A 72,089-nucleotide genomic window follows, 5' to 3' on the forward strand; every position below is an offset into this window, starting at 1 on the left:
CCAATGTAAGACCACCTTGAAAGGTGGTAGCCCGGGCCTCTCAATCATTCACCCAGTACACATGAATTCTCAAAAGTGTACAAATAATGATTTCCGCGCGCACTGATTTTATAATCAGTTTCATCTACTGCATGCAAGAGGGGTTTCATATACCGCACGCAAGAGGGATTATTTTACAAAATCATGCGGCGACGCAGGTTAGCCTAGTTGGAAATCATTATTTGTACACTTTTGAGAATTTATATGTACTGGGTGAATGATTGAGAGGCCTGGGCTATCACCTTTCAAGGTGGTCTTACACTGGCCCCCGGCTTGCTGATGTTGTGCTGATAATGGGACGAAGTGCAACTGGGAGCTCTCCAGCGTGGGACGAGGAGAGTGTGTGCCCTTGTGGCATGAACGGTCCAAGTCTGAGAGTCAGGAGCCTCGAATCCTCACCGACCTGCATGCCCATGAGACCACCAACGCAATGGTGGTCTCTGAGTGGTCCTCTGACTACTCCAAGTCCTTCCGGACCTGCCACAGGGTGCAGCAGAGGCGGCAGACTGGACAGAGGTCACCGTGGAAGAAGGCCGAAGGCACTGGAGCTTGGAATGAAGACTCAGGTGTAGCTTGAGACGAAGACAGGAAACAGAGAGGGATGAGCAAGACCCTCAGGCACCCTACACAGCACGTGGGGATGGTCGCGGAACGCACTGTCCCCTATGTGCTCTACACAGCCGGGCAGCTGGTCGTGGACCACGAGGGGAGCGGGAGGCTCAAGAAGTCTCATAGTGCAGGATTGCAGTAATCCCTCAGATCCTCTGGAGTCGGGACAGGAAGGATGAAAATAAAACTTGGAACTTGAAAGCTCTGAATAAAAGCAAGGAATCTCTGGAAGCACGGGTCCTGTAGGACCTGGAGCATTAGGACCAGATACATAAGGCTGGGGATCACACGGAACTTCAGGAACATCACAGAACATCAGGAACATCATAGGAACATCAGGAACATCACGGAACATCAGAACAGAGACCAGGAAGAATCAAGAAGATCCATGGATGAAGTTCAGAAATGCCTGGTTAGGAGCTGGAGACGAGGAGTCCTTGGGAGGACTTAGCCCCTTGGATGAAGATCGGAAGTGCCAGGCAAGGGCTGAAGACGAGGAGTCCTTGGGAGGATCAAGCCCCTTGGATGAAGATCGGAATGCCAGGCAAGGGCTGGAGATGAGGAGTCCTTGGGAGGATCAAGCCTCTTGCCGAAGCAAGGACTGAATGACTGAAGAACCCTTTTATAGGGTTGAAGAAGGCAACTCCCTGGGAGGAGTTCAGGAGGAGCCAGAGGGACCACTCCCTGCTGGCCCTTTAAATACAGCGAGGAGACGCGACCACACCCCCTAGGCAGAGGGAGCAGGACCCTGGACAGCAGTCATGCTTGCCGCTGAGGAGACAGAGCAGGGCTGGGCCGAGGAAACAGTTCCCGATGTGCGAGGCGGCTCTCCTGTCGCCGAAGGAGGAACTGGAGGTGGCTGCCTCACCGCAAGAAATACTGAGGGATGTGGCCTCTGGGCCGCGAAGCAAGATGGCGGTGGCGGAGGCCTCAAAGCCCTGAAGACAGCCCGGTTGGCGGCGTCTTGCCGCAGGAGAGCAATTTCGGCAAGGCCCATCATGCAGGAGTAACAGTGGGCGGTGTCCTGACTGCTTGGTGTGAGGAGCAGTGGCGTTGGGTGAGTTGGGGCGGCAATGGTAAAGAGCTGCTCACAGCTAGGCCCGCGAGCAGAACCGCAACAGCTGACACCCTTATTCATACCATTATTCTTCACACATACAGAATATCTCACCTCTTTTTTCACCAATTCAGTCACTGTTCCTTTTTTGTTATTTATGGTTTTTCAGATTAAGGACAATTGTTTTGCAGGACATTTTGTTCCATGTAAATAATTACCAAGGTGTCTACAAAGACAGGATAACACATCACAAAGAAGAGCAAGACAAGATCTCTGTGGGAGAACTTTATTCGGGACCAGACCACTGCTTCTATGACCTTATGACTAGCATACTAAAAAGAAAATTGAGACGTATATAAGGACTCAAATCATTTAGAATGAAAATAATACTTAAATTAAGGAGTGGACTGGGAGGGAATTTCCCCATACCCTACCTAACTTTCCTACCTTTTCCCCTCTCCACTCCTCTCCTCCCCGACCCCTAACCCCTACCTAGCTGCCCTATTTTTATTTATTTTTTTAACTTACCTGTTCCCTTGGAGCAGAAGTAAGATATGCGCGCTGGCTGGCTGCCGGTGCGTGCTTCCCAGGGACAGGACCTAATGGCTGTTGTCCCAGCTGGCCCCCGCCCCTTCCAGACTATACCCCCTGGCCCGCCTCTTTTGGCTGGCCTGGCACTTCTACGCATATCAGAAGATATGCGCATGGCCGGGTCCTTTCAAAAATGCGCTTGGCGTGCGCAGGGCCCGACTATTCGTGTATCCCCCCGGTATATACACACACATGCATTTTAAAATTCGCCCATATGCTTGTTCGCCTGATGAAGGATTAACTCCAAAACCTGACATAACAAACTATTTAACGTGATGGAAGAGGAATTATTTATTGCAAGTGTTTGAGAAATGTTTGTTATTGCATTGAGCGAATCATAAAATAGATGTATTCTAACGACAAATGGTGATTTGATAAATTAATTTTAAATGTATAAACATTTTTAAAATAAAACAAAATATTTTTTTTGTAGCACTGCAGTTTAAAAACTAACAGGATCATTCATCAATTGCGTAGATTTCTACAATGTTCTCTCATCTTAGCTTGATAGTACTGTGGTAGAGAGGGCGAGAGAACATTGTAGATATCTCATCTTTATGTGCCTTTCCTCACTTCAAATCACGTCAAATCTTCACTGATGTATACTGTGCTGTTCGTACGTCTCACTGTGCATGTAAAACTGACCCCAAAACCCTAGAGCACCACAAAACCTCACCTTGAGCTACTAGAGGACCCTCCTACAATGGTAAAAATAGTTGATTTATATACAAGCCTTATAAAGAGTCTGTCTGTCCGTTCGTCCCCCTCCTGTTGGGTAACCCAGATGATAACAGTGATTATATGAAACTACCACTATGTTTTAGATATTTCCGCTTTGTTTAATATTGGTTGAGGTGGGTATATTTGATGTTGACAACATTTAGTTAAATAACCCGCCAAGTGGAAACTTTTTCAAAGTTTGGGTTTGTTACATTGGGATCCGCTGTTCAAAGGTTTTCTACTATGGAGACTTAGAAACATATCTTTAGTTATTCTGAGGAACAAATAGCTGCTATTAAGAAAGAAACACCTGTGTTTTCTGAATCACAAACAACCACGGAAGTTCAACATTGAGAAGAATACTTATGGCTTAATAAAAATTAATAAGATCAGACTTACATGATATCACATTATTTGAGTATACCAAACAACAAATTATTCCCAGGGGTTTGCACATACAAAAAGAGTCCATGTTGTTTACTGAAGACAGTGAATTTGTGGGAACTTGGACAGCTCTCCTGAATAAATGTTCATTAGATCTAATGCTGTTGATAGTAAACCATGTAAAAAAATATACTGCAGAGTTAAACGATCAAATACAGGAAGTATAGAATTTGGTCAAAGTGACATCTAATTTTTATGTCAAATTAACAGAATTTAAAAGTATGTTGGAACAATTCCATAATACAATTAGAGATGGTAAGATTAAAAAGTTCAAATGTGATCAATCTGATTATGCTGTTAATCAATTATACCTTTGGACTGACAAGAAGAACCAAGAGAAAGTTCAGAAACGTGTTCATTTCAGTTTTTCTTCGAGTGATAGCCCTAGTAGGTCAGAAGATCTAAATGAGAAGATGGACAACTGCAATGAAGAAAGACATGAGCTGAGTAATTTTTTGGAAGGCAATGTTCCAACAAGGGGCCAAAAAAGTTTACAAAGAAGACCCCGTCAGAAGTCTTGTTGAGAACAGCCGGGGAGAGTCACCTACCAACAATTTTAAAGGAGTCATCAATAGGGAGTTTGTCGTCCATGGAACTTGCTACAGCACAGTTACAAGTATTGGATAATGGTCTTTCATTCATTCACACTAATTTTCATAAACCTTTTGATAGTTGAATAGTGATACATTGTTTTGCAAGGAAATTACAATTGAAGCTTTATTTCCATCAGAATGTCTCTACATCATAAGATTTTTCAGTAGTCCATCCACGATTGTCTTGGAATTCTCTGAGTCCAATAGATCCACAAATTTTGACATTTAGACAATCAGTTTTGAGAGAGATTGAGATTTTGGAATTGAAAGATAAATCTTATCATCACAATTTGACTAGACCACAAAGAACAGCATTATCCACTTTGGCTGATACTAAAAATCTGGTTATTAAACCTGCAGATAAGAGGGTTGCTATAGTGCTGCAAGATCATTTGCAGCACTATAGCATGCATGAGTATGCAATGATGGAACATCTTAATGATCAAGATTTCTATAGAAGAATATCACAGGACCCGACAATTTCATTACAACACCAAATCCGTGCTTTAATAGAACCGGCATCTTTATTGATGGCTAAGGAAAATACATTTTTGCTCAATGAATATCCAAGAACACCTACGATTTATTTGGTGCCTAAAATACATAACAATCTTCAGACACCACTGAAGAGGCCAATAGTGTCATTAAGGGGATTATTGTTGGAACCACCAATTTGTAGACCAATTTTTACACCGTTGGTGACTCACATTCCATCATATTTGAAGGATACTATACAATTTTTAAATAAGTTAATTGTGTTGCAATTGGATGATCATCCAGTACTATTGGTAACTATGGATATTCAGTCCCTGTTCACACGGATTCCACAACAAGTGGCCTTAAGTGTTGTTGAGTCATACCTGATGAAATATGGTGGATCTCGTCATATACCTAAAGCTTTTTTTGGTTGAACTGACTCAACTAGTAGTATTTAGCAATTATTTCATTTTCAATGATACTTTTTACCATCAGACCCATGGCCATGGGATCTTCATTGGCCCTGTCAGTAACCAATTTGTATGTGGCAAATCTTGAAGAAATGTTTGTGTAAACTTCCATTTGGTGGCAACATATTTTACAATGGTACTGATATATTGACAATATATTTATGCTATGGACAGCATCAGAGAGTGACTTGGACAGTTTTGTCAAATGGATTAATTCCTTAGACAAACATTTACAATTCACACATCAATATGATAGAACTTCCTTAGCATATTTGGACGTGCTAATAAGAATACAAGGACATAATATTTTGACAACTATTAATCACAAATCAACTGATAGGAATAATTTATTGCGATATCATAGCCATCATCATATTTCTTTTAAAAGAGGTTTGCCGGTAAGCTAATTTTTCCAGATATGCTGAATTTGTTCTACAACGGAAGAATTTGAAATTCAAGCTCAATCACTTTTTCACAGATTTAAAGACAGGGGATATCCACATGCAGTTATTATGCACACTTATAAACGAGCAAAATATTGTGACCATCATTAATATAAACAGAAAAAAGATCATGACCGGTTAGTATGTGTATTGCAACAAAGATGTTAACTTCAGCAATAATAACATCAATTAAAAAGCAATGGCAAGTTCTATTATTGCATGGGTTTTTTGAAGAATTACCATTGATAGCTACGTCACAAGGATCGAACATCTGTGACCAAGTAGTACATTCATATTTAACTTCTAATCTTGATAGAGCTCCTGGTATACATCGGAAATGCCAACAATGTAGAGATCAGGCATTTTCAACAGCAGGTCCCTCCATCTGGAATGCCTTGCCCTCGGACCTCCGACAGGAATCCTGCCTTCTGACCTTTAAAAAGAAACTCAAGACATGGTTGTTCGGTCGAGCCTTTCCGTGCGCCTAGACCAAATTTACATCACTGAACTTTAATGTACTGTTTCGTTACGCTTCACTTAATCAACCATCAAGTCACATAGATGTCATAATTTTCAGAAGTAACCTTAAAGATAAGCTACACTAACCACTGTCACTCTCTGTATATAGTATCCTATTGTTTGTATAATATTGTTTCTCCCCTCTTCTTTTCCAATCCCCAGTTGCTCGCCCTTGTTTCAATGTAACTTTTGACTCTGCCAATATCTGTCTCATATTAATATATTTATTGGCTATGTTATTGTTAAAACTTTGTTCGATGTAAACCGAGTTGATTTGATCTGTATCAAGAAATTCGGTATAGAAAAAGCCTTAAATAAATAAATAAATATGTGTCAACATGATCAAAGGAGAAGTTTGAATTAACCCAGTCACAGGATATCGGGTGAGAAGAAAATCTATCACTGACTGTGAATCAAAGGATGTGATTTATGTTTTGATATGTCCTTGCCCTAAAGTTTACGTGGGACATACTAGCTGAGCAATCAGATTATGAACTAGAACACCGCTCTTGATTGAGGACTGGAACTGTGATGGCTCCTATAGTTTCACATTGTATAGAAAACCAGTATATATTTAGTGAATTATGGTGGACAGTTATTGAAAAAGTTGAACACTGTTTAGGGAAGTAATTATCTGGTGAGATTGAATACCCGTAAACAATATTGGATTTATACTTTGCAAACAGAGTCACCAAAGATTTTGAATGAGGAGTTGGATTGGCTGTCTTTGGTTTGATTACATCTCTATCAGTAAGTGATTGGTTGGTTCTGAATCACATGGTAGTAAATTTAAATTAGTAAGTTTGATGAAGTGGTACTTCGCCATTTTGGAATATCAGTGTGGGATGAGTAAGATCGGGACATCAGCTTTGATACGGCTGTAAGAACTAAGTATTATGCTTGTTCCCCTGGTGAAGGATTAACTGAAACCTGGCCAAGTTGGGACATAAGAAGCTAAATAATGCGAAAGAAGAGGAGTTATTTATTGCAAGAGTTTGAGAAATGTTTGTTATTGCATTGAGTCATTATAAAATAGATGTATTCTAATGACAAATGGCGATTTGATAAATGAATTTTAAGTGCATAACATTTTTTAAAATAAAACAAAAATTTTTTTTTGTGGCACTGCAATTTAAGAACTGACCCCCAGATTCATCAAAATGTGATAATAATGCAAGGATAACGCCTGTGCTAAGAAAAAGGGGCATGTTTATGGAAATTTTAGAATTAACGCACAATAAGATACTACTTGTTACGACTGTCGCTGCCTGACGTCTTCACTCCGCCCACCTTACCTTTTTTGCGACTCCTCCCGCGGTTGATGGACGTCTGTCTGCCGCGGCGTCTGCCTGCCATCCTCTCTGGCATCCTCGGTCCAGCTTGGGCGCTGCATCCCGCCATGTTGTCCAGGTACCATAGGCTGCGCGTGCCACGCGGCCCTGCTTCTTATTCTCTCTTTGGTGTGAACCTCAGGGGCGTTCCCCTGTGATGACTTCACGCATCCTGGATACAAAAGCCTACACTTTTGGCTAGCTAATCGAGTTAGCAAGGGATCTCCGTATGGATGGGATTCGCTCTCCGTACCTAGCTACTCTGCCTCTCCAACTTTTGGACTTTATCCTAACGGGGTACCTGTTCCTCGGGGGCCTCTCTCATTTGTTTCAGGTTGCTATCAGGAACCGGTACTTGCTCCTCGAGGGCCCATGTTCCCTGACTCGCTGCCTGAACTTATCTCTTCTGCTTGGAAGAAACCGCTGCCTACATCATCAGTGAGTTACCAACTTTATTTCCTCAGAGCTGTTCCCTGGAACCAGGTACTCGCTCCTCGAGGGCCTGCCTCTATTCCAGCTTCTGCGTCACCTGCCGGGAGAAACCGCTGTGTGAGTAACTTTACCAACGAGGCTCGATACCAGAACTCTGTGTATGCTCCACTGTACACACTATCTCAGTTTTCTCCACTACAGAACAGCCATAGAGGGAATCACTGTTCCAGTATCCTGAGGAACCCTAGCCCAGCCGGGCTTCATCTCTACTCACTACTGCCACCTCTGGTGGCTTCTCAACTCTGTCTAATAAAAGATATAACTCTGTGTTGTGTGTCCCAAAGCTGAACCTGACCTGTGGCCCCTCAAGGGACTTCCCCCCGTGGGCGTGGTCAGCTGCCACAGTGTCCAAGGGTCCACCCAAAATCTTACAAACAATAACTCTGCTTTGCATCAGTAGTATGATAATACTACTTGCACCCTGTGATAATTCCTGAGAGAGAGACAGAGAAACACTATAAGGCCCTCATAGTAGGCAAGTAAGCATTTGCACTGGCTACCGCTCACATCCCGGATCATTTACAAATCTCTTACTCTTATCCACAAAGCACTTTACAAGCATAATATGCACTGGTTCAGAGAACACCTCACTTTTCGTACCCCCGCCAGACCCACTAGAAACCAATACCTGGCAACAATACACATACCCTCACCCAAACTATCTAAACTTACCTCCACCAAAGACCGTGCCTTTTCCATTGCAGGTCCCACTCTATGGAATAAATTGCCATCCTATCTTCGCCAAGAATCATGCCCAAAAAAAATTCAAACATAACCTCAAGACATGGCTATTCAAACAGGCCTACACCTGAGTTACCTCAGCGGCTTCCCCCCCCCCCCCCCCCCCTTCTATGGATCTATCGACGATATCTCTCCTCTCCTAATACAGACTCTAATTCTCCGGTCCTAACATTTGTATTCTCACCTTCACCAACGATATTACCGGCAACCTTTCCTCCCATACCTTTAGCGACACATGCAATATGTGATTCCAGATTTTAATGTACATAAGCTACTTCTCTTATTAATTATTTTTCAGATCTTCCACTTGCCTTCTTATCTTTGTAAATTATGTAACAGGTATAAATTATGTATTAGGCTATCCACTTGCCCCTTAAACCTTAAGTTCTCTGTATAACCTTGCTATGTTCTCTGCACAAACTTGTTATGCTCTCTGCATAAGCTTGTTATGCCCGCTCCATATGCTCCCCTCTCCCCTTGTATTTGCCTCTCTTTCCCCCTGTACAAGCTGGTTATTTACCCTATATATACTCCCCTTCCCCCGTTTAGCTATTAGTCCCTTTACACTGTAGTTTTTTTTTCATGTGCAAGTCACTAGTTTATTGTAAAGCCTCTTGCCGCATTCTGTTCCCTGTTAACCGATGAGATGTTTACAATGACTGTCGGTATATAAAAATATATAAATAAAAATAAATAAGTATTTATATCTCTATAGAAGGGGGTATCTAATTGCTTGAGGTGAGGTGGTGGTGGTGGTTTAGGGGGCCAGTTTTCCATGCAGATTGTGTCCTATGAACAGCACAGTATACCTCAGTGAAGATTTGATGTCATTTGGCATGTGAGGAAAGTCTCACAAAGACGAAATTTCTACTATGTTCTCTCACCCTAGCTTGATGGACTCTATAACAGGATACCATCAAGCTAGGCTGAGATAAATTTAAAATAGCATGTGTTATGAACATAAGAACATAAGAAAATGCCATACTGGGTCAGACCAAGGGATCATCAAGCCCAGCATCCTGTTTCCAACAGTGGCCAATCCAGGCCATAAGAACCTGGCAAGTACCCAAAAACTAAGTCTATTCCATGTTACCATTGCTAATGGCAGTGGCTATTCTCTAAGTGAACTTAATAGCAGGTAATGGACTTCTCCTCCAAGAACTTATCCAATCCTTTTTTAAACACAGCTATACTAACTGCACTAACCACATCCTCTGGCAACAAATTCCAGAGTTTAATTGTGCATTGAGTAGAAAAGAACTTTCTCCGATTAGTTTTAAATGTGCCCCATCCTTACTTCATGGAGTGCCCCCTAGTCTTTCTATTATCCGAAAGAGTAAATAACCGATTCACATCTACCCGTTCTACACCTCTCATCATTTTAAACATCTCTATCATATCCCCCCTCAGCCGTCTCTTCTCCAAGCTGAAAAGTCCTAACCTCTTTAGTCTTTCCTCATAGGGGAGCTATTCCATTCCCCTTATCATATTGGTAGCCCTTCTCTGTACCTTCTACATCGCAATTATATCTTTTTTGAGATGCGGCAACCAGAATTGTACACAGTATTCAAGGTGTGGTCTGACCATGGAGCGATACAGAGGCATTATGACATTTTCCGTTTTAGTCACCATTCCCTTTCTAATAATTCCCAACATTCTGTTTGCTTTTTTGACTGCCGCAGTACACTGAACCAATGATTTCAATGTATTATCCACTATGACACCTAGATCTCTTTCTTGGGTTGTAGCACCTAATATGGAACCCAACATTGTGTAATTATAGCATGGGATATTTTTCCCTATATGCATCACCTTGCACTTATCCACATTAAATTTCATCTGCCATTTGGATGCCCAATTTTCCAGTCTCACAAGGTCTTCCTGCAATTTATCACAATCTGCTTGTGATTTAACTACTCTGAACAATTTTGTGTCATCTGCAAATTTGATTGCATGGTGCAATATTGCCCCTCATTTTCATAAGTCTTCCCTAATTCCACCCCTTCCCAAACTTTGCATTTGCGCCCCGTGGTAGTGTTATTATTGCATGCGTTAACGCCATAACACATTTTGATGAATGACCCTGTTAGTTAATGATTATAAGCTGAACACCACTGGGTAACCTGGATGGTACTGATAACAGTGATTATTTGAAACTACCGCTGCTTTCTCTTTACATATTTTTGTTTTAGATATTTAGCAGTTTATTTCCACTTTGTTTAGTGTTGTTGAGGTGGGTATATTTGATATTGATAGCATTTAGTTAGGTAACCCGCCAAGTGGAAACTTTTTCTATGTTCGTATTTAAAACATTTAAACTAGCGTGATGTCAACAGGGCTCAAGAAAATCACCAAAATCTCAAATAGCAGTCCAACACTGCTAGTTTAAATGTTTTGGCAGCCTTCTGAACCTGTTTTGGAATCCAGCTGATGTTAGGATTTTGATTTTACTGCTATCTCGCTGATTTTTCTGTACACTTGCTTTGCTTAGTTTTGAATGGATTTATGTGCATTATAAAATACTTTAAAAAAAACTTTTTGACTAATGCCCTTTAGACATTATTTGTATACGTTTTAGAATTCATATGTTCTGGGTGAATGATTGAGAGGCCCGGGCTACCGGTCCTACACTGGCCCTCAGCTTGCTGACATCCTTATGCATGCCATTATTCTTCACACCTATAGAATTTCTCGCCTTTTTTTTTCATCAATTCAGTCACTGTTCCTTTTTTATTATTTCTAATTATTTACATGGACATTTCTTGCTATTATTTCAATTAACCTTCTAAATGAATTCTTGTAATTTTGAGGCCTCTCCACCCCGAAATTTGCAGACCATCTTTATCCTCTCTCATCAAGCCTGATTCTACTTGCTCCATGGTGAAAACAATCATTTCTGCAAACAATTTTTAAAACAGTAAAATTGCCTGTCACCTATCCAATTTGCAGAGGACAATGAAAATCCATTTTTCAAATTTCTAAGGGCTGAAAATAGAACAGGACAGCAGATAAAAGTTGCAAAACCCATCTAGTCTGCCCATTTCTCCTCTCTCTCAATAATATAGACCCCACTTGATCTCTGGCTTTACCTTGGCTTCACTGTAGCTAAGAATCCTCTGTTTCTATCCCATGTGTAATCAGAAAGTTAAAACTGGTGCCCTAGAAACTAAACATTCATTGCCTAGTCCTGTCAACAATGCCAAAGATAAAAGAAGATTCACACTGCAGAAACAATGTACCAGGTTTCCAAGTCAATGAGTTGTTTAATATGTTTGAAAATAGAAAAAGAATATTTTTTTATCAAGTAAAATAAACACATTATTGCCTTACTCATTTCACTAATTGTTTTGTACTCCCTTACTCCTTAAATAGATTTTTCCTTGCAAAGTAACATAACTGATAAATTCAGTCAAAGACTGATTGTCTATGACAGTCCTCAAGGGCCACATGCAGAACACATATCGACCCTCACTAAATACAGAATAGAGACCACAAAGTATAAATAGAAATGTGCAGACAAAAACTGAATTGGAAACTCAACAAGCAAGATCCTATATACAGTGCAAAAATGGAAAGAGAGAAACATTATCATTCCTCATAAAATATCAGCAATAGTTAAGCCATACTAATAAAAAGAATAAATATTTCAAAACAACTGAACATGCAATAATTAAACTCATAAAACTTTCAAAAATTTCCCAAAAACCAATAAAATATTTTAAAACAGTAGACATCAGATAATACCCAGTAATTATAACCAGTAAGAATTTAAACAATCTCTCGCTTTCTGTACTTTCCAGTCACCCTGAGATTGTTCTGGATTAGAGGGGGTGAGGGAGTGCACAAACTTTCTCTTCCCTCAGACGCATGCTGGCACACACAGACATACAAACACACAAACTTCCTCGTACACACTGACACATTTACTCACTCACACACACACAAATAAACTGCCTTGCACCCACTGACACATATGCACACATGCATGCTCCCTCACACACTCCCAACTCTCTCTCTTTTCCCCTGAGACCTCTGAATATATTTAAAAAAAAAATGTACTTACACTGGTGGGCAGGAGGGATCCAGGCAGGGATATTAGCTTATGGCCTTGCTGTGGGAAGAGGTAGGTAGAAAGGCCTAATGCAGAGGGGTGGGGTTATTTTTTGCCTCAGCCTCAACATAAGGGGGGACATCAGCAGAAATGAGTCAGAGGCCAACAGTCAGAGCTTGCGGCCTTCAGCCATGGTGAGGCAGCAGCGGGAGGCCTGCTGGCTGCCTCACAAGTCAAAGAGATTGACGGGGTGGTGTGAGGGAAGGCCTTGGGAACGTTTTCTGCTGCCATGATGATGAGGGGAAGGGCAAGGAGTGATTTATTTATTTGACAATTTTTCTATACCGTTGTTTGGGGGTACCATCACAACGGTTCACAACTCACATGATAAAAATTTAAATAATAATATTACAAATCAAATTTTTATAAAATGATACTAAAAATTTAAGTAAATAATAAAGTAAATAATAGTGTCAAAAATAAAACTTAAAATCATTATTATATAAATATAAAGTTACTAAAAAGTATAAAAGAAAGCAATCAAATAAAAATAAAATCATAAAATCATAAAGAATAGTAAAATACCACTTATTTGCTCTTAGAATCTCCTTCCATTTATTTAAAAGCCTGTATGTATAAACTTTTACTGATCCCAGAGAGCTCAGCAATGCCGTGGAAAAGAAAAAAAAATGCAGGCCTATAGCGCCACGCTGCAGCCGTGGAGACAAAATATAAAAAGAAAAGCCATGGAACCGCGGCTAAGGCAGCAGGAAAAGAAAAAAAAACCCCAAGACAAACAAAAATGAGCAGAGAGCCTTGCTGGAGACTCCCGCTCTGCGAGAACAGCTGCTGTGGGCCAGGTTTAATTGCAGAGGCTCCATGGACATCAGGGCCACTGCAATCGACACCAGTGGCACGTGACTGGCCGGACCGGCCCACCGGAGCATGCCCGAAGCCCGATAGGCCAATCCGCCCCTGGTTCTTTCCTAGGGAAAAGGAGGCAGTAAAAAAAATCTGTGGCTACCATCCAGTGTAAAAAACATCTACATCATCAGGATGTAAAAGAGAGGAATATAAAAGTACCCTTTGGCTACCAACAAGGGAAGTAAGGAGAATGACTGAACAACTGGACTAAAGGTATGCGAAACAGGACTTTATATTAGTACCTCTAAATTGGGACACCATCTCATTCATCAGATGGCGGGGGAAGCTTAAAAACTACCCCATTAATTGGAATGGATTAGAGATAAGAAAACTATTTCACATTAGTAAAAGACTATAGTAAGTGGAAGCTGAAAGTCACAAATGTATTAGAAGATTTGAAGCTGACTGTAAATACCAAGACCTGCAAACTTCAAATTTTCCATCTTTAATCAGTAAATGTTTATTGGGAAACCATTAACTGCTTCCAGAGTGATTATTAGTGCTGTATACAAGAGACATTAATGTGGAATTGATTGAGATGCTCAATTAACTATTGAACAACTCTCAGGTCCTAGCACTTAATCTTCTCCGACGACAGGGAATCTTGGACTTTCAGAGAGGCATAACCTCAGGAGAGGACTTTTTACCAGCTTAAGCCCTATTTGAGGTGTGGCCTTTGGGGTCCTGTGAAGGGATGCTAGCCCAGGGGTTATAATAAAAATTTCCTTTTGTTGATTCTGAGCTTTGATGTATGCCAAGTCTCAAGAGAATGTGTGGTACATTGTATCCTATAAAAGTATCCTATAAAAGTGTTTGCAGAACAAGTAGGCAGAATGGGCCAGATTTTAAAACTTATGCGCGGGCGTAGATTTGTTCGCGCAATCCGGCGCGAACAAATCTACGCCCAATTTTATAACATGTGAGTGCTGCTGCGCGCATGTTATAAAATCCAAGGTCAGCGCGTGCAATAGGGTGCACACATGTGCACCTTGCGCTCGCCGAGCTTTCCCCGATCCCTCTGGCCCCCCCCCCCCACCTTCCTCTCCCTTCCCCTACATAACCCAACCCCCAGCCCTAACTAAATCCCCCCCCCTACCTTTGTTGAAAAAGTTATGCCTGCCCAAGGCAGGTGTAACTTGCGAACGCCGGCTCTCCATCCCCCGGCACAGGCCGCTGTGCAGGAGCACTGGACCCTACCCCCGGGCCGCCATCACACCCCCGGCCACACCCCCGGACCTCCCCTTTTTGCAAGCCATCCCAGGGCTTATGTGCGCCGCCAAGCCTATGCAAAATAGGCTCGGCTCGGGCAGGGGCAAATTTTCTCGGGTTACGCGTGTAGCCTTTGAAAATCTGCCCCAATGGGCGAGGAGATCATTAATATTCTTTTTTTTTTTTTATAACACACCAGATGTACAGAGACACATACTGGATGCTCCTTACTCCTTAGCGCTTACAATCTAGCTAAGATCAATAGACAAGATATACAACAAGAACAAATAAGAGGCTTTGAGTTAGAGCAGCAAAGGCATTACAGAGAAGAATAAAGTATGTGTTCCAGCCTGGGATTAAATTGAGGATGAAATATATATGAATGTGAGACTATACATATTTAAAGAAGAGTTTGGATGTGTATGTTTTTACTGATCAGCCTATTCTTATGTGACCTTTAGGTCTATTGTAAAAATGTCAGAGAGGCAAAAACTCAAATAAAAAAATGTTTTCAAGCATATTCGAAGAACTCTGTGAGGGACTTGGATGTACAACTAAATGACCAAGGAAAACACAAAGCCAGAGTAGAAAAACTTAGGAGGGTATCAGGGAGATCTCTAGTCCAGAAACATTCTTTGAGGGCGATAGTTCAGAGGAGCTGAATCAATTCATTGTAAATCAGGAAGATGTAACAGCACAGAATGATAACTAAAGAGCAGGGCCGGTGCAAGGTGATTAGGCGCCCTAGGCGAGCCTTCTCCCTTGCATCCCCCCCCGGTCTCGGCCCCGACTCCTACGTCGTTCTCGATCACGCCTACCAGCTGTGTGTTTTTCTGGGACACGAGCAGGTTGGGCACTGCTCGCGGCCCGCCAAATCTCCATTCCTCTTTGCCGCCGCTTGCGGCCCTATATGGTTCGCACTTAGTGGCGCACCAAGGGTCTCCAGCACCCGGGGGCTAATGCATTTGTGTGCCTCTCCAGCATCCCCCTTAATCCTTCTTGTATTAATGCTTAAGGTCACAGAAAATCAGTGGCATCTCTAGACAGAAGAATTATTTTTGGGAGGGGAGGGGGGAGCCAAAATGACATTTCTTCATCACACCCACCTCTATAGCATGGATCCTGCTTTAAAATTGGTTAAAAAAAAAGTGTTAATAAAAAAGTCCAAAGGGTCTTCTGCGTAATTTTAAAAAGCTGGCCAGTTTAACACTATAAAATTATTGATAGCCTCATTCAACTAATTCTATATGGCTATGAGAGTGAAGTCTGGAATTTATAGGAAGGGACAGAATGTCAATATAAATCCTGCACCTCCAGTTCTGTATCTCTGTGCATCCACTGAAATTCCCCCAAACAATGGAGCTTGGATGTTTCCCTTACAGCTCATCATACTAAAAGATATTTTCAAATGCTGGTGTCACCTCACAGTAACAGCAGCACAAACACCTTCCACTGCCAGGCACATTGTGAACTAACACAAAACCCCGCAAAAAAAAAAGACACTCAAAATCTATACAGCAATCCCATCGTAACATAACAGTAATAACACCAAGGACTCAAACAACAATAACCATACCTGGGAAAAAGCAAGGGTAAATATTACACTGGGTCCTAGAATACCAATAAACCACCTACTGAGGAAACAAAACAAACCCGATTGCTATAGATCCCTATACAGACACTACATGCTAGCAGAATCTCTCATCACGGTCACACACACAGAGCAGAAACAGACCCTCACCAAATACAGAATACAAAATAAAGGAGCACAAATTAGACAAAAACTGAAATGGAAACTCCAAGAAGCCAGACTCCGTGTATTAACAATAGAAAAACAGAACCACCATTCCTCATAAAACAAATAAAATCAAGAAACATAAAGCATCAGTTATAATAGTAAAACCATAATAAAATAATATTTTAAAACTACTGATAAATAGATTTTCTATTAATTAAAATCATATACATTTTTTACAATTTCCCAAACACCAATAAAATATTTCAAAACAGCACATATATCAAATTACATCCATTAATTAAAACTAATAAGGATTTTAAAAAGCCCCTGCTGTCCCCTTCTGTGGGAGCTCTTGATTTCCAGTCACACTGATATTGTCGAGGATTAGGAGGTTATCCTCTCTCTCTCACACATACTCACATGTCCATTCTCTCTCAGACATAGACTGTCACATATATACACATTCATGCTCTTATATCCACCATAACCTCTCGCTCTCACAGACACTGACACACTCTCAGGCTCTAAGACACTCTCTCCCCCTCCACACCCCCACACACAAACTCTTACTCCCCTGGATTTTCTCATACACACTCATGCTCTCACACTCACTGGCTCCCTCACATACTCACAAACCCAGGCAGGCTCCCATTCATTTTCACACCACTCCCTCCTCATCCTCCAGGCATGCACACATTCATTCTCACAAACACACAGTCCCCAGGCAGGCACCCATGCATTCACACACATACACCCCCAGGCAGACTCCCATTCTTACACATGCACACACTAAAGGCAGACCCCCTCTCTTTCTTTTGCCAGCAACCTCGGAGCCTCTCTCATTCCTCTGCTGCCACTGTCACTGGTGCCACATGGCTATTGGGGAGGCGCCGATTGCTGCTACTGGTACTGAAGCCCATTCTGCTGCCTCCTCTGTGCAGGCCCCATGGGTTTTCACTTCCTCCATGCTGATCTCGTACATTGTGAGATCCACATAGAGAAAGTGCTATTCTTGTACAATCCCAAAGATTACATGTGCAAATCACTAAAAAGTAATTTTTTATTTTTTTTTACCTTTGCTATTTGATCTTAGTTTTCTAATCGGTTGGTCACAGGCTTTTTTTTCCCCACCTTCCCTTTCTTATTTTTTTCCACTTTCCTTTCTTATTTTTTTGCCAATTCCTTTTATATTGTCTTTTTTTCTATTTCTTTTCTCTCCATCTTCTTCCCTCAAATACACAGTCAGGTTCTCATTCTCATATGCATTTCTCTCTCACACACACACACAGGCTCTCACTGTCACATGCTGTCTCTCATACAATCATTCATACACAGTTTCTCACTGGCACATGCTGTCTGACTCTCACACACACAGGCTCTCTCTCACTCCCACATGCTGTCATGCTCAAGCACAGGCTCTCCCTGTCACATGCTCTCTCTCATACAATCATTCATACACACAGTCTCTCACTGGCACGTGCTGTCTGACTCACACACAGGCTCTCTCTCACTCCCACATGCTGTCTTGTTCAAGCTCAGGTTCTCACTGTCACATGCTCTCTCTCATACAATCATTCATACACACAGTCTCTCCCTGGCACATGCTATCTGAGTCTCACACACACAGGCTCTCTCTCACTCCCACATGCTGTCTTGCTCAAGCACAGGCTCTCACTGTCACATGCTGTCTCTCTCACATACACAGAGGCTCTCACATGCTGTCTCTGCAAACATTCAGATCCTCACTCCCACACACAGTTTCTCAACTCACTCTCACACACAATCTCTCATCTCAAATACACACTCTATAGGCCCTCAGCCTCTCTCTCACCTCTGGGCCTCCTCTTCACGGGTCGCCGCAGGATGGGTTCTGCAGTGGCCCTGATCTTCTCAGGCCACAGCGGCCCTGCTACCGGGCCTCTTCCTCTTCTCGGGTGACATGGGATTCACGGCGGCCCATAAGCGCTGCTCCTCTTCTGCACGTGCTGATGCTCCTCCCCCTTCCTGCCCATGTGGTTCCGGCAACGTTTACTTCCGAGGCCGTGCAGCCAGGAAGGAGAAGGAGCATCAGCGCATTTAAACACGACCTTTTTCTTCGGGCCGTGGTGAAGTGAGCTCCACCACGGCCCTGCTGATCTGCCTGCTATGTGTCGCTGCTCAGCCTCTAGTGGGATGAGGTCCACTGGTGGCCGCATGAGCCTCCCTGCGCCCGGGGGCATTGGCTCCCCTCGTGATACCACTGCTCGCGGCGCCCCCTAATACTTGGCGCCCTAGGCCCAGGCCTAGTTCGCCTAGTGCTTCCACCGGCCCTGCTAAAGAGTAATGAATCACTGGGACCAGATCATATAGACCTAAGAGTTCTGAAGAAACTTAAAACTGAAATTGCAGACTTATTTGTAGCAATCTCTTAATTTCTCATTCAAATTGGCTATGCTATGTGAGGACTGGAAGATGGCCAGTGTGGGGGTGATTCAGGAAATTACAGACGAGTGATCCTGACATTGGTTCTGGGCAAAATGGTAGAAGCTGTTCTAAAGAACAAAATTACTGACCACCTAGATAGACAAAGAGTAATGGGGCAAACCCACTGGCTAAGGAAAGCCTTGTCTTACAAATGTGTTAGATTTTTCTGAAGGGGTTAACAAACATTTGGACAAAGGTGAGTCTGCTGATATCTGGATTTTCAGAAGGCATTTGACAAAGCCTTTTATGAAAGACTTATCAGGAAATTAAACGTTCATGGGATAGAAGGTGATATCCTTCTATTGATTGGTAACTAGTAGTTATAGGATAAGAAACAGGGTAGGACTGAATGGTCATTTCTGTTAACAGAGAAAGGTAAACAATAGAGTGCCCCAGGGATCTGTACAGGGCCCAGTGCTTTTTAATATATTTATCAATAATCTGGAAAAGGGAATGTTGAGTGAGGTGATCACATTCATAGATCCTACACGCTTATTCAAAGTTGTTAGATCACAAGCCAATAGTGAGGGAACTGCAAGAGGAGCTTGCGAGACTGGGGGATTGGGCATCTAAATGGCGCATTTAAAACAAATCAGAGAATGTATTTTTTTCCACTCAGTACGCAATTAAACTGTGGAATTTGTTGCCAGAGGATGTGGTGAAGATAGGAAAAGTTCATAAACAAACCATTATTAGCCATGTAGATTTGGCAAAACCACTGCTTATCCCTGCTTATGAGCAAGACCCTGCCGCGCACTTGTGATCTGGATTGGAGTGCTGGATGGACCTTTGATCTGACCCAGCATGGCATTTCCTAGGTTCCTTGTAACCTTAACCTTTACTATATAACTCTTATAGCATCATTTGCTGTGGGTGGGTGCTTCTGCAGTTCTGGTCTGTAATTAAGTCTTCCTTTAAGTGAATGAGGTGTAACAGATAACCTCTACGTGGGGTGCGATTTTTCTCAAGTAAGGAGGAGTCTTTTAAGAGAATGTGGATTTGGAACTCAAGGGAACAGGGGGTTCTGCTGATCTCCCTAAAGGCCGTCTGGGTTTCTCAGTCCAGAAGTGGCTTTACTTGTATTTCCATTGATGATGGTGTACCAAGATACAACTCTTAGGTTCTCCTGAAAAGAGTCCTGGGCACAGACATCAGCAAGAAGGTTTTTTTTTTCCCTTTCTGGATAATCCTCATTTTAAAGGAACTCGGTGCTCACCAGTGAGTAATAGCTGGGTTATCTGGGGAGACAGGCAGAGTGTCTTTGTTGTTTCTTGGATCTAATTGAGCTCTAATTGTTTGCCGCTAATGGGTAGTAGATTTCATTAACCCAGCTAATGGCTGTATTCTCTTCTGTTGGAGCTGTGACTCACATTGATTGTTCTTTACTGCTGATTCCCCAGATGAGCAAATGAATTGATTGCTAGCTGAATCCGATAAACCTTTGCATAGACTGCAGTTATTTGATCCCGAGTGACAGAAAAGGATTTAAGAGTAGATTTGCACATAAGCAGGGTAGTTAAGAGTCACAGAAGAAAAATCAGGTTTGTCTTTTCTGTTTCTTTGTCAGTATAATCAGTGGCAAACCTAAAGTATTTTGCACCCGGGGCGGATACTTCCTTTGGCACCCTCCCAAATGTATAATTTTAAAATTTACACACACAGAAAAATGTTTGGAAGTAAATTTTGGCTCAAAAAATCTTTCACATAAATATTGAAACTTAATATAAGGAATATATTACTTGGATTCTTATATATGTGATAAAAAGAGGAAAAGACCTTGGAATTATGACATATCTTGTTAATCAAACTTAAAATGTCATTGCCCACAGACAGCAGAGGGCATTGAGAGCTGCTGCTGCTGTTTGGGACCAGGCAGACTTCCACAGACTGACTGCCATCCCTGTAGTGGGCTGATTTTGGGATCTTGATGCTACCTGTAAGGTCATCCTTACCTTGCACGTATTATACAGATCCCCAAGCCTTACCAGTTCAGGGGTGCCAGTCAGTCTGTGGACGTCTGCCTAGTCCCAAGCAGCAGCAGCAGCAGCTCTCTAGGCCCTCTGCTGTCTGTGGGCCTCTTCCGTGGCCTGTGGATATTCTTGACATGACAATACTCCCTCACTCCTCCTCCCTAGTTGTCACACAGCAGCTGACACTCTGTTCGAACTATCAGTAAGTACCGTATGTATCATATTTGGTTTACTGTGCAAGGTACAAATGGTTGGGTACAAGATAGCCTTTGAGCCATGACATAGGTGAGGGGGCCAAAGATCAAATCTTGTGTGATGATGACTCTAACTTCCTCTTAACACCACACAAGCTCTATACTGTGTTGGCCAGCTAGCTATTGACCATCTTACATACAGGCCCATGTAAGCAGGCGTTAGCTATGAGCATGCAGTGTGAAGAAGGCAACAAGAGGCAATATTGAAGGTCCCCAGTAATAGACTTCTTTAGCTCTTGCTGTCTTCCTTAGGAGCATACACTGAGCGTTCAGTTGTATGGTCTAGCCCATATAATCTTGTCGGCTAGTTAAGTGCCTATTTGGAATGTGCAAGGGCATTCTAGCCTGCAAGGTCATGTGGAGGGCAAACTTTGTAACTAGTGAACCATTAACAAAAACACCACACAATGAAAAGAGCCAACCAGGAAGTGTATTTGTCAAACCAGTGACCACCTTATTAGGGAAGACATGTAGTCCACTGTTTGAAATCAAATCAAAGTCTTAGGCAATCAGAATCTGCAAGGACAATTTAGCACAAAACATTGTAAATTATATGAACAGCACATTCTGTGTAGACCTATACATACATTGTTTGAAATAGCATCATTACATACACGGGCTTAGCATCTTATCCTTTTGGCACAATCATGATTACAACAAAGACTATAGAAAGTGGAAGTGTCACCCCCAATAACTACAGTATAGCTCTAATGTTGGAGCTGATAGCAGCCTTGCTATCTGATGGCTAGGAAAAGGCCCCAAACAGTTCATGTTGAAAGAGTACACTCAAGGGGACAACCTAAGGGCCAAGGCAGCACAGTTCAAGTGAAGGCAGCAGGAACAGACCAAAGAGCGCAGGATGGAGGCAGGAGACCCAGAAGCAGACACAGCAACATGGAGGCAGGAGGTCCAGGAGAAGACACAGCAGCATGGAGGGAGCAAAGGCATGAGCTGAGATGAGATGAGACACCAACATCCGGAGCAGGAGATGAGACATGATGAGAAGAGGTAGCAGGTGGACCATGACTGGAGGCCGCGTCAAAGAGAATGAAATTTGGGCAGAGCATCAAGGAGGGTTTTAGAGTTAGGCTGCTGGACCACAATGGCTGAAAGTATACCATCCCTTCTGCGTGCTGGCACAGGAACTCTATAGAAAGGACGGGCCCAGTAGGCTTCTTCCATCTAGCTGGCACAGGAACTCTGTAGGGAGGCCCGCCCAGAATTGTTGAAACAACTCTTCTTATTTGGCATTCGATGCCACCACCTTTGGTCTTTATGGCCCTTTGCCATGTCATGGCTTGCTCCTTGGGGGGGGGGGGGCATGCCTTTTGGGGGCGTATCCCTCAGGAGTCTGTCAGCCCGGGGACTGCTGCAGGGTGTGGACTCTAGTGATACTGGAGAAGACCCAGATGGCAGCTCGGGTTTTCTTTACAGGATCTGCATCAGCACAATCGTCATGCTATTGACTGCTGCGGCCAGCATCGTATCATTCTACGTGTTTGCGGCAGTCTGATCTCGCAGAATCTAGTTCTGCCTATTGACAGCCCTCCTGAGGCACACTAGTTCTGCCCGTAAGTGTCGGAGGTGTACCCCATGCCTCCTTTCCAGCTGGTCCAGCTGCTCATACATGGACTCCTTTGTTGGTGGCAGGGATGTTGTTGGTGCTGGTGCCGGACCTGGTGCTAGTGCTGGTGGCAGTGCTGTGATGGTGGTTTGGAGTGCAGGAATTTGGGCCTCCAAATGTGGTATGAAGGATCTTCTGAGCTGCTCCTGCTGATGTTGTGGTGCTTCAGGCTGGAGCTGTGATCTGCTGGCTCGAGGTTGTGACAAATCTATTGGCTCAAGGCTCGGTTCCTCCATGAAGCTAGAGAGGTTGATGGACACATTGAGTGGGCTGGGTGAACCCAGGGGTTCTGGCATCTGCAATGGCTTCTGAGCCTGTGTCTACTCCTGTTCCTCCTCCTGATCACTCACCTGGGTTTGGGCATCCATCAGAAAGGGCCTGTGCAAAATATCTGCTCCACTGCTGGTCCCTGAGGCTTGCTGGCTGATCCCTGGGGCTTCCTAGCTTGGACCAGCAGCTTCATAGGCAAGAGCTGTGGAAACAAAATATAAGACATAAGTACCAATGGCAGCAAGTATTCTTTTTTCATTTGGCATCACAGGTGCACTTTGCTTCTTAGCATTGTGAGTATCTTATGCCAAATGATGTGTACACCTGCCTGCCCATTTACAGGTGAGGTGAATTTACCAGCTGGAGCTTGCGTGGTGCCCAGCAGCTTAGCCATGCCCTCGAAGACATCTGGCCCAGCCTTTGCACTAGGCGTTCCTCCATGGGGGTGAGGACGATGGGGCAAAGGGCTCCTCCTCCGGTCTACCGTATATTTTTATTTATGACCACTACCTTGGCTTTCAACTGCGCCTTGATGTCCTGGTACCCGTGGGCCACCTGCTCCCCAATTCGTTGGACTCCACTGTGCCTGCAGATGCCCTGGGCTACGTTGCACCAGATCTTGCCCTTGGATGCCTTTGAGGTCTTGGTCACCTGCTTACCAAACAGCATTGCATAATGTTCCAGGACCCCTGCAATGAACATCTCATTACCCTGGACACTGAACTTGATAGACCTGAGACGAGGGTGTCCTGCATCCCTGCCAGAAGGGATGCCACTTCTCCTTCCGGAGAGGTGTCCTCCCTTTCCTCATCCTCTTTCCCACTCCCCTCTCTTCCTCCCCCCCCCCTCCTGCTCCTGCACTGCCAACTTCCTTCCCCTCTGCCCTCTCTATCCCAAGCCTGCCTTCCTCCTTCATTTGTCCTCGCCTACCTATCCCCTTCCACTTCCCCCTCCCACCTCCTCCTATCCCTTCCCTCCTGCCTATCTCTACTCCTGCCCCTGCCCCTACTCCTACTCCTCCTTCCCCAACATTCTTGCCCTCATCCTCCCACATCCTGTCCTCCCTCCTCCCCTCCTCTCCTCCTCTCTCCCCTCACCTCTCATGCTCCATCCTCCTCACCACAAATACCACTCCAAACTCCACCACCATTCCTTCACTTCTCCTCACTCCTCCACCACCACTCCTCCACTCCTCCACACCAAAAGACAGACAGACAAACTGAACTAACAAACAAAAACCTTTACTCCAACAAAGAAGACAAAAGACCAAGGTAAAGGGAAACAGATGGCAACAGAACACCCGACAATGCGCTCAGGTAATCAGAAAAAGCTCCTACTCCCACTAAACCACTCGCCAACTCTCCTCTCCTGTCTTTCCCACACCTGACACACCCTCAAAGAGGCAGCTGTAGGAAGCCGGGATATATAAACTGGAAAAATAATGAACCACGCACTAATTTACGCTAGCCACATAAAATGACGCAGCACACAGTGACACTAGGCGCGACACGGTGACGCAATTCGTTGACACAACGCGAAGTGCGCTGACACAACACACCATGCGCTGACACAGCGCAGCATGTGTTATTTACCTATGCGATGCGGCAGGCTGCAAATTATCCAAACGCGCCCTTTTTTTTTTTTATGGCAGGCACTATTTTCGCTATATTTATAGTGATCTGATGAATCTAGGTCAAAGTTTAGGAAGATGAGTGTCAGGGGAAAGAAGAAAGGGAAAGTAATGAGGAGCTGCAGAGTGAACGTACTTGTAATCAAGTATAAGAAGTTTTAATTTTCTGCGGAAGCAGATGGGAAGCCCTGTGTACTAATTTGAGAAGAGGAGTTACATTATCAGAAGGACCATGTAGAACTTAGTTCCAATATGGAACTGGAAGTATGGAGGCATTATTTTGTGCTATCCTGTTATTCTATAGTCTGGTCCATCTCTACAATTTTTAAGAATATTTTAAGGCACTCATACAAATGCAAGGTATTCTTAAAACAGTCATTATGTCTTTGTTCGAATGTTTGGATGATAGGGAATTGACTGAAGTTGTGACCTCTGAGGCAGACATTTTTTCCCACCAAAATAGGGCTCCTGCTGGGTCTTGCTGATATACTGATATTGGGAATGAAAGTTATACTTTTGTGTGTGCTAAAAATAGCATACTGTGCAATAAAACCTTATCGCTCCCCCCCCCCCCCAACATACAGGTATTTGCTAGTTTTTGCATGTATAGATATGTGCTATTTCATACCAGTGAAGAATTTATTAAAGTTTAAACTTATTAAAAAATGTAATTTTGTAAAGCAAAAGACTTGTGCAACTTCTACTCTGTTGTACTGTCTTTATATCTTTCTATTGTGCTAATAAAAAGTTATTTAAATACACGTTGGTGGTCTTGTCTTTAAAGAGCCTCTTTAGTGTCCTTTTGCATGTTGGATTGCAGATATAAGAGATTAACCTGAACTAAAAAGCAAAGAACAATCTCCAGATTTCTGTGATAGCAAAGGAGGTCAGTAAGCTCTGACTATTGGCTTTGTGTGTCAGTGTAATACCATTTTTGGCTCTGGTGATTAACAGAAACATTTGCGTTTTCCTTTTCTCTAAAATCCCACTGAAATCTTTAAATGTATATATAAGTACAGTAGAATACTGACAGAAAACAACACTGAAAACCTGCACACCCAATGAATTAAAATTCCATTATATACATATAAGAGACCCAAAGATTTCTTATCAGGTGACCATGTGGCCTCAGTAGGAGGCACATATGACAAGAAGAAGAGTAGGAATTTGGATTGTTATAGACACACCCCAATAAACAGTACCTGAGAAATTTGAGGAGTAATAAAACTAGAGGCTCAGAATATTCTGGGGCTGTTTGAGTTTGGATCTAGAGGTTCTTCTAGATTCATCAAGAAGTCAATTCTGGAGCAGGCCATGAAGAGGTTCTAGAGGAATCTGGAGAGGATTCTTGGAGAAAGGGAATATCATAGGCTTTTTGCTTGCCTGGGATTTATCTTTTCCAGTAGTTTGTGGGATATGGAAGGACAGAAAGGACCAAGGTGCATCTAATGTGTCTAAACTTTGGAAGACCTGCTGCCATGTGGAGGAGTGCAGCAGCACTTTCCCTAGTTGGTGCTTGGATCATGAGTAGTGAGAGAGAGAGTAAGGCAGGAGAAATTAAAGGAAGGATTGATCATCCTGTTCAGAATATCTTATCATGAACATTCTTAGCAACTCAGGAGAGGATGAGAGACCACACTTTCTAGAAGGTAATTCAGATACAAAAATGGAGACAAGGATAGATCCTTATAGTAGCCTGAAAGGCTATCTATAGTCAAGGGAAGCCCCTGCATGTCTTTGATTTATGAAAGTGATTTCTATAACTGTGTTCTATGGATATTGCCAGAAGAAAGGATGTGTTCTGTCAACGAACGTATCACTATCCACCACATTTATTTATTGCATTTTTATACAACCCATTCAAAACTGACTTTGAGTGGTGAACAAATTAAAAATGAGGAGGCCAATATTATTCTGTTTCTACTAAGCGTTTCCCATGCACAATTTAAACACATAGCTTCACTCCATCTTTCCTTGTAGACAGAGGCCACTTTTTAAACTCAAAACTTTATTAACAGGCAAAGCAAATAAAGTCCTAGTGTGCATAAAATGAAGATAACTGCTAGCGTAAATTAGTGCGTGGTTCATTATTTTTTCAGTTTATATATATCCCGGCTTCCTACAGCTGCCTCTTTGAGGGTGTGTCAGGCGTGGGAAAGACAGGAGAGGAGAGTTGGCGAGTGGTTTAGTGGGGAGTAGGAGCTTTTTCTACTTTAAGCAGAGGCCCATTCCTGCTGTCGTCCATCTCTTCAGATGTCCAGGTATCCTGATGTCAAGATGGCTTCTCTGAGGTACTGCCCTCTGCGTACCTCTCTCTTCACTACACCTCTTTATCCTGTAAGTATGTACAGTTCTTTCTTCCTCCTTGTTTAACTCCTCAATGACTAACAGTGAGCTGCCAGGGCATTTCTAAGTTCCCTTCACAGCCTCACGTGTATCCCATTTGGCCCACTTTAACTTTAGTTAGCAGCTCTTGAATGCACTGTTCTGAAAATCAGTTGAGGTTTACCTCACTTCCAATCTTATTTGTGTTTGCTTTATGTGGTCCTGCTCCAGGCCCATCCACAGTGAACACCAAACAGAAATATTTGTTAAAGTATTTTGCTTTTTTCCTAATCAGCCTTTACATATTCCTCCCCTTCACATTTGAGTCTCACAATGTCACTTTTGCACTTCCTGCTATCATTAACATATATTTTAAAAAAAATCTTGTCCCCCTATTTTACCCTGTTTGCTATTTTTTCTTCTATTTGAATTTTTGCTTTCCTGACTACTTTTCCAGATAGTAGTCTTTTTTTCTAGATATTGTCACCTGTCTTCCTCTTTCTGTGATCTCTTATAGTTTATGAATGCTAACCTTTTCTCCCTTACCTTTTCAGCTACTTCTTTAGAAAACCATATCAGCCTTTTTTTCTTGTTCCTTTATTTACTTTCCTAACAAAAAAAGATTAGTTGCCCTTATATCTCCTTATAGTTTTGCTCACTGCCATTCTGTTTCCCCTAGATTTTCCCATCCAACTAATGACTCCTTGATATACTCTCTTATTTTTAAAAAGTTAGGTTTCCTGAAATCTAGGAACCTCGCCTTGGAATGAACCATACTATCCAGTGGTCAGCACTGGTCACTAGGGATGTGCATTCGTTTCATACGTTTCCTATACAAGCATGTAATATGAAACATATGAAACGTATGAAACGAATGCACATCTAATTGACATGTAATGGGAAACGTATGAAACAAATTAAATGAATGAAACGAATGCACATCCCTACTGGTCACTGGCTCCCAGATGATCATCCACTACAACATCAGAAATACTGTCCCTGTTGGTAAGAACCAGGTCTAGTATCATCCCCCTCCCATGTGGGTTTTGTTACCAGTTGATAGAACAGTTTTCATGGCAGAGAATCCAAGATCTCCCTGCTTCTAGAAGATACTTCAATTGGGATGTCCCAATCAACATCTGGAAGAATGAAATTTCCTAGCAGCAGCACCTTTCCTTTCACAGCAATCCTGTGAATATTTTCCATTAAATCTCTATCCATCATCCTCTGTCTGTGATGGAGGTATGAATATTACACCAATATAAATAGATGTTCTATTCCGTCTTTGCAGACTATTATTTATTTAAATGTTTTATATGCTGTCATTCCATTTGAGAATCACTAGATCAGAAGGTTTATAGGTAAAACATTCTTAATTATGAGTGTTACAAGGTGGACAAACATTCATAATAAATAGAAGTATTATATTGGTAGACATATAACATGAAACATAGCTAGATTATAGGGGTTTGCTAGGAGGGGGAGTTATTGTTCAAAACCTAATTTGGTTATCTGAGTCATGGGGAACTGGATGTTTCTGTTGAATAAGAAGCCAAGATTTTAAGTCGCTCTTGAATTTCTTTTTGTCCGATATTGTTCGAAGTGCCTCTGGCATGGTGTTCCATAGTTTTGGGCCAGCAATTGATATCACTCTATCTCTAGTTTGTGCTAGTTGAGAATTTTTTAAGTTTGGGATTTTAAGGAGGCCTTTGTTCTGTGATCTGAGAGTTCACGGGGGGGTTGTGAGGTTTAACCCACAGTGTCTCCTCCTTACCTCATAATCCCAGCTATGCTGTTGCTTTAATACTGTCCTTTATATATAATGCCACACCTTCTTCCTTCCTTCCTACCCGGTCATTCCTGAATAGATTATAGCTGAGTATAACTCTATCCCAGTCATAGTTTTCCATGTACCAGGTCTCTGTGTCAGCTACTATATCTAAATCAGCTTCTTCCATGACTACCTCTAGATTTGGGCCTTTATTCCCCATACTATGAGCATTAGTGTACATAGCTTTCCACATATTGTTTTTTTCCCCATATTTCCCATTTCTATATGAATATTTAATGTTTTACTTACACAACTTTGAAACTTCATGCTCCATTCCACTCCTCCTAGGATAGGATACACTGACATCTCTAGATTACATAATATTGAGGAGACTAGCACAGGAATTGTAGAGTATGGGAAACTCATCTACTCTCGCAGAATTGATGATCAAGGACACAAGAGATATAGAATACAAACTTTACAACTATAACATACATAATTCATCTCACACCCAACCCTAGTATCTAAGGTCAACAATTCCACTTTATTCAACTTCTAGAACTTACTTGAAGTATTATATCACTATCTGATCGCCCTGAGATTTACCCATACCAGCCTAAACTGTTTCATCCTGTGACCAGATTAGATGGTGGCATAGACATCATGGGCTATATAGCATGCTACAAACATTTTGCATATTTTGGCAGGAGAAAGCAAGAGAGAGCCTTTGATGTCTTTCATACAGCAAAAGCGAGTTTTCAGAAGGCTGAATGTTTTCTTAATTACTGCCATGGTAGAACAAAGAGCAGTCCTGACTTTCTCTTCAGAGCCATTAATTAAGTGTAGGGACATAGTGAAAAGATGAGACAGCAAACTACATATCCATTATCATGTACAAACACATAACAAAAGCAATATAGCACTCCTTACATATTTGTGACAGTAGGAAATGCAATAGTGGGTTATAAGAGTCAAAGGTGAAAGGCGGTAGGTAAGGGAAATACGTAGAGACTGATGAGGGAAAAGTGTCATTTTTTAAAAAATATTTCTTTTCAGTGTTCACGGAGGATGGGCTTGGCATAGGACCACAGAAACTGCCACAAGTAGAAATAGATGTGAGGTTCATCTCAAACAATTTTCAGAAGATTGTGTTCACAAGGAGCTAGCGTAGAATTGACTATTAATTGTTCTTATAACAGCTCTGTTGGCTTTGGAAGTGTTCCTCTGTATGTCTTAATTGTATTATCTATTTTATATTGTTTTATCCTTTTTTATTGTGCATTATATTCTACATCCTGCCTTGAACGTAGGAGGGTACAAGCTATAAATATTTTTAAATAAATAAATACAACTAAAAAGTAGATAAATCACTGGGGCTGGATGGCATACATCCAAGGGTATTAAGGGAACTAAAAGAAATTCTGGCAGCTCCACTGAATGATGTTTTCAATGCTTCTTTAGACTTGGGGAGTAGTTCCAAAGGACCTGAGAGAGGAGGATGTGGTTCCTCTTCACAAAAGTAAAAGTACCGTAAGTAGGAGGCTGAATTATAGGCCAGTTAGTCTGACCTTGGTGGTGAATAAATTTCTGGAATCACTGCTAAAACAGGAGATTAGTGCAGTTTCTGTAATCCAATCGATTACAAGATCCAATACAACAAGGTTTTACCAGAGGTAGGTCTTGTTAGGTGAATCAGATAAATTTCTATGGTGACCAAAGAGTTAGATTGGTGAAAGCACTAAATATATTTATTTATTTATTTATTTATTTATTTATTTATTTAAAGAGTCTTCTATACCGATATTCGTAGAGACATCATATCGGTTTACAGCAAAACTATAGAATGGAAATTACAAAAAACGGAGTGGGGAGGGGAGACATTAAACCAAAGGAAAGGCAAGGAAAGGAGCGAGAAACAATTGCAAGGGCAACTTGATGACAGGCAGAGCACGAGCTAGAAATAAGCTAGGAGCAGTATATACCAAAGTAAAAAAGTTGAATAGTTCAGCTCAGTTACTCACCTTGGAAAGGTGTTGAGGTAGTGTGATTGGGTTTGAATAGGGACCAACATTTGTTAATCAGCACAGCAGTGAGTCACTCAGGAAATCTAACTGAAAGGTCACTCAGGAAATTTAACTGAAAGGTCACGCAGGAAATCTCACTGAAGAGTCACTCAGGAAATCTAACTGAAGTGTACATCTCCTAAGGGATTATTTTGCACTACTTTACCTTAGAAGCACATTATAAATTAGAAGGAAAGAGCTCAGTAACCCATATTCCAGTGGAAACATTGAGAGGAGAGGATCACCTTGCTGGTGGCTGAAAGGAATCAGTAAGTTTTTGCTTGGGACATTGACTTTTTTAAAGGTATTGGGGCAAAGTTAACTATTTGGGAATATTATTTAGTGTGTTTGTGCCTTTAATAGTCAGAAAGGCAGTGAATAAACAAGTTAGACTGTTTGCATTTTTAAATAGTCAGTCAATAAGGTAGCAGTAGATAGTGTGTTTATTTTTAAAAGTCTGCAGAACTGAGTATTCTCCAGACTTTTAAAGAGCTGACTGTTTGTTTTTAATACTAACTGAGTGCATTGTATTGAAAAAAAAAAAAAAAAACCACAAAAAAAAACCAACCCACAAAAAAGTAGCCAGAAGCTAGAAATAAGCTAGGAGCAGTATATACCAAAGTAAACAAGTTGAATAGTTCAGCTCAGTTACTCACCTTGGAAAGGTGTTGAGGTAGTGTGATTGGGTTTGAATAGGGACCAACATTTGTTAATCAGCACAGCAGTGAGTCACTCAGGCTGACTAACTGAAGTTAGACTGTTTGTATCATCCATTGTACCTGAAGACTGGAGGATAGCAAATGTAACCCCAATATTTAAAAAGGGCTCCAGGGGCGATCCGGGAAACTACAGACTGGTTAGCCTGCCTTTAGTGCCAGGAAAAATAGTGGAAAATGTTCTAAACATCAAAATCACAGAACATATAGAAAGACATGGTTTAATGGAACAAAGTCAGCATGGCTTTACCCAGGGCAAGTCTTGCCTCATAAATCTGCTTCACTTTTTTGAAGGAGTTAATAAACATGTGGATAAAGGCGAACCGGTAGATGTAGTATATTGGATTTTCAGAAGGCGTTTGACAAAGTTCCTCATGAGAGGCTTCTAGGAAAAGTAAAAAGTCATGGGATAGGTGGCGATGTCCTTTCGTGGATTGCAAACTGGCTAAAGACAGGAAACAGAGAGTAGGATTAAATGGGCAATTTTCTCAGTGGAAGGGAGTGGACAGTGGAGTGCCTCAGGGATCTGTATTGGGACCCTTATTTTTCAATATATTTATAAATGATCTGGAAAGAAATACGACGAGTGAGATAATCAAATTTGCAGATGACACAAAATTGTTCAGAGTAGTTAAATCACAAGCAGATTGTGATAAATTGCAGGAAGACCTTGTGAGACTGGAAAATTGGGCATCCAAATGGCAGATGAAATTTAATGTGGATAAGTGCAAGGTGATGCATATAGGGAAAAATAACCCATGCTATAATTACACAATGTTGGGTTCCATATTAGGTGCTACAACCCAAGAAAGAGATCTAGGTGTCATAGTGGATAACACATTGAAATCGTCGGTGCAGTGTGCTGCGGCAGTCAAAAAAGCAAACAGAATGTTGGGAATTATTAGAAAAGGAATGATGAATAAAACGGAAAATGTCATAATGCCTCTGTATCGCTCCATGGTGAGACCGCACCTTGAATACTGTGTACAATTCTGGTCGCCGCATCTCAAAAAAGATATAATTGCGATGGAGAAGGTACAGAGAAGGGCGACCAAAATAAGGGGAATAGAACAGCTTTCCTATGAGGAAAGACTAAAGAGGTTAGGACTTTTCAGCTTGGAGAAGAGACAGCTGAGGGGGGATATGATAGTGTTTAAAATCATGAGAGGTCTAGAACGGGTAGATGTGAATCGGTTATTTACTCTTTCGGATAGTAGAAAGACTAGGGGGCACTCCATGAAGTTAGCATGGGGCATATTTAAAACTAATCGGAGAAAGTTCTTTTTTACTCAACGCACAATTAAACTCTGGAATTTGTTGCCAGAGAATGTGGTTAGTGCAGTTAGTATAGCTGTGTTTAAAAAAGGATTGGATAAGTTCTTGGAGGAGAAGTCCATTACCTGCTATTAAGTTCACTTAGAGAATAGCCACTGCCATTAGCAATGGTTACATGGAATAGACTTCCTTTTTGGGTACTTGCCAGGTTCTTATGGCCTGGATTGGCCACTGTTGGAAACAGGATGCTGGGCTTGATGGACCCTTGGTCTGACCCAGTATGGCATTTTCTTATGTTCTTATGTTCTTAAGTGCAATAATAATAATAATATAACTATGTACAGGCTAGGAGAATAGCTGGTGTAACAGTAGGGGGCAATTAGGCGGGGGCTGTTAAGGGTTTTGGGGGAAGGCTTGTTTGAAAAGCCAAGTCTTTAATAGGGATTTTAATTTTGCAGAGCAAGACTCTAGCCTAAGGTTCGTCGGTAAAGAAATCCAATGTATGGGGCCAGCAATGGATAGGGCTCGATCTCTCGTGGATGTGAGATGTGCCTTTTTTAGGGAGGGAACATGGAGGTTCGCTTTGTTGGAGGTTCTGGTGGGCCGATTAGGGCATGTAAGGTGGAAGGGGTCATCAAGCCAGTTAGAGTTATGTGTATATATGGCTTTGTGGATAGTGGTGAGGGTTTTATAGAGGATACGGGATGGGACAGGGAGTCAATGAAGGTCTTTCAGGATGGGGGTGATATGGTCATATTTACGTGCATTGGAGATAGTTCTAGCTACTGCATTCTGCAGCATTTGGAGGGGTTTTATGGAGGAGTGGGGTAGGCCAAGGAGGAGGGAGTTACAATAATCCATTTTAGATGAGAGTGTGGCCTGAAGTCGTTGGCATGAAGTAGTGGCTTCAGTTTTTTCATAACATTGAGTTTGTAGAAACCCTCCTTGAGGATTGTATTGATGTGTCTTTTTAGGTTCAATTGCTGGTCAATCTGAACCCCAAGGTTTCTGGCGCAGTACTGTGAGTGGAGTGTTTTGTAGATGTAGTGTATTTATTTGCATTAGAGCAAGGCCTTTTACATGATTCCACATAGCTGACTTGTAAACAAACTGAGTGTTCTTGGTATGGGCCCGAAAGTGACTGGGTTAGAAACTAATTGATTATGGGACAACAAAGAGTACTAGTAGGCGGAACTCACTCCATGGAAAAGGGATTTTTTCTCTGCCAGCTCTGTTCAACATTTTCATAAGTGATATTGTGGAAGGGCTTTTGGGAAAGGTTTGCCTTTGTGTGGATGATACCAAAACCTCCATCAGAGTAGACACCCTAGAAGATGTGTAAAACGTTAAGAGAGATCTAGTAAAGCTTAATGAGTGATCTAGAGTCTGGTAACTAAGATTTAATGCTAAAAAAATGCAGAGTCATGCATCTGGGTTGCAAAACCCAAGGGAGTTTTACAATATAGGGGCTGAAGTTCTTCTGTGCACAAACAAGAGCAGGATCTGGGGGTTTTCATATCTGATGATTTTAATGTGGCCAGCAGGAGAAAGGATGTAATGTTACCTCTTATAAGTCTCTGGTGAGACATCACTTGGTGTACTATGTACAATTCTGGAGTCTGCATCTTCAAAAGGATATAAACTGAAATGAGTCAACAGTCTTCATCATAGTACTTTGCAGGGACAGACTAGATAGATCACCGTGGTCTTTATCTGTTGCCATTTGCTATGTTACTATAAAGCACATGGAGGCACACTTAAATATCTACGAATATCGGTATAGAAGACTCTGCTTCAACGGCAGGGGGAATGACGAAAAGTGGATCTATATACAGACAACAACCAACAAAGACTGAATTACATAGTCTGGGTAAACAAATAAGCATGGGTGTAGCTTGCTTATTGCGGTAGTTACTACTCCTAACTAATTAAGCTAGATATTTCACTTAGATGCAGTTCCAACACTGCTCTGTACATTAATGGTGGGGTGGAAGGGAAATAGAACCAAAAGGTTACTAAGAGCCAAGAGTAACAGATAAGTATGAGAGAAAAAAAGTGCAAAACTTGCTGGGCAGACTGGATGAGCCGTTTGGTCTTCTTCTGCCGTCATTTCTATGTTTCTATGTTTCATGGAGGAAAGAAGGTAAATGGGAGGTATGATAGAGACATTTAAATACCTCCAAGGTATCAATGCATAAGTGGTGAGCCTCTTTCAGTGGAAAGGAAGCTCTGGAATGAGGGGTCATGGGATGAGTGTGAAAGGGGGTAGACTCAGGAGTAATCTAAGGAAATATTTGTGTAGAGAAATGGAACAGCCTTCCTGAGGAACCAGTGGAGGCAAGGACAGTATCAGAAGTCAAGAAAACATTGATCAAGCACAGAATATCTTTGAGGAGGAGGAAGAGACCATAGAGATGAGCAGGAGATATAGATGGGCTTGTATGGTTTTTTTCTGCTATCATGTTCTGTTTCTGTGTTTAACACTAAATATGCAAACTCTTTCACTTCCGTTCCTATACAAAAGATATCTGCTCCCAGGATCTCAACCACATATGTATTTATGCTCTACATACATATGTAGGATGCTCATGTATGCCTTAATACATGAGCATCCTAGCAAGACTCGGGAAGCTTAGCCATGATATCCATCACCAGCAAATGAATCAAAGCACATCTGCATGTTCAAACTGTGGCAGTGTTTACTATTTTAATAGACGGCTTTTCATACTCTTTGAGGAACCAAACGCATGTGTGTATAATCCTTAGGTCCAATAGAATGGAGGATGTAAAAGAAGCCCCTTTATAACTGCGGTACTTTAGAAAACTGCAGTAATGAGGGGCGGGGGGCCGAAACGGGAGGGCGGTCCTGCGCTAGCCGGCAGCAATCGCACCTCCACGGTGCGATCGCTGCCGGCATCGTGCCCAATAACTACACCATAGAAGGTGTAGTTATTGGGCGCGAAATAGGCAGCAAAAAGGCCTTTACCTTTTCGCTGTCCGCGCCATCCTCGCAGAGTCGGCCCCGGTGACGCCCCGACTCCTCCTCTTCCGAGGCCGACTCTGCCCCAATGTAGGTAGCGCAGGCGTGTGCTACCTTCGCTAGCTATCGCAGGCTTGCGCTGTTAGCACAAGCCTGCAATAGCCTTAGAAAACAAGGCCCATAGTCTCCTATCCCATTACTTTTTAGTTTTCTTAGAAGCCTCTCATGAGGGACTTTGTCAAACGCCTTCTGAAAATCCAAATACACTACATTTACCAATTCACCTTTATCCACATGTTTATTAACCCCTTCAAAAAATGAAACAGAGTTGTGAAGCCAGACCTCCCATGAGTAAATCCATGCTGGCTTTGTTCCATTAAACCATGTTTTTCTAAATGTTCTGTGATTTTGATTTTTAGAATAGTTTCCACTATTTTTTCCAGCACTGAAATCACCCCTGGAGCCCTTTTTAAATATTGAGGTTATACTGGCCACCTTCCAATCTTCAAATACAACAGATGATTTTAATGATAGTTTACACATTTTTACTAATTGATCTGAAATTTCATTTTTTTGTTCCTTCTGAACCTTTTGGTGCATACCATCCAATCCAGGTGATTTGCTACTCTTTAGTTTGTCAGTCTGGCCTATTATATCTTCCAGGTTTACGGTGATTTAGTTCAGTTTATCTGACTCATCACCCTTGAAAACCATCTCCAGAACTGGTATCTCCCCAACATCCTCATTAGTAAACACAGAAGCAAAGGATTCATTTAATCTTTCCGCAATGGCCTTATTATCCCTAAGAGCCCTTTTAACACCTCGGTCATCTAACAGTCCAACTGACTCCCTCATAGGTTTCCTGATTCAGATATATTTTTAAAAGTTTTTATTATGAGTTTTTGCCTCTACTGCCAACTTAATTTCAAATTCTCTTTTAGCCTGTCCTATCAATGTTTTACATTTAACTTGACAATGTTTATGCATTTTCCTATTTTCTTCAGATGGATCCTTTTACCAATTTTTGAAGGATGTTTTTTTGGCTAAAATAGCCTCTTTTACCTCACCTTTTAACCATGGCTGGTAATCCTTTGGCCTTCCTTCCACCTTTCTTAATGCATGGAATACATCTGGCCTGTACTTTTAAGATGGTATTTTTAAACAATGTCCACGCCTGTTGAACACTTTTAACCTTTGCAGCTGCACCTTTCAGTTTTTTCTATTTTCCTTATTTTATCACAGTTTCCCTTTTGAAAATTTAGTATTAGAGCTTAGATTTACATTTTGTCCCATGCCCCGCCCCTTTTTTGAGAAGTTCTGAGATGTGTGTGCTGTAGGAGATATGGGCATATCCAGTTGGCTTTTAAAATCCGCTCGGTGTGCATGAGCCCAAGGTATTCACTCATCTCCTGATTTCGGCGTCAGGCTTTTTAAAATTCACCTTTACGTGAAAGAAAAAAAGCCCCAAACAAACATAAAGTCCACAGTTCCCCCTTCCTCCCTGCATTCACAAGACACACCGCTGGTGCCCTGAACCCTCCCTGCCCCAATCCCCCATTCCTGATATCCAAAATTCTACATGCTACCACCCCAAACCCCAAACCCCGCACTCCCGCAATTCCCCTTCCTTGCTTAAACAAAATCCAAAATGTGGGCATGCGCATGCCCCATCACCTGAAACCCCTGAAAGTCTTCCCCAAGCTGAGCAGGAGGAGGAGGACCCATTCTTATCTCCTCCCACCTAATGCTGGATACTGAGGCAGGAGGGAGTGAGCATGGGGCCTCCTCTCACACAGCTTGGGGAAGACTTTCAGGGGTTTGAGAGGGAGGCAGTTTCAAGGTGTTCACCTTTCAGGTTTTATTTAAGCTGGGAAGGAGCACCGGCCACTGTGTTCCCTAAATGCATGTTGGGAGAGAGGATGATGGTGCCGGAGATCAATTTTATTTTTAATGTTCAAGAAGGAAGGTGAGTAGCTAGCATAGAAAATCAGCATTAATTGCCTAACTTTCTCCCCCCCCTGACTGTGCCAGTGAAAAAAAAAGATAAAATGAAAAAAAAAAATGCATCTTACAGGTCAGGCCCTCTCTCTCCCTTTCTCTAAGGGAGAGTTGCAAGCTATGTACTTCCTCCATGTCATCATTTTTTGCAGACTTCACCCCTCCCTCCTCTGTTGATGGGGTTGCTGCTACAAACTTCTTCTTCAGTGCAAACTTAGAAATGGAATTTCAGCACAGGGGCGCTCTGCATTACCACTTACTGGCACAACACCAAATCTACACCTTCACTCTATGTACGGGTTCAATCTCTATGCCAGAGAATGGATTAATCTTTTGCCAAGGAAAACTACTCTGTTGCAGGGCCAAAGGGTCCCTCCTCTATCATAATAATAATAATCATAATCATACCACTGATTATAATACTTACAGTTTCCTGAATGTAATCCGCTTTGAAGTGCTGAAAGACGGAAAAGTAAATAAAACAAATAATAATAACTAAGAAAAAAAGGAAGTTGTCATCCAACTTAAGACATATGGCAAAGCTGGAACAATTATTTTTTAAAACGTCCTAGGCCAATTGCCTAAGTGTGCTGTCAGAATAGGTTCGGAGCCGAAAAAATAGCTTTAAACTCCCTGGGCCACAGCTAATTCAGAGGCATACAAAAAAAAATCTCACATAATATATTTTAAGTTGCAGATAAAACTCAAGAACTTATTTTATAATGTAAGAAATCCCAAGAAGCTAATGTGTCTACAATTAAACTGTGGATCAGGTAGCTTAAAGCTCTTCTTTCTGCTCCGGGACCTGTTATAATGGCGCACTTAGGCAATTGTTGTAGGAAGTTTTAAAAATTAATTGTTCCAGCTTTGTCATATGAGTTAAGTTGGGGGACAGATTCCTTTTCCTCTTGATTATTATTTCAGCTCTTTCTTGTTTTTCTGGGACTCTTTTTGCATTTCTAATAATAACTAAACAAGATTTGTCTTGCTGAAGCCACACAACTGATCCCTGCATAGTGGTGCTTCTGATTTTAACTGATCCAATTTAGAAGGCGATGGTGCTGTAGCTGCTTCTGGACAGAATTCTGATGCTTGTGTGTCTGCAGGCAGACCCATGTGCTCCTGCTCACTTCAGTCCTGATCTGCAGCATCCCATTCTAGTCTAGAATTGGCTTGCAAATAGTTGGGTCTATTTCAGATATGAGTACTGAAACATCTGTGAGTAAGCAAAACCTCTTTAGTATTTTTTTCAAGGTTCATTCAAATCCCATCAGATATAGGGGCCTATTTATTAAAGAGTGCAAATGAGCCTTAAGGAACCCTGTTGCGCATTAACATGTGTCGTTAGTAAATAGACCTCACTGATACGAATGAAAGTCATGCTAAAATCAGCCCATTAACATGACTTAGTAATGCTTAATGGGTGGATTTTATTACAGGTTAGTGAATCAGCCTCATAGTTTTATATTGCTTAGGGGTGTTAGAGATACATTATAGATGTATCTCTAAGCTATATCATAGACTAGCGAAAAGTGCCTGGTATTGCTTGGGTAGTCTGATCTATAACGTACCTATGTGCCTATATGTGCGCCTGTTTGCGTGTATGTATGCGCATATATGTGTGTGCATTTGTGCATGTGTGTGTGTGTGTGTCTGTATGTGCCTGTGTGTGTGTACGTGAGCCTGAAAGACAGGGCTTTGCAGATGGAGTAGTTTGTCTTTGCACAGTGCACCTTCTACTATTCTGGGTGCCACCTGGTGGCCAAATATAGGCATGACAGGGTGATTGGTTCCCATCATGTGGTGCTTTTCCAGTCTTGGGGGACACTTCATGGCCCTCATCTGGTTCTCTTGACTACTGAAGCTTCTTACATGCTCCCTTCTGCCACAACAACCATTTGTATTTTCCCTTATCCTCTGCCCTGTCCCCCTCCCAAAAAAACAAAAACCAGCCCCTAAACGCATGTATACACACACACAAACACTTCAAGAAAAGTCTGGATTTGCTACATCACGGAAATAACAGGAAAGAAAAGAAACAGTTTAATCTGGACAAAAACCTCTTTTGCAACAAGGGGTTACTCCAATAGCCACATTAGATCTGCACGCTGCCAATCAGTCTGGATTGCAAGCTACAAAGCAATCAAATTCCCTTTTCTTGATTAAGCAGAGATATGCTGCTAAATATCCACATGCTCAATCCTACATGAAAAGATAAAGCCCAGATGTTACTTGTGTGCAAGTGCAGCAAGGAATGAATGCAGTTTGCTAAAGGGGCTAGTCGTATGACCATGAATCATTCTCTTCCTAGTGGATTGTATAAAATAGCAGAGACCTGAATTAAGACAAATAGAAATGCTGATAAATCTAGGTGTCACAATAGAGCATTGCTCAAACTTTTTGAGAAGAATTTAGGGTTCAATCCACCCCCTGGATGTTTTCTTACATACACTCATTTCTTGCTGCTTCACTCACATTGGCTTCAGCCCACCTATATAACGCATCTGGTTTTCTCCTTCCCAATCATGGCCTCATTGTTGTTCTAACTCAAAGCCTCTTTTTTTTTTCTGAATGTTTTGTCTGTATATTTTGACTAGATTTAAAACTCCAAGGAGCAAGGACTGCTCTTATCTGTCTCTGTAAATCACTGTATATGCCCGTTATCAATATACAAATGAAAATAATAATAATAATAATATGGCATTTACTATCTCTTAATACATCCCAAATCTGTTAGATCTCTCAAGGGCGAATATCAGAAAAAGCCCAAATGGTAATTTAAGCAGATAGTTGGGAGATATTTGGTGAAAAAAATAGATACTCATTACAACCTTAAATAGATAGTTGATGCACATGTAGGAGGACCTGCCACCATAGATGCTCCTCTAATGCCCTTCATTCTTCCCAGAGACATGACCACAAACCTCTAGTCACCAAAATACATACAGTATGCACCTTTTATTCACCTCTGGAAACCCTTTCACCCAAATATATGTACTCCTGGCAGAGACTGATGCAATTCCAAACCAGAAAGTTGCCAAAGCTGCCTAGCTCCCATTATGTCCTACGGATGGACATCTGACACTTTGGCAAACACAGGGCAAGCCAGCTTGAAAAAACTCTTCATTTATTCTATTAGACAATAAAACCCCAAGCACCTTCTCCCACTTTTAAAGACTGGCTTATGTTTGCCAGGCAAAAGCTGCTTTTAAAGTGCCAGCGTTACTTTTCCTTTAAAAAAAATGCTTTGGCTTATCCTTACACTTACATTAACCAAGACAATATGCACACCATCTCTCTAGTCCTACTTCTATTCACATCCTGCCTCCCTCTATCACTCTCTGAATAAAGGGAAAGAGATAATGAAGTATGTGCATGGTGGAGTTAATTTTCAGTAGCCCATCCAAGTGCAGGGACTTTTGAAACAGGGGACTTTGAAGGCAATTAAAAAAAACAAACCAAAAAAAACAACCTATGAATGTAGTTTTTCTACATACCATACTGGGTCAGACAAATGGTGCATCAAGCCCAGATCCTATTTCCAAGAGTGGTCAAACCAGGTCACAAGTACCTGGCAGAATTCCAAAAGGTCGATAGATTCCATGATGCTTATCCCAGGGATAAGAATTGGATTTCCCCAAAATCCACCTTAAAAATGGTTTATGGACTGTTTTTTCCAGGAACTTGTCTAAACTTTTTTAAAACCCAGCTACACTAATGGTTTTCACCGTATCTTCTGGTAACGAATTCCAGAGCTTAATTATGTGTTGAGTAAAAAATTATTTTTTCTTATTAGTTTGAAATGTATCATCTATTAACTTCATTGTGTGTCCCCTGGTCTTTGTACTTTTGAAGGAGTAAACAACGGATTCACATTTACTCGTTCTACTCCACTCATTATTTTAAAGACCTCTATCATATCCCCCCCTCAGCCGTCTCTTCTCCAGGCTGAACAGCCCTAACCTCTTTAGCCTTTCCTCATAACGGAACTGTTCAATCCCCTTTATCATTTTGGTCGCCCTTCTCTTTCCCTTTTCTAATTCTGCTATATCTTTTTTGAGATGCAGTGATCAGAACTGCACACAATACTCCAGATGTGGTCATACCTGGACTTTGCACCTTCTTTTTCTGCAGTGGAGACAAGGGAGAGAAAGTAACTAGGAGGACTGGAAGATACCATGCATTTTACTTCCTCAGATTTAAGTAAGCTCCTAGAAATGTCTTATTATTGTGGTTAAAAGCATAGGCCTCGTGAACTCCACATGTACCTTTTGGTAGGGATGTGAATCGTTTTTTGACGATTTAAAATATCGTCCGATATATTTTAAATCGTCAAAAATCGTTAGAGCCGCGATACAATAACAATTCCCCTGATTTATCGTCAAAAAATCGTAAATCGGGGGAAGGGGGAGGGGAAGGGGGAGGGCGGGAAAACCGGCACACCAAAACAACCCTAAAACCCACCCCGACCCTTTAAAATAAATCCCCCACCCTCCCAAACCCCCCCAAAATGCCTTAAATTACCTGGGGTCCAGAGGAAGGGTCCCGGTGTGATCTTTTACTCTCGGACCTCCGGTGCTTGTAGAAATGGCGCCGGCGCTACCTTTGGTTTTTCCGTACGGAAAAACGATTCGCGGCAGGAGATCGCTCCCGGACCCCCGCTGGACCCCCAGGGACTTTTGGCCAGCTTGGGGGGGCCTCCTGACCCCCACAAGACTTGCCAAAAGTCCAGCGGGGGTCCGGAACGACCTCCTGCAGTCGAATCATGTGGTCTACGGCTGGCGCCATTTTGCGCAAAATGGCGCCGCCATTTTAGGGTTGTTTTAGTGTGCCGGTTTTCCCGCCCTCCCCCCCACTGGACCCCAGGTAATTTAAGGCATTTGGGGGGGGGGGTTCGGGAGGGTGGGGGATTTATTTTAAAGGGTCGGGGTGGGTTTTAGGGATGTTTTAGTGTGCCGGTTTTCGATTTACACGATTTTCACGATATTTAAAAAACCCAAACAGCGACGATCCGATTCCCTCCCCCTCCCAGCCGAAATCGATCGTTAAGACGATCGATCACACGATTCACATCTCTACCTTTTAGCTGTTCTGAGGAGGGCAGTTTCCAGACAGGCCCAATGTACTGAGGTAAATATCCTCAACATAGTGAAACCGATCCTAGATCCTGCAACAATACCAGCATACACGGCACTCTGGCGGGCTACTGAAAACCACCTCCGATATGCACGCTCCTCATTATCACTTTTTCCCATTATTCAGAGAATGAGATGTAACTGCAAGTAGGAGTAGAGCAATGGTATGCATGCCGTCTAGGCTAATGTAGGCGTTAGGAGAAGCCAAAGCATTTTTAAATGCTGGCGGACCTAGTCTCATTGATCTTAAGTAAGTTTTTGTACTAACAGAGGTTCTTAAGTTTTGTTTGGTTATTTGTTATTTTTTTCTTTATTTTTAAGTCACATGCTCTCCATTTTTTCTGGGGTTTTTTTCCCAAGACATGTAAGACCTCTGAGTTATATATTTTTTTCAAGTACAGAATTGGAATAATTTTGTTTGACAAAGTCAACAAATATTTTTCTGCCAGAAACTTATTCTAAGTTCAAAGTTTGGCTGAATCAAGGTTTATGAGGTTAGCCCACAATATGCATCATATTGTATCACATGTCATGTCATCTTTCCCCCACTCCATGGGATGCCTTAGCACTGTGCTTACACAGTGCAGGTTTTGCTGTACGGCTTTTGTAGTGCACAACATGTTTAACATCCTCCCCTCTCAGTTCCTCAGCCTTTTCTTTGCCTACTCTGTGCTGAAAGTACATAAGCTCTGCAGGATTTCTTTGTCCACTTGCAATACATTCTGGGTGCAGCCAGCAGGAGACAATGAGCTCCAATCAGACTTTTGTGCTCCGCTGGAATGAGGGTCAGGAAGAGATAATCCACGAGACTGGGATTCTGCCCTCTTCAGCTGCCCTACTCTTAGCTCTCTGATCTCTCACGCTTGTTTTTTTTACCATGGGGCTCTGTCACTGCTACCTGCGATCTGTTTCGCCTCACGGCTGCACGACTCTGAAACCGTGAGACGGTAATTAAGAAATTAAACTGAGAGCAGGAGTTGAAAGGTTGGCTCTTGACGTCACCCCTTTTGGTATTAACTCTGTCACTGGGTTCTAATGATGTTGCTTTTTCGTGCAGTCTGTTACTATGGAAATATTTTTTCATCCTTTTTTTTTTTTTTGCATTGCTTTTTTTTTTTGGTCTGGCAGCTTCCTTCTACACTTTTGGGAGTCCAGCTCAATGGAAAGGAGCTAGAGCACCATGAAGCTTCAATCACAAGTACCTATGGTTTCCCCCCTTCGTTTATAACCTGTACCCAGTCTAGCCTATCGCAGTGAAGTTCCTAGGCCAGGAACCCGCTGACTGTGGCTCCCTCTGGCATGTATGCACCCTAAGTCTGGCTAGTAGGTGTCACTGTTGCAGTGGCTCAAAATCCCTCCCCCTCAGGGGTTGTACACACTCTCTCCACAGCATCTCCAGCCAGCCCAGGGAGCAGTAGACCTGCTGGGAATTTAACCTAGGCGCTTCCTCATAGTGCACAGCTACATCGTGAGCCACTAGAGTCCACCCTTGTGCTGTTGCTTAAATGCCTTCTCTCCTTCTTTTCATCAACTTCATCCTTTATCAGCCTTTCCTTTTCTTCTGTTTCATAATTTCCACTTAGGGGTAGATTTTAAAACATATGCCCCGATTTTATAACATGTGTGCGCTGGCACGCGCATATTATAAAATCCGTTGGCCGCCTGCACACGCGCGCCGCATCTTATAATCCGTGTGGGTGGCGCGCGCAAGGAGGGGTGAATTTTTGCAAAGTCTGCCTGGTGACGCAATTGGGCCTTCCCCAGTTCCCTCCCAGTCCGCTCCAATTAAGGAGCGGACTGGGAGGGAACTTCCCTAACCCCCTGCCTAACCTTCCTTCCCCTTCCCACCTCCTAAAAGTAACCTACCTTGCCTCAATGTTTTAATTTTTATTACTTATTGCTCCTCAGGCCTCCATCCCGCTTTGCCCCCCCCCCCCCCGCTCCCCAGCGATCCCTTTCTCAGGGCCCGGCACTTGTGCGCATATCGCTACTTAATCGGGTGGCCGGGCCCTTTTGAAAATGCACGCAGCGCGTGCAGGGCCCGGCCACGCGCGGAAGTGGCGATTTTTACGCGTGTAGCCGATTTAAAATTCGGCCCTTATTGTCTCTCCCCACTTTTTCTTCCCATCTATGTGTTTCACTCATGGCCGGACTTAAGATTTTGGCACCCATAGATAGAGTGCCATGGTGGCGCCCCTTAGAATATGTGCCAGCACACTGCCCTAAAGCAGTGCCTGAATATTTGGCATCTTCAAACTTTGGCACCCTAGACAGTTGCCTATGTTGTCTATGACTAAATCTGGGCTTGGTTTCACTTCCATCCAGGACTGTTTGCCAGGCTAAATGGTGCCATGGGTGGTCCTGGGGGGAGGGGGGAGGGAAAGAGAAAGAGAGTTCCTCTGTAATGTCTGGTTACAAGGGTATCCATCGCTCTCCCTTCACTCCCCAATGGTTTAATCTGCACCATATCTTTTTTTTATAATGCTTCCTCCACCATCCCCTAATCCACACACCTCTCTCCTTGCTCTAGCCCAGTGACTGCTGTTCTTGCTGTGGCACCAGCACTTCTGCTCATCCTCGCTAATCGGCTATTTGAACCACAGAGAACTACAGAGCCCCATGCGGTTCATGCAGCTGATATGTGAAATGAGTGAGCCATGGGAGGAAATGCAGAGGGACAATCCTGTTTCCATCCAAATCTTTGTCTCATATTTTCAGTCTTTTCTTCCTCCTTCATTGATCTTTCAAAGTTTTCAAACTCAATCTTTCCTATGGCTTTCTCCTTTCATTTTATGTTTCTCTTAGTCTTTTTTTCTCTATCTCATTCTCCTTCTCCCCTGTTATCCTTGTCTCTATGGTAATTTGGAATTTTATAGGTGTTTTCTATATCAAATTTACAGATCAATGAACTAGTTTGTTTTCATAACATTTTCCTAATTGGATGACATTAACATAACATCTTCTCAATAGGATGGAATTGTGATTTTATTTCATATATATTTTAATGAGGCTGGGATTATTGTAAATCATATGATTTCTTGAAAATTGAGCCCAGAAGACAGAAATGAAACTTAAGACTAAACTCATATTTTTTTTTTACTTTTCACCTACATGTTAGCATTTCAGCATATTTTGTCATATCAGCAACATTCCATAATTCTACAAAGCTAATCAGTGGAAATTCACAGTGCAATAATATCTTCACAGGAAAACTAAAGTAAAGTGGTGCAGCTTGGTAGAGAGAAGTTTGGGGCAGTGCCAGGTCAGATTATAGCTGTTCACTGTGGCTGCCCGATGCTGGCTGCTGATGCTCAAGCAGTGTGAAGCTCTTTGCCATGTGAGCTAGTATAACGTTTTCTCTGTGCTGAAATAGAGATTAACATATGGCAAAAAACTACAAAGTAATACTTTTTTATTTGTCTAAATACATTTCTTGACTAGCTTTGGGGAATTAACATTCCCTTCCTCAGAAAGAAAGAGAATAACATTTTTCTCTGACATGCTCATTTTGTTTTGTCTTGATGAAGTAAGTGCCAACTTCCAAAAGCTAGTTAAGAAATGTATTAAGTTCATCCAATAAGAAATTATCATCTTATATTTTTAGGGTGTTTGTTGACCTTTATTTCCATGCATTCAAGTGAACTTACATGGCAACCGCATTATGTCATCTCAGTTTGAGCAAAATACAGGCACCTTACTAAATACGTTAAAGTGCAGTTAGTGTAGCTGGGTTCAAAAAAGGTTTGGATAAGTTCTTGGAGGAGAAGTCCATTAATGGCTATTAATCAAGTTTACTTAGGGAATAGCCACTGTTATTAATTGCATCAGTAGCATGGGTTCTTCTTAGTGTTTGGGTAATTGCCAGGTTCTTGTGGCCTGGTTTTGGCCGCTGTTGGAAACAGGATGCTGGGCTTGATGGACCCTTGGTCTGACCCAGCATGGCAATTTCTTATGTTCTTATGTTCTTACGTTCATTTTTTGAAGTTGTCAGACTTTGGTGTGCATAAAGTTCATGCATCTTTTATCATGGGCAGACTGTATGATCTCCTTTCCAAAGTTCACACTTCAGTTGTTCATCCTACAAGCAATTTTGAGGCAAGTTGTTTACATGCATTAATGCATACAAGGAGCTTTTAAAATTACCCTCTTACAGATCAAATCTCATCACAAATGAAATGCACAGAACCAAAACAGTTGCTTAATGATTTTGGTTTTATTAACTGGCAACTGGATTAACTAGAGGGCTGCCACGGCCAGCAAAGCAGGACTTCTCAATCCCGTATAAGTCACCTCACAGCCAGTCAAGCTTTCAGGAGATCTACAATGAATATGCATGAGATATATGTGCATATACTAGACATTTGGTATATAGAATGTTTTCTCATGCATATTCATTGTGGATATTTTGTAAACCTGATTCACTATGGGGGCCAACAGCTCTGTGCCAGAGCCTATCCAGGTGTAAATAACACTGGGCAACAAATTTTCACAAAAGTCATGTTATGGAAATGAAATTAGTCAATTCTTATACATTTCCATGTGCTAAACATGAATGTGACTGTGAAAATGCAAAATTGGCTCTTGTTTGTTTGTAATATGCAATAATATAATTACATCTTGAACTGTATGCCAATAGCTCACTGGGCAACAAATTTTCACAAAAGTCATGTTACTGAAATGAAATTAGTCAATTCTTATACATTTCGATGGGCTAAACATGAATGTGACTGTGAAAATGCAAAATTGGCTCTAGTTTTTTTGTAATATGCAATAATATAATTACATCTTGAATTGTATGCCAATAGTAGGAGACCTACAGTTAATACCGTTTGAAAAATGAAGTCATAGAATACGTCTTAGATTTCTTTGCTTGTCTCTTGTACACCTGTTCAGGAGCATCTCTGCGGAGTGTCCAGCAGTAGTCAGCCAGCATGAATATTTCAAATGCTCACCCTTTCTGACTGGGCTTCATATAGTACACTGCTGACGTCAGCTTACTCAGCAGCAGCATGGCAGTAGAACTGCATTGCATCAGAAAATGATGTAATAAACTCTGGATGATGTGTGCATGATGGTATTATGCAATATGATGCAATATTACATCATTCTAGGCTTATTTACAGTCCTACTGGATAAATTTACATGACTAAACATAGAAAGTGAACTATATTAAATATCTTCAAAACGAGAGCCAATAAAAACTTTTCATGGTCATATTTGTGTTCAGCACATCAAGATACTACAGACTCAGAGTAGGACCTTTTTAGGTCAGTAACACTTTCATTGTTGCCCAGTGTAATGTAATGTAATTTGTCACTCTTATTCATTCTTGGAATCTTTTGAGTTGTTGTCACTTTGAGATTTCTGTTGATTAGCAGGGCGGGGCAAGGTAAGAAGAAGAATAATATGTATCATAGAAATGTGGTGACCTATCTAGTCTGCCCATCCACACCGACTGCTCAGCTTTACAATTCTTACCACTGCTTCAGAGATCCTCTATGCTTTCTTGAATTCAGATCTCCACCGGGAGACTGTTCCATGCATCCACCACTCTCTCTGTAAAGAAATATTTTCTTAGATTACTTTTGAGTCTAATGAATTTCACCTTCATCCCATCAACTTTCTCTGTTCTACCCCTTCCTGCTAATTCACACTATCTCTCCCTGCCACCACCACAACCACTTTTCCTTCTCCAGGGATGACCCCAGCATTCTTCCCTTCCTCCATCCCTGACCCCAGTACTCTCTTGTTTTCTATCTTTTGAACAGATGGAAATCTACAACAGGACACTGCTCCCCTATCCCATGACGTTTTAATTTCCTAAGAAGTCTCTCATGATGGACTTTGTCAAATGCTTTCTGGAAATCCAGATACATCAGTTGGCTCACCTTTATACACATGTTTATTTATGCCCTCAAAAAAATGTAGCAAATTTGTGAGGCAAGACTTCCCTTGGCTAAATCCATGTTGGCTTTGTCACATTAAACTATGCTTATCAATATGTTCAACAATTTTGTTCTTTATGATAGTTTCTTCTATTTTGCCTGACACAGACATTGGAATCACTGGTCTGTAGTTTCTTGGATCACCTCTTGATCCCTTTTTAAACATTGGCATTAAATTGGCAACCCTCCAGTCTTCAGGTACTATAGACTATTTTAATAATAGTTTACAAATTTTCAATAGCAGGTTCACAATTTGATTTCTCAGTTTTTTCAGCACTCTGGGATGTATACCATTTCGTCCAGGTGATTTGTTACTCTTTAGTTTATGAATTTGACCTAGTACATCTTCCAGGTTCACTGAGATTTGTTTCAGTTCCTCTGAATCATCACCTTTGAATATCATTTCTGGCATAGGTATATCTCTTATATCTTCCTCAGTGAATAATGAAACAAAGAACTAATTTAATTTCTCTGCTATGGCTTTGTCATCCCTAAGTGCCCCTTTTACCCCTTAATCATCTAATGGTCCAAATGACTCCCTCTGCAGGCTTTTTCCCTCAAATATACCTGAAAAAGTTTTTATTATGAGTTTTTGCTTCCACGGCAATCTTCTTTTCAAATTCTTTCTTTGTCTTCCTTATCAATGCGTTGCATCTGATTTGTCAGTGCTTATGCTGTTTCCTGTTTTCTTCATTAAGATCCCTTTTCCATTTCTTGAAAGATGTTCTTTTAGATATTATAGCTTCTCTCACCTCACCTTTTAACCATGCCAGTAGTCGTTTAGCCTTCTTTCCACCTTTTCTAATGTGTGGAATACATATGGTCTGGGGTTTCAAGATGATATTTGTAAACAACATCCATGCCTGAGCTAAATTGTTTTTCTTGCTCATTCTTTTGTGGGAAGCCTTTGATGTTCTCTGTCAGCTGGGGGAAATGCGCATTCCTGAAGAACGATTATGTAAATAGGCTTCAGCATTCCTGCACTTTTAATGTACTGAGTGGAGGGGAGGTGGGATTCATTACTTGCTAGAAGTAAACAGAAAAACTTTGCTGACCTCACATTTTTTACAGGACTAGCCCAAGGGCAGGGTTGTTTCCCTGTTCAAGTTATTCTCCTTAAAGGTGCAGGTGCATTTAAACTAGAAGCTGGGGGTGGCAGAAAGAAATTAGAATGTCATCCCTCCAAATACAAATGCAATGGAAAAGGGTGAAGTGGATAACAAAACTCAACAAAACAAGGCACAAAAGGAGTCCAAGAAAAGCAGTAACCTGAACGAGAAAAGCTGGAAAGCTATGAGCTAAATGGTAAATTTTCCCAGTGGAAAAAGGTGAATAGTGAAGCACCCCAAGGATCTGTTCTGGGACCACTGCTTTCTAATATATTTATAAACAATTTGGAAATGGGAACAACAATAAAGGTGATCATATTTACAGATGATACAAAATTATTCAAAGTTGTCAAATCACAAGAGGATTGTGGGGAATTGCAAGAAGACATTGCAAAACTGGAGACTGGGCATGGAAATGTCATATGAAATTTAATTTGGACAAGTGCAAAGTAATTCACATAGGGAAACATAACCCAATTATAGCTACATAATGCAAGGTTCCACATTAGGAGTCACCACTCAGGAAAAAGGATCTAGGTGTCATTGTTGAAAATACATTGAAATATTCTGCTCAATGTTCAGCAGCATCCAAGAAAGCAAATAGAATGCTAGGGATTATTAAGAAAGGAATGGAGAATAAAACAGAGAATATCATAATGCCTCCATGGTATGAACTCATCTTGAGTACTGTATGCAGTTCTGATCATCACATCTCAAGAAAGATATAGCAGAATTAGAAAAGGTACAGAGATCATAAATGATAAAGGGGATAGAACAATTCCCCTATGAAGAAAGGCTAAAGAGGTTAGGACTTTTCAGCTTGGAGAAAAGACAGCTGAGAGAAGATATGATAGATGTCTATAAAATAATGAGTGGAATGGAACATGAATCAGTTGTTTACTCTTTTGAAAAGTACAAAGACCAGGGGGACACACAATGAAGTTACTAAGTAATACATTTAAAACTAATAAGAGAAAATATTTTTTTACTCAATGTATAATTAAACTCTGGATTTTGTTGCCAGAGGATGTGGTAAAAGCTATTAGTGTAGCTGCATTTAAAAAAGCTTTGGACAAATTCCTGGAGGAAAAGTCCATTGACCATTATTAAGGTAGAGTTGCAGAAATCCACTGATTATTCTTGGGATAAGTAGTTTGGAATCTATCTACCCCTTGGGATCCTGCCAGGTATTTGTGACCTGGCTTGGCCACAGGTCACAGGAAACAGGATACTGGGCTTGATGAATCTTTGGTCGGACCCAGTATGGCAAGTCTTATGTTCTTATGTTCATTGGGGCCTGAAAGGCTTGCAGGCTTAAATTACGAGACCTGGAAATCCAGCATTACAAAATTGGGACAGCAAGGTGACATGTATGAGGTGACCAGTGTGGTAGTTGAAGGAGGTGCAGTACCCACTGTTCCACACAGAAGACTGGAGAGCAATTTGGACAGCATGGGATTAAAATTGTCATTTGGGTAAGGAACAGGTTGCATGGCAAGATGGAGAGAGAAGTGGCCAATGGAATCCACTCTAGTGAAGATGAGGAGATCCGTGGGGCACCTCAGCATTTGCTGCTATTTATTTTTTGATCTGGCTGTTTCCTCCTGCTTCTTTGGACTTCCAGCTCAATCAGAACCAGGGCTGGGATCTGCCATCTTGAGCCTTCATTGGCAACTACCTGGTGATATTTTCTCCCTTTTTCATATTTTTTTCCAACTTATCTTAGTCTAGTCATTGCAGCAACAATCCTCAGTGGGAGACTATAGACCAGTGTCCCTTCTGCAATCCCTGTTTAAAGTCTATCTTTTCACCTAAGCTTGTGTATATAGTACTCCAACAAGATTTGTTGATTGACGGAATATAAATATTTAAAATAAATAAATAATAAATAAATACATCCTGCCACTAGGTGACACCATTGCACCATGTCTATTACTCTTTCCCTTGCACGGGTTGTGAGAGCTGCCTCCGCAGCATCCCCCGCCCCAGTTAATCTGTCGATTGGAAGTCCTGAGCAGGGAACCCTAAACCCAGGACTGGTCTGGGTTGAGGGACTCTGGCTGTTGTTATCTGTTGTTCCTGCATTTGTGGTGCAAGGTGGTCATTACAGACAGTATGAAGTGGAACCTACCTAGCACTAAAAAAAACACAATGGAGGCTTTTTAGTTAAGTGGCTGGAGTGTGTAGTCCCTTGGGGAGCATGAGGGGGAAACTTTATAGGTTGTTTATGTGTGCATGTGTGTGTGTGAATGTTGGGATGCTAGTACTGCAAAATATGATGGTAGCAGATATGATGGAGAGCAGAGCTACTATGCATTTGCTTTTAGGAGCACTGGGATGGGGTATGGGATGGGGTATGGGTGAGCATGTGGTATGTATGTGGAGGATGGGTGGGGTTATGATTGTCTGTGCTTGCTGGTAACTAATGCAAACTACAGGTAACATTAGACAGTGAAATGGGGGTGCAAATGTGAGTCTTTTGGATTACTGGGAATGCTATACTCAAGTCTTGGGTGCTTTAGGGCTGGGGGCACCCAGGAGCTAATAAATGTTCATTATGGACCACCCTGGTGGTCATGGACACTGTAATCATATACATGTTTTTATGTAATGGGGGAGTTTACTTTTCACTATGAATGTTGACGGCATTCACTCACCCATAAAGCTAAAAACAATTACTCAAATTGTTTAAGAAACTAACCCCATCATTCATCAAAAAAAGTTAATAATACATGCATTATCAAAAGGTTGTAAACTTACGAACATAGTAGATATTTCATCTTTATGAGACTTTCCTCACTCCAAATGACGTCAAATCTTCACCAAGGTGCACTGTGCTGTTCGTACGTCTCACTCTACATGTGAAACTGGCCCCTAAACCCTAAAGCATCACCAACACCTCACCTCGACCTATCAGGTGGCCCTCTTATAGAGAGATAAATAGGTGCACACAGTGACACTCTCGCCAGAGGCGCTCTCTTTCTCTCTTTCTCTCTCCCCAAGCCCAGAAATGGCCCTCATAAATTTGCATTCATGCGCTACTACCCTTTTAGCGTGCGGTAACGCATTTTAATAAACGATCCTATAAATTCTCACATAAATAATGCTACAGGAATCCCACATTTTGAATGAAGAGTATGCCATACTTAAAAGAGAATGGATCATGCAACGTTTCTAAGCATCCTTCTCTAAATGCAAATGAGGAGTGGCCACTCTCATTCATAAGCAACTTCCTTTCCAGGTAGATCAGCAAATACAGGATAAAGAAGGTGGATATATTATTCTGTCTAAGTGTAAACTGGCCATATGTAATCTGTATGCCCCAAATATATATTCACTTGCGTTTTTCTCTACCATAATTAGTAAACTGCTTCAATTTCCTGACTATCATACTATGATTGGAGGGGACTTCAACACAGAGGCAGATAGGCATGTTGATCATAAACCAGCCATGGAGTCAAGGAAGAGAGACAAAGTTAAAGTGTTAATTTTGTCTGTAGGGAATTTAAACTGCTTGACTCTTGCCAAGTGTTGCATCCCAGGGAAGCAGGATAACATTTTATTCTAATCCCCATAATAGCTACACAATGCTCCACTATCTTTTGATTGCAGAAGGGCTATTTCCCAGTTTAAGGGAAGCCTCTATTGGTGTGATCTCAGTCTCTGACCACACCCCTGTTGTAACAAAGCTGGAGTTGGGTACTTCAGAATTTAAAGCGTTTAACTAGAGGATAAATCCCAGCTTAATCCAGGATACACAGTTTCATTCTTATCTCCAAGAAAAGTGGGGGGAGTATCTGTCTACGAATCAAAATGTCTCAACCTCCATATCCCTTTTGTGGGAGGCTGGCCAAGCCATAATGAGGGAGCATATTATTGCCTATGTGGCCAAACGAAATAACTGTAAAGATGCTGAAATTCTTAAACTGACTATGATTTTACAGGCAGCACAAACTTTGCACCAAAATACCCTAACAGATGTTCACAAGCAATCTCTTGCACATGCGCACTTGCCCTTAACCAGCTATTATATCAGAAAGCGCAGAAATCTTTGTCATACTTCAAGCATAAATTATCTAAGTAAGGTAACAAGGCCAGCAAGATCCTAGCACATTTAGTGAAAATAAAGGGCCAACAAATGATTATAACTGGGATAGAGGATGGGAACAGCGTCATTCGGCATAGTGCCAGGTGCATGGAGGAGTGCTTTTTGGATTTTTATCGATGGCTCCATGACAAAACTCCAGAATTTGTGGAGGTACAATGGGAATTCTTTGTGGACTTTCAGTGGCCCTCCATATCTGAACAGCAAATAGCCAAATCAAATGCGATAATACGAGACTCAGAAATTTATAGTATTATCCAAAAACTGAAGCTTGGGAAAGCAGCAGCTTTAAAAGGACGGCATACTATAAGATCTTAACATTTCCTATACTGCTGGTCTTGTTTAAGTTTTATAATGATCTCCTGCTGCAGGATAAAATCTCTGCAGGCATGAACTAGACTCTGATGTTGACAGCATTCACTCACCCTTAAAGCTAAAAAAATTACTCAAATTGTTTAAAAAACTAATCCCATCATTCATTAAAAAAAAGTTAAGAACATAAGAACATGCCATACTGGGTCAGACCAAGGGTCCATCAAGCCCAGCATCCTGTTTCCAACAGTGGCCAATCCAGGTCATAAGAACCTGGCAAGTACCCAAAAACTAAGTCTATTCCATGCTACTGTTGCTAGTAATAGCACATGCATTATCAAAAGGTTGCAAGGTGCCGTAAACATAAGAACATAGTAGACATAAAGACACATGCAAAGCAGGCTGCTACTGCCCACCCTTTAGTGCCCAATGCCCACATTTGGGAGCATTGAAATTTCACATTAATATTTTTGTGATAAGTAAGATATTCCCATATTGACTCTAATTCTTTGTTTTTAAATAGTTTTTGCATCTGTTGGTATCATTTGAGGTATATTTAGTCACTCTGTGTTTGCGGCAGCCATCTTGAAAATTGACCTTTTACAACAGCCACATGTGTTTTTGGTTAAAAAGTTCCTCTGCAAGTAAGAATAAAATATTTTTTACAAATTTTGCTGGAAAACTATACAAAAGTGTTTAGTTATCATTTTGATTTTATTTATTTTAAAATTGAAAATGTTTATAGATATGTAAATTGCATTGATTCAGTGATGTTCCCAAATGTGAACAATGGGCACAACTGTGACTATGTTCCCATTTGGGAACATCCTTATATTTAAGTGATTTAATATTCAATATGCTGTTATATCTTTACAGAATGTCTAAGAAACGACTTTCCAGTGCAGAAGCATTAACATTCATTTTAGATGAGTATCAAAGTTGTGAAGATGGTGAATCCTTAGAAGAATATGAATGTTTAGCCGACGTTATTGACGAAGCCCTAGAAAGTGATGACATAAAAGACATAGGGGCGGATTTTAAGAGCCCTGCTCGCCTAAATCCGCCTAAATCCGGAGGGCCCTGCGCGCCGGTGCGCCTATTTTACATAGGCCTACCGGCGCGCGCAGAGCCCTGGGACTCGCGTAAGTCCTGGGGTTTTCAGAGGGGGCGTGTCGGGGGCGTGTCAGGGGGCGGGCCCAATCCGAGCGGCGTTTTTGGGGCGTGTCGGGAGCGTTTCGGGAGCGGGCCCGGGGGCGTGGTTACGGCCCGGGGCGGTCCGGGGGCATGGCCGCGCCCTCCGGACCCGCCCCCAGGTCGCGTCCCGGCGCGCTAGCGGCCCGCTGGCGCGTGGGGATTTACGTCTCCCTCCGGGAGGCGTAAATCCCCCGACAAAGGTAAGGGTGGGGTTTAGACAGGGCCGGGCGGGTGGGTTAGGTAGGGGAAGGGAGGGGAAGGTGAGGGGAGGGCAAAAGAAAGTTCCCTCCGAGGCCGCTTCGATGTCGGAGCGGCCTCGGAGGGAATGGGGGTAGGCTGCGCGGCTCGGCGCACGCTGGCTATACGGAATCGATAGCCTTGCATGCGCCGATCCCGGATTTTAGCAGATACGCGCGTATCTACTAAAATCCAGCGTACTTTTGTTTGCGCCTGATGCGCCAACAAAAGTACGCCAAATCGCGCTATTTGAAAATCTACTCCATAGTGTTGCTTCCTCCAAATAAAGTTGATAATGTGTCTGATGAAGAAGTGATTGACGAAGATGAACTACTGCCTTCGGCTCTTCCAAATGAAGTGCCTGGAACTGTAGCTATACTAAAGGATGCGGCAGCCATTGGTTCCTCTGATAATTTCTTCACCTCATATGATCTTCTTCTGGCACTGCAAAAGCAAAACATCAAGGCCACTGGAACTGTTCGCGAAAATAGGTTGAAGCAGTGCTCATTGATGGAGACAAGCCAAATGAAAAAGAAGGAGAGAGGCTGCTTTGATGCCATATGCGACGGACATGTCTTGGCTGTGAAATGGCACGACAACCAGTGTGTTATTGTAGCTTCAAACTACAACAACATAGAACCACTGGGAAAAGCAAGAAGGTGGAGCAAAGCCAGAAAGTGTCCAGTTGACCTTCCACAGCCAGCGGTAATTGGCTTATACAATACCCATATGGGAGGAGTGGACATACTGGACAGATTTATGGTAAACTACCGTCCAGTGTTTCGTTCAAAGAAATGGGTGGCCTCTATTTGTCAACGGCATCAACATGGCAGTTGTTGCAGCTTGGCGTCTTCATGTTGAAGTAGGAGGTAAATTTGATCACCTGGAGTTTCGTCGGCACATTGCTTCAGCATTCAGAACATCGCACACCATCGAAATCTGGACCTTCCAGTAGACCAGTCAGCGATGTGAGGTTTGATGGTTATAATCATCACCTTACTCCATCAGAGAAACAAGGAAGATGTAGGATGTGCAAGAAAAACTCCCGCCTGGTGTGCACCAAGTGCAGGGTTCCGCTTCATCTTCATTGTGAACAGCAGTATCATACCCAATGATCATTGGATCAAACAAACTCTGCTAACTAAATGGTTTTCTGTAGTTACTAGATAGTTTTCCGTCAAAACTGCTTAAAATACTTGAGTCTATGATTTTAATGTCATTAGTTCATAATTAAAACAGTGTTGTTCCCAAATGGGAACATAGTACCATATGTGCCCATTGTCATCAAATGGGAACGAAGCGCCATCTTGTGGACGTGACAAATATTAAAAAAAAATTGTTCAGTCAAGTGATCCTCTCATGTCATGTGTTTCAAACTTTAAGCTAAACCAATATTGCTTCACTACGTAAGATTTGGGCATTAATTTAACGTAGACCTGAAAATATTTGCAGCTATCTTAGCTGATCATCTTAATATGGTGCTTCCACTGTTGATTGTGCCTGATCAGATGGGCTATGACAAAGGAAGTCATGGGGTGCATAACATGCGAAAGCTGATCACAGCCCTACATCAAACAAATAACCAGAAAGCTACGATTCTTCAGCTTAAATGTTGAAAAGGCTTTTGACTCTGTTGCTTGGATGCATATGTTTTAGGCTTTCGAACAATATGGATTCCAGGGGAACATCATGTCTTGTCTGATGCTTCTTTACTGGAACCCAATAGCGAGACTTTTACTTAATGGCAAGGCATCACTCAGCTTTGCTTTGCACGGGGTGCGTGCCAAGGATGCCCTCTGTCCTCAGTTTTGTTTGTTCTGTGGCAGAGCTGCTGGCGATTAAGTTGTGACTGACTCCTGATCTTCAGGGGCCTATCCATCGGGTCTCAAATTTTGAAAATAGAACTGTTTGCGGATATCTTGCTCTTCCTGATTGACCCCCTCTCTGGAATACTAATTATTCAAACAATTTTTACTCAATACTAATTGTTTGTAGGATTGAAAATGTATTTCAAAAAATGAGAGGCCCTACCAATAGACGGAAATTTGCAGAATGCACCAGATAAATTAAAGTGGGCACCAGATAAATTAAAGTACTTAGGAATTTAACTGAGAAAATATTGGGTGTACAGGCACAACTTCAGGTGTGGACCTCCCAGTTTCCTTCATGGGAAGATGTATACTCTAAAAGATGATGATACTTCCAAAGATACTGTATAGGCTTTACAAGCTGCCTTGCTGGCTGACAAAGGCTGATTTCACTTTATTTTGGTCAAGCTTTTTCAAGTTTATCTGGAAAGGATGGCAAGCAAGAGTGAGCTATGAAAGACAAAAGCAGTCCAGATCATCTGAATTTAAGATTTTACAATGAAGCATGCCAATTGCAATTGGCATGGGTAATGATTCAGATGGACTGAATCAAATCACGGTGAACCTAGAAGATGTGGTAGGCCTGATTGACAAACTGAAGAGTAGTAAATCACCTGGACTGGATGGTATACACCCCAGCGTTCTGAAGGAACTAAAAAATGAAATTTCAGACCTATTAGTAAAAATTTGTAACCTATCATTAAAATCATCCATTGTACCTGAAGACTGGAGGATAGCAAATGTAACCCCAATATTTAAAAAGGGCTCCAGGGGCAATCCGGGAAACTACAGACCGGTTAGCCTGACTTCAGTGCCAGGAAAAATAGTGGAAAGTGTTCTAAACATCAAAATCACAGAACATATAGAAAGACATGGTTTAATGGAATCAAGTCAGCATGGCTTTACCCAGGGTAAGTCTTGCCTCACAAATCTGCTTCACTTTTTTGAAGGAGTTAATAAATATGTGGATAAAGGTGAACCGGTAGATGTAATATACTTGGATTTTCAGAAGGCGTTTGACAAAGTTCCTCATGAGAGGCTTCTAGGAAAAGTAAAAAGTCATGGGATAGATGGTGATGTCCTTTCGTGGATTACAAACTGGCTAAAAGACAGGAAACAGAGTAGGATTAAATGGACAATTTTCTCAGTGGAAGGGAGTGGACAGTGGAGTGCCTCAGGGATCTGTATTGGGACCCTTACTTCTCAATATATTTAAAAATGATCTGGAAAGAAATATGATGAGTGAGATAATCAGATTTGCAGATGACACAAAATTGTTCAGAGTAGTTAAATCACAAGCAGATTGTGATAAATTGCAGGAAGACCTTGTGAGACTGGAAAATTGGGCATCCAAATGGCAGATGAAATTTAATGTGGATAAGTGCAAGGTGATGCATATAGGGAAAAATAACTAGTACTAGTTTGCCTCCGTGTCTCATCGTTTGTTCCAGTCCTGTTCCAACATCCTCCTGTTCCAGCGTCCTCCTGTTCCAGCGTTCGTCTGTTCCTGCGTTCCCCCAGGTAGTACCTCTTGGACTGATTCTCTGGTACTGACCTCTGCCTGCTTCTTGACCACGTTGATCGCTGCCCAGATTCTGACCTTTGCCTGCCTCTTTGACCACGTCTGACCTCTGGAAACTGACCCCTGCTTTGGCTGACTACTCTCGGACTGATCCTTGGAACTTGACCTCTGCTATTGTTGACCACGCCTCCTTGATTCTGGCCCTGCTCCTAGCCTTGTCATCGCAGACACTGTACTGATCCTGGTGGGCACACCTCTATACTTCATATCTGGGAGACCCTGCGAGGCCCACCTAAAGTGCAAGCGGCCCGGGTCCCCAAGGATTCCACCCGGGGGGACCGCGGGCTTCCAGTGGTAAAGCTCCAGCTAGCCTCTGTCTCCTCCTGTGCTCCGCCACCTGGTGGCAGGTGCTTCCTGGGTCCGACCAGGGAGCCGCCCTACACTGCTCCAGAACAAGGGTCCGCCTCCAAGCGCAACAAATTGTGCCACTTAATACAATATAGGTGTTACCCAAAATCCACAGTGAATTTCAACAATAACAATAGCAACACAGTGTCAATAGGTTGAATTCTAACTTCAATTGGTATAACTCATACAACTCCCATATGGTATTAAGCGAATTGTAAAGTGTGTTGGGTTTCAGCTTAGTACTCTAAAATCCATGAATAAACTGAGCTACAATTACAATATAGCAAACCTCCGATATCAAAACTGCACTAACTGTCAGCACTCAAACAGTAAAAATCCTATGCATGAAAATGCAACCTTGCAAATATTACATCAGACTCTAAAATACGAATACATCCCCTATTAAGAAAACAGAGCTTTATGAGTTATACTTCGCTACTGCTAAGGATGTGCAGAGCTTACTGAATACCTGGGCTCCCCCACCCGCGACTGGCCCGGAAGGACCTGGTCCGGAGACCGTACAACAATAACAACGAGCCAGGCTCAGACTGCAGTTTTTCCATGGTGGGTGCAGGTTCTGGATCTGGAGTTTGGCTACCTGTTATAAAGCTTGCGCACTGAGAGTTGCCAGCCTGATTGTCTCCCTCTTTATTTCTTGGGCCTAGAGCCTAAGTGGGGGTATGTGACTATCTGTTCTGCATGTTGATCTAAGGTGTGGATGGGGTTGGGTTGGGGGGGAGGGGGGCTTGTTAGCATGGTAGTGATCTCTCTTAGCTTGGTTTGGATGGCCGGGTTTTCTCAGGGTTGGGGATGGGGGAGGGGTTGGGTGGAGGGATGGGGAATGTTTACAGAACTAAGGTTTCCACACTGTGCTCCATTTCTTCGCTCAACTGTTTGGTCACTTTGAGTTCAATGTTGCGGGAAGTGACTGTAGTGGGGGCCTCTGCTGGGCGGGCCCTCATTATGGATGATGATATGCTGTTTCTATGTATTATTGTTTCTGGTAAATTGATCAGCTAGTTGAGGAACACTTATAATATCTTGGAATGTTTGCGGAATTAATTCTCCTGTCAAGCGGTCCAAAATCCTCACAGTTTTAAAGAGGAAGTTCGCAGATGTGGTGTTTCTGCAGGAGACACATCTTAATGATGTAGAACATGGGAAGTTGCGAAGGAACTGGGTGGGAGCAGTCCACTACGCATCGACCTCTTCTAAATCGGCTGGTGTGGCTATACTGATTATCAATATATAACTCTTGATGCTACGCGGCCCCCCTTTTTTTGTGGGAATAGTCAGTCTAATGAATGTAACACCAAATGACTACTTTCCCTACTTCACAGAACTTAGAACGCTAGAGATCTTTGACCGTCATAATAGGCATCATTGTGTTATGCTTCTTCGCAATTTTGCACTCTGCCTTATTTATAATCATAGGTCAATATTATCACCTCAAATTCTTTTTTATAATTTTCTATACTTCATCACCCGTGATATTAAAATATGTCCATGATCTATGAAAATCAACTTATCTTAGATTCCAATTCTGATGGTGTGACAATCTTCATGTTCACTCTGAACTCTCTGTAAGGTATTGCAATTTATTACGGTCTTTAAATTTATAGCCTTCTCCTTGCCCGCATGTTGTGATCTCCTTGCCCGACACAGTGCTGTGTTTCAGACTAGATAATGTCCTTTCTCAAGGGCTTTTTTATATATTCAACATGGTTTCTCTTGGCGAAACGTGCCGAAAACGCCAAGAGAAACCATGTTGAATATATAAAACAAGCCCTTAAGAAAGGACATTATCTAGTCCGAAACACAGCACTGTAGATGGTGGTGGCGGCATAACCTGAGGTGGCTGCAGCCGCAGGAGAAAGAGAAGCAGCGCAGGATGGCAGGGGGAAATCCCCTGCAATGCCGGGAGATCTGGGAGGACCGGCGGCGGCACAACCATGAAGGTGGCAGCCTGCTGCCACCAGAGAGAGAGAGAGGCCAAGGTCGGAGCCCAGCATCGAAGGGTAGGTGGTCCCGGCCTGTGGCCTCCATGGCTGGGAATCATAACATCAGAAAGAAAGAGGGAGGCTCCAAGGGCAACACAACCGTTGTCACCCTGGGAAGGTACTGTGGCACTCTCTTCCAGAAAATGGTGGACAAGTCCAAAACTGGTGGCCAAGCATACCTTGTTCACCCTTTTATTTGAGGCATAATTTGTGTCAGCAAGATGAATTAAATGCACTCACATCTGAGAATAATCAAACTGCAGAAGAAATTTATATTGGATCTCTCTCAGAGAACTATTGGTCATTATGATGTGAATTTGAGCAAAGTTCCTGAGTGTGAGGAGACAGAGACACCCAATTCTCTCTGACATCCTTCTACAAGGTGAGTATACCTCATAGCAGCCTCCCTCTTCCTTAAAAATTCATACAAAAAAGAAATTGTGTGTCTAATAGAACAAAGGTATAGAAATAAATAAATCTTCCAAAATGAAAAAGATCTGTCAAAAGTTCTCTATTCTCTAAAACTAATTCTGCAGACTGTATAGAGAGAACATAAGTCTAGCTTGTAGACAAGTAAAAAGTGATGGGAAGGAACTATAATTGCTATTGCAGCTCCTGAAAAGAAACAGATCTACTCCCATTCTCCATGAAATGTTGAATTACCTGCAACCTTTTTGATCCCACTGCAAAAATATGAGAACGAAATCCTGGATAAAAGTTCTTATTTCCTTTAAATGGCAGAAATTGTGAAATATAGTATTTCAAATGTAATCTATGACATAACCATTTCCAAGCTTTCATAATAGGAGAGATTAGTACACTATGGGGTAGATTTTTAAAACTGCGCGATTGCGTACTTTTGTTTGCGCAGCAGGCGCAAACAAAAGTACGCTGGATTTTATAAGATACGCGCGTAGCCGCACGTATCCTCTAAAATCCTGGATCGGCGCGCGCAAGGCTGCCGATTTTGGGCAGCCGGCGCGCGCCGAGCCGCACAGCCTGCCTCCGTTCCCTCCGAGGCCGCTCCGAAATCGGAGCGGCCTCGGAGGGAACTCTCTTTCACCCTCCCCTCACCTTCCCCTCCCTTCCTCTACCTAACCCACCCCCCGGCCCTATCTAAACCCCCCCCTACCTTTATCCGTGGATCTACGCCTCCTGGAGGGAGACGTAAATCCACGCGTGCCAGCGGGCTGCTGGCGCGCCGAGACCTGACCCGGGGGCGGTTCCGGAGGGCGCGGCCACACCCCCGGAATGCCCCGGCCCGAAACCACGCCCCCGGACCCGCCCCCGAAACGCCACATCCCGCCCCCAAAACGCCACGTTGTTCGGCCCTGCCCCCCGACACGCCCCCGACACGCCCCCATCCAAAAACCCCGGGACCTACGCGCGTCCCGGGGTTCTGCGCGTGCCGGCGGCCTATGGAAAATAGGCGCGCCGGCGCGCAAGGCCCTGCTCGCGTAAATCCAGGCGGATTTACGCGAGCAGGGCTTTTAAAATCCGCCCGTTAGTTGTAAATGGATCGGCAATGACATCCAAGTAGTATGTAGAATATATCTTAAGCAAAGTGAGGAAACCAAATTTTATTCTAAATAAACAGGGGTATAGTAACAAGTTCCCATAATCCAATTTCCCATATGACAAAGGAGGCAGGCTATATTATATATTTTGAAATCTGCTAAGCCCAGCCCTCCCCTATCCCATCTTTTAGTCAGTACTGACATAGCTACTCATGGCTTATTATGCCAAAGAAATTGACGGATAAGATGTCCCAACTTACTAATGTCTGTTCCTACTAGTCAAATTCTCTATTAAATTTTGATATAAAATTATTGTCCGAAGTGATGGTGGATCATATGGCGGGGATACTGCCTTCTCTGATATGTATAGATCAAGTAGGATATGTCAAGGGCAGATATGCGACGACTACTAGCTGACAGATATTAGCCTCTACAGAATGTAGTAAATTGAAACAGCTAGTGTCCTTAATACTAAGATTCGATGCTGAAAAAGCGTCCGCCTACGTTGATTGGTCATTCATGTTTATGGTACTTCAGAAGGTGGGAATTTCCGGCTAATATTTTAAGGTAGTTCAGGCTTTCTATAGTAAGCCAATGGCTTCAGTCTTGGTTAACGGTGTTAAATCAGAGGAGTTTGCTCAGCAACAAGCACCCGACAAGGTTGTCCATTATCTCCCTTGCTTTTTGTACTAACCTTAGAATCCCTTTTGAGGCAAATCCGGGATAATGAGGGAAGAGAAGTATTCTCATTGAGCAATCGGGTAAAAGCTTTTTTAAGTTATTTGCTTTCACGGATGATATTCTAGTTCATATTAGTAATCTTCAAACTTCCATTCCACCTCTTCTAGAGGAGTTTCGGCAGTATGGTGAAGTGGTGGGATTCCTTCTTCACCTGGATAAACCAAAGCCATTTCTGTGCATGTCAGTGATGTTATTATGTGGCTTCAACTTTCCAGTGAAGTGGGTGCAAGATTCTTTTAAATATTTGGGTGTGCATCTCCTTAAGGATCTTGCTAGTCTGCAGGCTTTGAATTTTCAAATATTGTTGACTAAAATGAAGTATATTTTGGCAAACTGGATGTATTTTCCTCTTTTCTTGGCTGGAAGGGTAAATCTCTTCCAGATGATGGTTTTGCTGAAGTGGCTATATGTGCTTCAACAATTACCCCTTTATTTCACCAATTGGACTTCACTTTTAATAAGTTTTCAAAACCGTTTTTTTATATTTATATGTATTCATATTTGTATTTATTGTATTCAAGTACATATATTTTTATCTATAACAAGAGTGGTCAACTCCAGTCCTTAAGAGCCACAAACAAGTCAGGTTTTCAAGATATCCATAATGAATATTCTTGAGATAGAGTTGCATGCACTGCCTCTATTGCATGCAATTTTATCTCATGTATATTCATTGTGGTTAGTCTGAAAAACCTGGCCTGTTTGTGGCTCTCGAGGGTTGGAGTTGGCCATCCTTCATCTACAATATTTGGATATGTGTTTTCTGAGTTTGGGTTGCCTATTTACATAAATGTATATGTATTAGTCTGTACTCTTTACCTCTTTGCAGATAATTTAGTAGATTTTCTTGCTATTTTTTGCCACACAGTCAGTTATTTATTTATTTGTTTGTTTATTTATTTACTTCTATCTTCAGCTTATATACTGCCCATTCATAAAGACTCTAGGCTGTTTTACAGAAACAGTAAACATAAAATACAATAAACAAAACTATAAATAAAACAAAACATTTTTAAACAACGGAACATAATACAACTTAAATTACATTTAAAACCAAAACATAATATTAAAACCAACATAGAATAATAGAACTCCTAAAAATCTTATCTCCATCATGCAAAAACTAATCTAAAAAGCCAAGCCTTATTCTGTTTCTGAAAACTTAGGTAATGTAAAATATTTTGAATTTCATTTGGCAAGGAATTCCATAAAACTCTCCCTTTACATGTAAAAGATTTTTTTTAATGTGTATCTACCAACCTCACTTCAGCTGCATGGATGTTACAAAATTTGGTGGTAAGAAATGGTAGAGGACCTAAATGTTGAATTATGTATGGGACTGTAAGAATCAGAAGAAGAGAACAAAGCCTGAAATAGTCTGCCACCATTGGTAGGTGAGGTTGAGTCTGTCATGAGGCGCTATAGAAATGTTAAGTAGTAGTAGTAGTAATGGAATCTGAGCATGCTTAATCAGATATGGAAGACATTGGTAGGAACAGGATTGTGAGGCTGAGTAAACCTGGCGACATAGCAAACCACCAGCAAGCCGCGACTCCCCAGAAACCAAACGAGTCAGTGCTGGCGGGTTAGTGGTGACCGGGTACTGTCTGGAAAGGCCAAGCGGACCTGGATAAGAACATGTCATCAAGATTCTGTGGCTGGCAGCTGGGATATATCCTTAGCAATGTGAACCAGAATAACTGAGCAGACTGGATGGCCCATTGATCTTTTTCTGCTCTCATCTACATTACTAAGTTAAAAGAAACTCAAACACTGCTGGAACTATATATGTCTGCCTGTCCTGGATTAACTGGAACTGGGAAAGCCAGTGATTCACTCTTTGCAATATTCTTCACTAACTCAACTTCTCAAACTGCTATCCAGTCCTACGTCTCCTAGGTCAATTTAAAATGAACTTTCAGCGTTTTCCCTGCTGCCTCCCTATATACCCCGGGGGTGGAAGGGAAGGAGCTATTACTATGACATCTACCTTTGGAGTGCTTTTTCACCATGCAATGTGCCTCTGTGCATTATGATAATACATTTTATTTCTAGCATTTCAAAATACACATTTAAATATATGTTAGCCTCATAATGTTATTTTCTGTATCTAACAGATTGTTTTACTTTTATCTAATTTTATTTTATAGGTTTGCATGGCATTTCTTTTCTACATTCTTAATGTCACTGGCCCCCTCCAAATCGAATCAAATCAGAAATGAGTCACAGATTCCTCTGAAAGATTTGGGCCATCATTTCAATGTCACATGTAGCAGGGTCTTATTCCTGGCATTTAACCCTTTAAAGGACTCAAGGACAGGAAGGAAGAGAAGACAGGAAAGGCTCAGGGGAATGGAGAAACTGGATAGCCAAGGGGGCTACTAGAATTGACGTCAGTGCTGACCCTGCTGCTCAGCACAAGCAGAGGACATGGCTTGGGTTTAGCAGGGGTCGTGTTTCTCTCACAAATGCAAAATCCATCAATTCCTCCAGGCCGAGTCAGTCCTTTTCTTTTCTTAGTTTGCTTCTTTCTTTTTGGTCATGTTCCCAACAGCTGTGCGAGATTTTTTTGTGACGTGAAAAATTGACAGCGGAATGGAAAGAAAAATATACATCTCTCTTTTTTTCGTTTTTTTTTTCCATTTGAAAGCCGAGTTTCCTTTTGTGGTCCTGTAAGGATGGAGAATTAGAAACGCCACGTGTTAACTTTATCTTTGGCCAAGATGCTGCATGTAACATTATGAGGAGCACTTCAGAAACTGAGACAAACGCAATAACTGTCCAGATTTAAATTAGGAAAAAAAAAGAAGAAGCAGACCATGCACACCAGAATATGGCCTAGACATAATTGATTCAAACCTATAAAAAAAAAAAGATCTGTTTTGATTCACATGAATTTTTGTCAAGGATACTCATCAAGCTCCACAACATACAATTTATACAAATAAACATGTGCGACAGAAACTGACATAACTATGCCATGACTTCATGTGAATGTCCAAAATTATGTTACTATAAAATGTAGCCGGCGATTGGGGCTGAGCCTAAGAACATGCATGGGGGTTCTTTTCCAAAGCCTTTCTGGGATTATTTTCAAAGGGGAAGGACACATCAACTTTCCCTTTCAAAATTAATGTGAAGTCAGCAGCTAGAAAGTACTCACAGACTTTACACCAAATTATAAAATTACCCCACAGTGTCCAAAGGTGGATAAAACATCACAACTACAGAAAAGTCCTTAAAATATCCACTGGTGCCCCTTGATTCTTTGTCTTGTCTACCCAAGCAGTGCTCCGCACAGAATTTTGATGTTTCCAAAGATTTACTCCTTATTCTCATAGGTAAAAATGTTATAGCTCTACCATAAAGAAGAAGTCTATTCACAGTTAAGGTGACTGTTTAAGGCTGAAAGTGCATTCTTATCCTCTCCCTCTGCTCTTCTGTATTAGAGGCGAAGGAACTTTCCACAAGATTTAATACAAGATTTGGAGCTCTGGCACCAGAACTGAGAGGGCATCCTTTTGCTTAGAGCAGCAAAAAGGATCCCATAGTGGTCTGGCCCAATTGCTTAAACTGAGTAGCTAGCTTGTCTGTCTTGCTGCCAACCCAAAACATGGGGGTTTCACTGCCCTCCGGTTGGAACCTGATCACAGCCCCCAGTAAGAGAGTGAATCTAGTCATTGTTATTGTACCACTGCTCAGGAATGCCCCCGGTGCATGCAGAATCATTGATGGGCAGTCATTATGGCCTTAGTTACACAGGTAAGGGAGTGCCAAAATCTGCCCCTTCCTAGCAGCCTTATGTCTTTAAGGCAGCAGAGGTCCTAATAGGTGCGTTTGCCAGCAGTGGGACCTACCCCTAATTGTGATATTGGTGTAGTGAGGTATATTATTGAGGTTTATCACTCTCCATTGGGACGGGGGTCTTTTTAACACAACTCCTGTGCCCGTATGCCACAGGTGGATTATTAGAGAATCAGTCCTAGCACAGGGCTGAGGGTGAGAGTGTCTCTCCTTGTGGAGGCCACTTGGTGGGCTTGTCCCTCCACAAGGATAGGCCCATAAGGAGTGATCTTTATTCTGGACAGAGGAGAGGGAGGAATTTAGAAGTCCTCGGTAAGAGCATCAGAATCTGAGAGGCCAACACAGCAAGGGATTCCACTGAAATTGCTGGATGAACATACTGGACAGGAAAAAGAGAAAGACAGCCTACCTGGAAAAATCCACACTGACTGACCAAGTCAATCAGTCAGAGGCTCTACTAAGCATAAGCCATAAGAGACCGAGGAATAGAAAAGAAGATCTGCTAACCAGAAAGGTAGTGGGAGGCCCAGGGAGGAAGAGTACTTCACCAAGAGCTGGCCTGTCTGGGAGGCTGGGTGGAATGTGAGAAGAGACTGAGATTTATTTTTTTTTTGTGTGTGTATTTTGTTATCACTGTTTTGGACTTTGCTTTTCCTGCCCCCAGATTTCAGTAAAGACAGCAGCTTTTGGAGTGGAGTGTGATTTTTGGTGCAACTGGAGCCTCAGAGAGTGAAGAAAACCCTAAGGGCCTTGAAAAAACTGGCTTTTCCCTCCTGTGTAGGACCCCCAGGAGTTCCTGGGCCCGTGTACAGTCCATCTCCCTCTTGTGTACTCCCTTGCCCAAGAGCTGACTGGGACGGGGGCTAACACACTTTGCTCCTCAGCTAATTGCACGAGCAACATATTTGAAAGAGGATTAAATATGTTGCATGATTGATTAACCATTTGGCAAAGTCACTGTTGTTCCACAACAGATAGTTTAGGAAGTGGTTTTCAACCTCTGTCCTTGGGGACCACCTAGACAGTCAGGTTTTTAGGATATCCACAATTTATATGCATGAGAAATATTTGCATGCACTGTCTCCATTGCAATATACATAAATATATCTTATGCATATTTATTGTGGACATACATATAACTAAAAAAGGACTGGTTTATGCTTCACCGTTTTAGATGATCTCAATAGAAGGCCCAAAAATCCCATCTACAGGGTTACTCAGTCTCTATACAAAATCCACAGTTTCATAGTAGGTGTTGATTATGTAGATTTAAAAAAAAAAAAAAAAAAGGTAAAATGTATATAAATAAATTGAAGTCCAGCTTAATAGCTCCCAGCAACATATTATAGCAGATTGTGCTGTACCAGATGGAGCTGCTGAACCCAGGTGTCACATGACTGCACAAGGCCTTCTTGTACATGGCCACTTCATAAAGGGGGGACTAGTAGTGTCATTTGTAGTTCTCTGAAAGAAACTCTCCTTCAATACCTCAAGCAATATAAAACTGAGGTCCAGCCCCAGAGGCTTCTTGGCAGTGCTGTGCTCTGCCACATGAAAAATCTGGGTTTGAATCCCCAACTCGGCTTCTGCTCCCCAGGCTGACTGGGGATGCTGCAGAGGTAGCGTTCATAGCCCCTGGGGGGGCGGGGGCGGGGTTGGGAGACATCACTCAACAGTGACATCCAATGGCCTGATGTAGGGTTCACATTTACCCGGTTCCAGAAGGAGCTGCGATTGGGGACCCCTGGCCAAAGACGCTCACTGTTATAGCTGGGCAAGTGAAGGTTAAATAACTAGGGTAAAAGCCAAGGCTTGTTGTGAAGGAAATCTCATGCCCTATAGCTAAATAGCAGCTGGTGCTGCCAAAAGGGAGCAATGGGAAATTGCCGGACCAAGAAAAAAAAATATGGAATTGTTGAGTTTTTGCTTCCAGATGATTCAATATGACATAATTTCACGCATGAGCTCCTTCACCAGATATAAGCGCGTCTTCTGCTGAGCAAAGCGCTAAAGTTGTATGATTGGTGGATGCCTTCGTCATAAATTATTGATATTAACAATGAGGACAGAGAGTAGCAATGTATATTTATCATTTTTCATGAATCACCTCCAGCTGAAAATAACTGGAAAATCTTTTGTCATTGGTGACAGGATTAGAGCAGCAGGGCTACGAACCAGGGAAACCAGGGTTCAAATCCCACTGCTGCTCCTCATGACCTTGGGCAAGTCACTTTACCCTCCATTGCCTCAGGAACAAACTTAGATTGTGAGTCCTCTGGGGACAAGGAAATACCTATAGAATCTGAATGCAATCTGCTTTGAAGTGCCGAAAAGCAGAATAAAAATAAATATCCATTCGTTCGTGTTTCCCAACAGGAGGAACGATTCTAGGCTTTGACTTTTATCTCAGACGCATGGTGGACCTTTGAACAGGAAGCAAGCCTTATTTATGAGTCTGCAGAGATCTCGATAAATGGTGCACTGACTTAGCCTTTCTTCCTGAGCCTCCCCCACCCCCCACTGCTTTTGCTTTCAACACAGAAACAAATATAGATCGCTCCTAACCCTGTGTTTCCAAAGAGTAATCAATGTGCCTTGTAAATAATTTTGGGATTTTGGATTTAAGACTTCAAAGCTTTAACTGAATCTTAAGAACTTGCCATACTGGGTCAGACCAAGGGTCCATCAAGCCCAGCATCCTGTTTCCAACAGAGGCCAAAACCAGGCCACAAGAACCTGGCAATTACCCAAAAACTAAGTATATCACACGCTACTGATGCCAGTAATAGCAGTGGTTATTTTCTAAGTCAACTTAATTAATAGCAGGTAATGGACTTTTCCAAGAACTTAAATCCAGCTACAGTAACTGCACTAACCATATCCCCTGGCAACAGACTCCAGAGTTTAATTGTACATTGTTTTACACTCAATTTTCTCCCATTAGTTTTAAATGGGCTACATGCTAACTTCATGGAGTGCCCCCTAGTCCTATAATCCGAAGGAGTAAACATTCACATTTATCCATTCTAGACCTCTATCATATCCCCCCCTCAGCCGTCTCTTCTCCAAGCTGAACAGCCCTAACCTCTTTAATCTTTCCGGATAGGGGAGCTGTTCCATCTCCTTTATCATTTTGGTCGCCCTTCTCTGTACATTCTCCATTGCAACTATATCTTTGAGATGTAGCAACCAGAGTTGTACACAGTACTCAAGGTGCAGTCTCACCAAGGAGCAATACAGAGGCATTATGACATCCTCTGTTTTATTCACCATTCCCTTAATTCCTAGCATTGTTTGCTTTTGACTGCTTTTGATTGCAGAAAAAAAAAGGTTCTTGGTTAACATTAACAAAAAACTCAGAGGATCAATTTACCCCCAATCATCCGTGCAATTTTGACTTTCAGGAGGCAAATAGCAGCCAAACATTGGATTTTCAGAAATCTCTACTATCATAAAAAGAGGATATTCGGTCGCTATTTCTTGTGTTTTGTTTTTAAACTCCCAAAAGGTTTTTTGCAGGGGTCTGGAAAAAGATATTCCAAGTAAGCAGGTGGAAGTGCCTGTCTAAAGTTTCTATTATCTGGCTCCTCTCCACCTCTCCACCCAGCCCCAAAGGCTTATTTGCCCACTTAGATACACAGCTTAGATTTACATCCCTGGGGCCTGTATCCTGAATATATTCACTTTGGCTGAGAGCAGGAGTAAGCGCAGGTAGCCTCCCTTCTGCCCATTATTTTCCATAGGAGGAAACGTTTATTTTATTTTCCTCCCATGAAATGTCATGGGACCTGGGCTGTGCCACGCTATTTCCTTTTACTCTATCCAATTCTATTGAAATAGAATAGGAAAAATGTCTCAGAAAAGAGCTGGAGGAAAGTTCCATTTGCAGTTGATTCTTGCTGCTCTTAAAGAGACAGTAGTGAAATCTGTGCCAGTACTGGTCTCAGAGGACCAGCTGGAGGAAGAGGGATGGTCATTTGATGCAGCTGAACCTCATCCCGTACTTATTTCTCTCAGTTAACCATAGGTATCGGAATGGGGGGGGGGAAGAGGCAGGTACTACAGGAGCCATGCCCCCCCTCCTCCCTGATTTTTGCTGACAATGGAAGAAGCCTCATTGGTGGCAGCAGGAGAGTGCATTATTCCCTTTCCACTGCTCATCCCTGCAGTGTTGCCACCATCCCCTCACTCAACCTCCCTAAGTCTGAAGAATCAAAGGATTGTGGCCTTGCAGCGTGGGCTGTTTCCTCCCTCAATGCCACAATCTCTGAATGTTTGAAGCATGGAGGGTGAGTGAGGGCGTTGCGGGAGCACCAGCAGAAAGGAAATAATGCACTGGCCACCTGCAGTGAGTGAGGGGATTATGAGAAGGTATGGGAGGGGGAACAAGAGTGCTGGGGACTGG

The sequence above is a fragment of the Rhinatrema bivittatum genome, chromosome 2 (genome assembly GCF_901001135.1).
Source record: "Rhinatrema bivittatum chromosome 2, aRhiBiv1.1, whole genome shotgun sequence".
Taxonomy (NCBI): domain Eukaryota; kingdom Metazoa; phylum Chordata; class Amphibia; order Gymnophiona; family Rhinatrematidae; genus Rhinatrema; species Rhinatrema bivittatum.